Genomic DNA, 72089 nt, shown 5'->3' with positions numbered 1-72089 from the left:
CAGCTGCACCAGCTGCTCGTGCAGGGTGCACCACCCCACCCGGGACATGCTCCCGCACCCGCGGCCTGCTCCGGACCGCCTGCTATGCTGGGAGGCGGTTGGCCCGGCGAGACCCCCACCCACTTTCAAGTAGGAATAAGAAATCTTCCGGAAAAGGCTTTATTTTCCGGAGAATAGCGTCTAGACTGGCACTTTTCTCCGGCTTTTCCCCAAGCCGGAAAAAAGCGGCAGCCATGTTAATGCAAATGCCGCAGGGGATATTTAAATCCCCCGTGGATTTGCCTATTCCAAAGTCTACATTAGCATCCCTTTTCCGGAAAGGGGTGCCAATGTACACACAGCCACCTTGTCTGACAGTTTTGGGGATGATATTAAAGGTGGCAACAACTGTCCTTTTGGGAGAAGAGAGAAGGTTAGCTGAAAGGAGCTGGAGCTATTGTTTAAAGTCCCATGCTGTTTCACAGAAGGCAAAAGAAGACAAAAACACACAAAGGGAACAAAAAAACCCAGCAAAGGCAGAAAACGCAGCTTCTGTCACTGGTGGTGACTCTCACTGGAAAATACAAGCCCAGCCCCTACTTTGATCAGCCGCTATCAGATCTAACAAATTTGTACCAGTGTTGGCCTGGTTAGGGTATTGCATTTAACTGTAAGGCTACTGCAATGTTGCAAATCATGTACTTTTGGCCAGATGAGCCAGAATCTTATTAGACAGAAGGAAAAAGGAAACAAATTAATAGAGGAGTGGTCCATCCATGACCATTGGCCAGTATGGGCAAGGTTGGTGTCCCTAGCCTCTATTTGCCAGAAGCTGAGAACGGGTGACTGGGAGATCACTTGATTACTTTTTGTGTTCATTCCCTCCGGAGACCTGGCATTGGCTGCTGTTGAAGGCCAGGATATTGCATAGCTGGATTTGGTCTGATCCAGTATGGTGTTCTTACTTGTTTATGTTCTAAAATAGGGAAGAGAAGAAATATTGTGAGAGAGGAAAAGAACAGCTTTGGGCTGAGGGACGAGACAAAGTTTGACAGGCCAGGTGGTGTTCAGGGTTTAGCTGGAGCTGGTGGAGATGTCATTTAGGTCTCTTTCTCTGGCCTGGTCTGCTCAGAATATCTTTCAGGATTAGGACAATTAAATTCAGGGATTCTGGGTGATAGTAAGACTGGTGGCCATGATGGCAGCTTGCTCCTCCTCTCCCCAAAGTGCTAGCTTGCTTGGTCTCCTCTTTTAAGACACAGCAATGGCTGGAATAGCCAATCCTCTCCTTTTGCCAACCAGTTAGGCCTACTTTCTGACTCACACATTTTGATTCGCTGATTTCCAGCTCCACGTATCTTTTGGTTACCAGCCATGATCTTAACACAGTCCTTGAGTTATATCAGTAGGCCCTTTTGTTTGGACTAATTCAGTCTGTTTTCTTTGTGCACCTTTTCCCTTAACATTTATTGTGGTAGGTTATTATGACACTTTATAAACATTTCGTCATTTTAATGGAGTCAGGCTTACAAGGGGGAGTGAATTTATAAGTCCAGTTATTACAGCATCACTTTCCATGTCTTTATTTGACACTCTTTCCAAGGCTCAATTAACTTGCTGGGAATGCTGCTTTCAAGTCAGGGCATTTGGTCTGTTCAAAAATTTTCCCTAGCGTCACTCTTCAGTACTGCTGAACCCTTGCATGGCAAAGCAACCCACAAAGTACACTCAATGCTGACTTAGAACTATCTACACTTCTCATTCTGGAATACAACAGTCCATGTAAGGTAACACTTCACTCGCTCCCCTTATAAGTCCCCTTATAAGTCCTGGGTTTTTAATTTTTATTTTCCAAGGGGATAAAAGCTACTCACGCTGTCATGCTTGGAAAAAATCACCCTGCAAGGAAAGCAAAACCTAATTAGCAATCTGAAGAGAGAGAACTTTTAAAGAGTTTGTCAAGCTTTGGCGTCACACATCAGCAGTAATCAAGCTTCAGTGTAATCACAGGAGGCTAAGATAATCAAAGGAACCACAAATAACCCCTGCTATTGGCTATTTTAGGATAACTTCCACACTACAGCTAGTCTCCCTTCCATGAAGTCCTAGCTGAGAGCATCGGGGACATACACAATGCGGAAGCATAGTATGTTTGTGTGTGTGTGTATAATGACCTCCCTGGTAAGCACCGAGATCATTCCTTGCCCCCCTGCCACCACACCCCTATGCCAACCTCTCCTTCCCCACTCCTCATAGACACAGCAGGGCTGCTGGCTACTCTGCTGCTGATCTCTCTGCTGGCCCTCCCTTGACACCAGCCCTGCTGCCCTGGTGGCCTCACCATGCTCCCAGCCCCACTGGCAACCCACTGTCCCACCAGGGCCCACTAGTGCTCTAGTCACCTTGCTGGACTCCCGCAGCAGGACTCCCAGTCACCAGCCCTCCTGCAGCCAGTCAGGCTGGACTCTATTCCCTCAAGGCTCCTGCCACTAGCCCTCTATCAGGACTCTCATCCAGGAACCATGGACGTTGCTGGACCAGAGAGTCCTGGTTTAGAGAGATTCGATCTGTGTGTGTGTGTGTGTGTGTGGGTGGGTGTGTGTGGGTGGGTGTGTGTTCTCTTACACTTCTGAAAGGACTTAGTGCCATAGATTAAGCTGAGCAAACAATTTCTTTTCTGGGTCCATGGTCAATCCAACAGATCTGAAAATACTAAGGCTATGTCTACACTGGCAGCTTCTTGCGCAAGAACAGGTGTTCTTGCGCAAAAACTTGCCTGCTGTTTACACTGCTCGCGCGTTCTTCCGCAAATAAATTTACAGTATAGTGTTGTAAAACGGCTTCTTCCAGAAGAGTTATTCCTCTCCCCATGAGGAATAAGCTCTCTTGCGCAAGAGCTCCTCCACAAGAGGGCAGTGTAGACAGGCAACATGAATTTCTTGCACAAGAAGCCCCTATGGTTAAAATGGCCATCAGAGCTTTCTTGCGCAAGAGAGCGTCCACACTGCCATGGATGCTCTTGCGCAGAAGCACATCTCTTGCGCAAAAGCACATGGCAGTGTGGACGCGCTCCTGTGGAAGATTTTTTGCACAAGAACTCTTCCGCAAAACAGTTCTTGCGCAAGAAGCCTCCAGTGTAGACGTAGCCTAATTGTTTTAGATTGAACCAAAACTTATCTTTTTCTCATTAAAACTAATACCTCCTCAAAATTTAATTTTGGGCCAAATAAAACATTTTGTACAACCCAAAACAAAAAAAAAGTCTTTCTTTTTTTTATGGGTTCTTTCTAGCTAAACAAATCTAGCTAAATTTCAAAACAAAACAACACTTCAAAACACAAAACAGAAGGTTTCATTTTGAAAATACCAAAATGGCACATTACAATTTAAAAAATGTGCGTTTGGTGGAAGTTATTTCCTGAAATTGACCCAAATTATTGAAGTTTTGTTTGACCTAAAATTCATTTTTTCCATCTGATGAAATGGTTAATCTTTATGAAATACAGGTAAAATGCGGCATGTATGAAGCTTACTTATAATAGATAGGTCCATGGTATAAGCTAAGCATTTGCTCAAACTATAGCAATGAAACTGCAATCCTTACATCTCTAGTCATGGGAGAAGCATGATCAGGCGCAAAATATTGGTTTACCGCAAGAGGTGTTACCTTGTCCCCAAGAAAAGAAAGCCTACAGATACCAGACGAGTCAATGTGGGATATTGCCGGATAAAATACTTTGTTGAGTGCTTTTCCTAACACTCCTGAAAAAGGTTCATGCACGGACTCTCATCCCATTACAGCTTGTGTCCTGGGGTAGAGGGAATAAAAAAAAAGTTGACAAAAAGAAACTTTATTACAATGCTTAATGAACTCTGAGGGACAAATATTTTAAGGGCCCCCAGCCATTCAGCATGGGTTAGTGCTAATATAGCTTGAATATCACAACAGTTTCTATTACCTTTTGAAACCCAATTGCCACTTATTTTTGTGTGTGTATTTGCCTGCTTTAACCTTGCAAATAACTTTTCTATTTCTTTTTCCTAATTAGTAAACTTTCCGTGAGTTTATTACAGGATTGGCTCGAAGCATTGCCCTTGAGTTGAGATCTGAAGGACAGTTCACCTGAGCTACGTTGCTAGTTGTTTGGGACCTGGAGTCACCTGGATATTGCTTTAAAAATAACGAGCAGTCCTGGGCACCTGACAGGCCAACAAATATATCATGGGCTTTTGCAGGTAAAACCCACTTCATCAGATGAGATGGAGCAGAAATGATAGAATCTAGACATTCCTGAATATTGCTGTGATTTTTGGTGTCTAGGACCATCACCCTGGATGGCAAGATAGATCGGAATGCCCAAAAGGAACATCCATGTTAAGGCTGTCATGGTGTGTTAGGAGTTCACATCTGATTCTTGAATGGAGAAATCTAAGTATAAAACACACACACAACCAGTCTGGGGCTTGTAGGACATTGGTGGCTTGTGAAGTGCTGTCAGACAAGAAGATTTGGTGGTCCCTTCTGGGTTTGTACTCATGATTCCATGAAGGTGCTACTCAGCGGCTTCAATAAACATCAAGAATTGCACACGATCACTCCAGGGAACTGGAAGAAAGCAAAACAGCAGACAGGCCGCTGCACCGGGAGGGAGGAGACCTAGATTCTTTTCCCCAGTTCTGTCACCGACTTTCTCCATGAAACTTTGGCACATTCCTATTTCCCTTCCCATCTTTAGTCCATCTTTGGGCCAGGGATTGTTTCTGACAATGCATTTCTGGAGTGTCTAACATAATAATAACATCATATAGGTTGCTTCTCTAGGTGCGACAGTCATATAAAAATATTATGAAGGAACCACAAGGTGCCCAACTTCTCCGGGCCCTGGCAGGCTCCTGGGAGCTGGCAGACTACTCCTGGGGAGCGGTGGAGGGTTGGCTGCCAGTGGCTTGCTGGCTCATGGTTTGGGACCAGTGGGTTGGGGCAGTGACTGCTGGCTCTGGGCTGACAGGCTTGGAGCTGGCACATGCACTGTGGCCAGAGTCTACCCCTTTAAGGGCTCCGGGGAGGCGGGAGGAAGAGGAGTGTTCTTGGTTGAGGCTGGAGTGGCCACCAGAGCTCTCTGGGAAGGCTGGAGACCCCCTATTGCGATATAAATGTCTACACGGCACTTATTTTGAAATAGCTATATCAAATTTGGCATCATTCTCGTGGAATGAGGTTTATCCAATTCAAAATAAGCGCTCCACTATTTTGAATTAATTTCAAAATAGCAATTTGGCTGTGTAGGCGCTAGGAAAGTTATTTTGAAATAAGGGCTGTTATTTCGAAATAACTTTGCTGTGTAGACATACCCTTAGAGATTTATTGGGGAAAAGCCGGAGAAAAGCACCAGTCTAGACGTTATTCTCCAGAAAATAAAGCCTTTTCTGGAGGATTTCTTATTCCTACTTTTCCCAAGCCGGAAAAAAGCGGCAGCCATGTTAATGCAAATGCCGCGGGGGATATTTAAATCCCCCGCGGATTTGCCTATTCCAAAGTCTACATTAGCATCCCTTTTCCGGAAAGGGGTGCCAATGTAGACACAGCCTGCATGTTTATTTCAAATGTTTACTTCCAACACAGATGTTAGCACCCAAAGTCAAAAGTTTCCACCTAAGACATGGTTCACACAATTCTTTTTAGGCATGCAAGATCTTCAGGAATAGTTTGAAAGAAAATGATTTGTTTAATCTAGCCTATTAGCTTAAGAGCTGATGTACCAAAAATATTTGAGGTTTGGCTTTTTATAGATCTGGCAATAAAAAGTGGTTTAAAATAATATCTCCTTTGAGATTTTTATTATATTGTGATACTTGGGTTACAAATAAACAAAATAAAGGAGTTTTTCAAAAACATACATGCTGAGGTTTAATTACAAGATGGGGGATGGTAAGGGGATTGTTAATATTTTCCCCCTGGGTTTAGCACATAAGTAGCTATTTCCTTCTTCCGTTTCCAAGCTCTGGATGTGTCATGCAACACACAGAGAGAAGAGATAATCTTGTGGTTTCTCCTTCTTTGTGAGTTTATAACATCAATAACCAGGAACAAATGGTAGCCAATGGTGTGAAACGAATTTAAGTCTTTATATGTAAAAGGTCTAGTACACACACACACAAAATACATGTTGCATATACTCCTTTTTCTGTCTATATTTTACATACACAAAACTACATTAGAAGAACATTAAGATTACAAATTCAAACACTCGAAGACTAGGAAATGCCAACATTAAAGTTGCTGAGATACATTAATTAAACTTCCTTTTGAAAATGCATTATGAACAGTACAGTCTTTAATTATATTATTGACTCTTTAATTACAGGCTACTTGTCCCAATCCAGCTACATCCCTGCTGTGAGCTGCCTACCAGTTCCACCTATATAAATTAGTTGTGTCTCCAAACGAATCTGATATCCCCAGGTTCCTTCGTTCTGGGATTTTTTTCCCCCCTTTTCACAAATTTTCTTTGGTGGTAAATCTTCAACATATATTTTGGTTAAACTGCAGCATTGATTTCGATAGACATAAGAACAAATCCATAAAGCATCACTGTCATGTGATGGAAAGCTTTGAAAAACATTCCATTTAGAAATCATTCTACTTTCCCTTGGAATTATGTCACAGGGCTCATCATACCTTTGCTGTAAAACAGGAGGTTTTGCTTCTTGCATTAATTCTCCACTATAAACCATCATTTTCAATTGATCGCCCCCTCAAAAGTTGCCACGGCAGCCAATGTGATGTCACAAACATAAGATGGTGGTTACAACAGGTGAACTGTGCAAAATGGTGTGTGCAAATATATGTTTGAATTCCAAAGAGCAGCTTGACGGGAACAGGGTTCCTTCCCTTGCTATTTGCTTTGGGAAATGTAGATTGATGCTAGGAGCTGCATCGTTGAAGAGCTCTAGGTACAGTAATGAGGTCAGTCAGTCCTGGATGCTCTGATGAGATGGAACATACACTTCAAGGGAGCAATATTTTGATTCTGTTATTATTTTGTCATAAGAAAACACCTTTGTGGCCATGTTTCCAAAGATGCCTCCACCCAATATTGTAGTGTGTCTTTGCATTTGAAGGCGGTCATGGAAAATGTGGCCACGTGTGTCTAGTTCAGCTGCCTTTTTGTGCTACATGGATGTAGATTAAAACAATTGCTTAAAGTGGCCCAATAAAAGTGTTGCGGTGGCAACGGTGGAGGTCTGTTATATTCTAGAAATGGCAATTTCAGACTTAAGTGTTTAAAATGCACCCATCCCCAGCAACCAGGCTTAATTTTGTTTTTTTCAGGCCTGCGTTTCATTGTGACCCTTTTCCCCTCCACATTATAAATACTGCCTGGATATCATTACAGGCCATCACCAGTTCAGGAATGCTTTGGGAAGCATGTAGTCGAGGGGGTTCTGAGAAGTTTTGGTGGCAGTCCAAAGAGGATGAAGTTGCTTTCTCAACTCTACTAACACGAAACAGATCCCTGTACAGAGCAGCCAAAGACCATTTAGGAAGGGTGATTTCACAAGAGGAGCACAAAAATTCGGACTCCGCAGATCCCTATAGGCATAATGCCCATAACTGCCCAAGTAAATCAGAACTACTAAGTCACAAAATGGCATTTTAGCTTTCAAAATTACAGTGGATACTTTTTGTATATTCTTCCATTGTGAGTGTCAGCCTCAACATATTTTAGAAAAGTCCCCATTGCAGAGGCAAAAAACATTGCCCTTGAAATACAGCAGGCAGACTCCAACACTGTGATGGCTGGTTCCTAGAGAACAGGGGTGGGCAATAATACAGCATTGGTTCTCCAGAGTTAGCTGCTGGCAGGCCACCATTGCTATATTTACCTGCATGGCCTCAGGTACCAGCGATCGCAGCTCCCATTGGTTGTGGATCACCATTCCCAGCCAATGGGAGTGGCAGAAAGCAGTACAAACCAAGATACTGCTTCCCACTGTTCCCATTGTATGGGAATGGCAATCCTCAGCCAACAGAAGCTGAGATCGCCGGTACCTGCAGTTGTGCAGGTAAATATAGTGGTGGGGCCCCTCCAGCCACTACCCCTGGTGGATTGACTCCATTCCGCTGGCCAATATTTGCCTTCTTCTGCTTTAAACAGTGGAAGAAGATTCAGAGCTGGGGTTACAAAATCAGCAGTAGACCCATTAAACCTGCACAGCCTCATGGATTCTGAGTCAGGGCCTTGCAATAATAAGGAACTCTGGGGTCTACTGACCAAATAACAGCAGATTTAGGGAGCGGAAAAGGGCAGAGAAACAGAAAGCCTGAAACTAAAGGGAGGAAAGAGAATATACAGAGCGAATGGGGCTACTCAAGAACGGGGTGTAAAAGCTACAGAACATAAAAAATCACCCCCTCTTTGCAGCTGTTCTTAGACGAACACAGGGATTAAAATAACAAGCAGTCCTGTAGCAACTTAGGGTATATCTACACTAGCTCATTAATTCGAGCTAGGTAGGCAAATCAGGCAACCGGAGTTGCAAATGAAGCCCGGGATTTAAATATCCCAGGCTTTATTTGCATGTTCCCATCCGGCCATCATTTTAAAATCCCGCTTAGTTCGAACGAACTGCCGCGGCTACACGCGACACTTTAAAGTTAATCCGAAATAAGGAGTTAGTTCGGATTAACTTTAAACTGCCGTGTGTAACCGTGGGCAGTTCGTTCGAACTAAGAGGGATTTAAAAATGGCGGCCAGATGGGAACATGCAAATAAAGCCTGGGATATTTAAATCCCGGGCTTCATTTGCAACTCTGGTTGCCTGATTTGCCTACCTAGCTCGATTTAACGAGCTAGTGTAGACATACCCTTAGAAACTAACAAAAATATATAGTAACATGAGTTTTCATGGGCAAAACCCACTTCTTCAGATGAGCTGGGAGTAGAAATAACAGGAACCCAGAATTTATAACAGAAAAAAAAGTACACATCAATACTAGTACAGGTGCTAATGAGGCTAATTCAATGAGCTGGAAGTGTCTCATACTTAGCTTTGGATGTAAATGAGGCGTTAAATGCAGGGATTAAGGTTCAGCATGCTGGCTGGAAGAACAAAAGGACTCTCTTGCTTTCCCTGAATCTTCTTCCATTTTCAGAATCAATTTTTTGGAGGTGTCTGGCATTTTTGGAAAGAAGGTGGACCACAACGATTGTGGTTAAGACCTGCAGCCCAAGTCATGGATTGAGACCTCATTAGACTGGAGCTCTGTACAAACACATAAATACACTCTGGTACAAAGACAGGCAATTGGAATTAGGGATTGAAATGATACAGCCTGTGTTAATCACAAGAGCATATGGAACCTAGTGATTCCTTCTGGCCTAGAATCGATGTGTGTGTGTATTGACCGAAACAGAATTTTGGTTGTTAAAACAACACTCGGCTCTAAACCACTTGCATTTGAAAAAAGATCTGTGTTGGTGAGGTGAGTCTTTTCAAACCATCAATAATCCGGCTACTAGTTTGTGTAACAGTTAATCCGAGGTGTAACAGTTTCCCTACTTCCTGGCACTAACCAGAATTAGAAACACAACTGCCTGAAAGCAAGAAAGTCTGTCATTGCAAGACTTTCAGACTAGTTTCACAGATTCAAAAGGTTTGGTTAATCTATGGAGGATGATACAAAAATGTTGGATGCTTCCCAGAACTGAAATTGTATTTAAGGTTCACCTAAGCTTGCTGGGCATGGTTATATCCATGGGTTAACAAAGATTCAGAGGTTGTCTTCCCATTCCATATTTAAAATGTGAAAACATAGTGCTTGTCACGTTCAGAATGCTCAAGCATGTGTTTTCATTTAGCCTTCATTAAAAGGAAGTTGGTCAGACTTGCTTCTGAGGTGCAATAAATAGAAAGTGGATTTTGAACATGCTGTTCATGTGAAGCTTTTCATGGGAAATAGTTCTTTTTCCAATGTAGAAACTGCTTACAAAGCAAAGGGCTTGTTTATAGATTGTAAAATATGAATGCAGACATAATAACCTTGGAATTGTATTTTCATGGTTTTGGTCCATTTGCAATTGTGGGAAAAAAATTACTGTGTGAAAGGCTTTTGATTAGTGCTAGAATCGTCTTAATTCTCAGAACGCAGAAAAAACCCCCACCAGCCTGGTCCTTTTTGTATTTACCCGGCATTCAACTCCCAAGAACTGCATGTTTCTATTATTTCTGCAAGAAGAGCAAACTGAGCAATGGGTTTATAGCCTCGGTGTGTTTATTCTGTGTCCTAAATACTAATAATTCTGTGGTTTCAATGCAAAATAACAGGAGATTTTCAAATATATTCTGTACCGGATAAAAAGCTCATTGAAGTCAATGGAAAGATTCCCATTCACATTGGGTGTTGGATCAAACCTTCTGTGAACTAGTTATGGGTTTCATATCACTCCCTGCATGCTCATGCTATTCTGAAGGGGAGCATTTGTGAAGTCCGAGGCTAGCATTGCCTCTCTTCTCCCTTGTCTTCGGCTGACATGTGTAACCGTTAGCTGCACTGGGAGTTCCAACGCTAGCCGACACAGCAGTCATGTGGCAGCCCAATGAGAGTCCAGAAGGACATTGGTGAGCATGTGCACATGTGAATATGTGCATTTATGTCACTTGGGGGCAGAAGCTGGTATACAGCCTGGAGACCTCTAGCAGTGGAAACTCAATGAGGGTTATAAAAATCAGGCAAGAGAGCCACCAAAGCCAAAAAGCTACACTCTACAGGCCAGAACAGGATTGGGTTCAGGGATGCACAAGTTCAGTGCATCGTTCAGCTGCACCTGCTGATGGTGGAGTTCCTGTGGGCTCCTAAAAGAAACTAAAGCCACATTCCTCTGGGGGAGGGAGGATAAAGGCATCGGCAACACCACCTGCCTTCCTTTTGGATAAACTTCCCCTGTGATTCCAAGGACAGGATGGATGAGGGAGCTTAGCTGTTCCAAGGGTATTTGGCTTTAGGAGTAGCCAGCTAGCCAGAGTGGCTTTATTTGTGTACCCCTCTGAGAGACTAATAGGGTGGTAAAGGGCTTTTGAGGCTCATGCAGTAAATGTCCGCCTCACCTCAGCCCTCAGAAAAATCATGGAGCAGGCCCTCAAGGAATGCATTTTGAAGCACTCAGAGGAGTCAACATGGATTCACCAGTCAGAAATCATACCTGACCAAGTTGATTGCCACCCATAATGAGATAACTGGTGGATATAGGAAAAGAGGTGGATTTGAGGTACTTTGACTTGAGCAAAGTTTTGGCTATGGTCTCCTATAGTATTCTTGTCAGCAAGGTAAAGAAGCACGAATTAGATGAATGCACTATAAGGCGGCTTGTCAAGTTTAGTGGGTAGGCTCAATGGCTTGATGTCTAGTTGGCAGCTGGTACCATGCGAAGTGCCACAGGGGTCAGTCCTGGGACTGGTTTTGTTCAATGTCTTCATTAATGATCTGGATGAGCAGATGGACTGCACCCTCAGCGAGTTTGCAGACGACACTGAGGCTATGTCTAGACTGCAGGCTTCTTTCGAAAGAGCCTCTTTCGAAAGATCGCGTCTAGACTGCAGGCGGATCTTTCGAAAGAGAAATCCGCTTTTTCGAAAGAGAGCACCCAGCGAGTCTCGAAGACGGCCTCTTTACATTGAAGAACGCCTTCTTTCGAAAGAGGAACTTTCGAAAGAAGGCGTTCTTCCTCGTAAATTGAGGTTTACCGCCATCGAAAGAAAAGCCGCGTTCTTTCGAAAGAACGCGGCTTGAGTCTGGATGCAGGGGAAGTTTTTTCGGGAAAAGGCTACTTTTCCCGAAAAAACCCCTGAGTCTGGACACGGCCTGAGATGGGTGGAGAGGGAGATATGCTGGAAGGTCCAGAGTAAAGGTTTGCCTAGATACAAAATTTGTATCCACATCTGCTTTCATAGCCACAAAAATGAACTGCGGATAGTCACATACACATACCTAGATGTGGATACCCACAGCTATAAAGTGGATATACACATATGCGCAGGGTTCTAGATAAAAAATTTGTATCTATGTCCATATCTACAAAAATGAGTCATGGATATCCGCATTCATATCTGTGGATGTATATACCTGCGGATATCTATGGATTTGCAGGGCGCTAGCCCAGAGTGACCTAGACAAATCTGATGATTCATCCAAAATAAATCTGATGAAGTTTAACAAGGACAAGTGGAAAGTTCTGTACTTAGGATGGAAGAATCCCATGCACTGCTACAGGCTGTTGACTCATTGGAAAACCGGCAGTTCTGCAGAAAAGGACTCGGGGATTACAGTGGATGAGAAGCTGGATATGAGTCAACAGTGTGCCCTTGTTGTCAATCAGGCTAATGGCACATTGGGCTGTATTGTAGAAGCACTGTCAGCAGATCAAGGAATTATTCCCCTTTATTTGGCACTGGTGAGGCCACATCTGAAGTAATGTGGACAGTTTTGGGCCCCCCATTACAGAAGGGATGTGAACAAATTGGAGAGTCCAGTGGAGGACAATAAAAATGACTAGTGGTCTGGAGCACATGATTATGAGGAGAGGCTGAGGGAACTGGTCTTATTTAGTCTGCAGAAGAGAAGAGTGAGGAAGAATTTGATAGTAATCTTCAACTATCTAGGGAAGAGAATGGCTCCAAGGAGGATTGAGCAAGCCTGTTTTCAGTAGTGGCAGATGAGGAACAAGGAGCAAAGGTCTCAAGTTGCAGTGGGGTAGGTCTAAGTAGGTTGAATATATTACAAAAATTATTTCATTAGGAAGATGCTGAAGCATGAGAATGGGCTGTCTAAGGAGGTGGTGGACTCTCCATCCTTAGAGGTTTGTCACAAAGGGTTGATTTATTGGGGGTAAGTCCTGTTTTGAGCAGGTAGTTGGACAAGATGACCTCTTGAGGTCTCTTCCAATCCTAATTTTCTGTGAGTCTATGATTCTATGCAAAACTATATGGCGTGGATTTTTGCGATTGCTTAAGGGAGACAGGTGTTCAAATCCCAGTGAAAGTCAATGGGAGTTTGTGCCTAAATCCCTTAGGATCCTTTTAAAGTCCCTCTTTATAAACAAAGCCACTCAATTCTGGAGGTTCTTCAATGCTTCCTACAAGGTCTCTGGCAAAGCGGGATAAGATGTGCTGGCTGCTCCTGACAGTCTCTTCTGAACAACATGAGAACCCCATGAAGGCTAAGTCCTGACAATGAGTGTATACCTATATTCTCTCTCAGGACTGGAGCTCAGACTAAAGAATACCGCATCCCCTTTCTCAGGCAAACTCAATCCCAGCAGTGTCATACCCTGAAATGGAAGGTTCAAAAATGGGAGAAATTTCACTCCTCAGAACCCGAAGACTAACGTGACCAGAATATTAACTGCTGAGGTCTTCACTATAGACCAGTGGTGGGCAACTGGAGGCCCAAAGACCACATGCAGCTCAGTGAGATTCTATATGGGGCCCACGAGACTTCTGGTTTACTGTTGCCCATATGCAGGGTTGCCAAATTCCGCTGCCAAATTCCATTTTTTTCCTACCTCTAAAGTGACACACACAGAAAGCTAGGGTATATCAAATGAGGTGCGTGCTGATAGCACACAACATTGTGAGAGCCATGTGTTCCCTCTGCATCCAAACAAATAGTGCTGCTGCAGTTCAGTTGGCACGCTCCGCAAATTCTAGTTATGCAAGTGCCGTTAGCAAAACTACTCTAACCCGGGAGGTCATCTTGGTTATGACAATCTTATGGCCCACTGAGATGAAGGAGGTCCACCTATGTGGCCCACTCACTAGCCTAGGTTGCCCATCGCTTCTTTGGCACTCAAGGTGAGTTAACATATTTGATTGAAATGGAAACCAACCTGGTTCCCAGCACTCAGAGGTGTTGCTTTCTTCTTAAGAAAGTTTGCTTTGTACATGTGTTATTCCACTTCTCCTTTTATTTCTGAAGAAACTTCTATCTAAGGAGTGCACATTTCTCTCAATCTGTAAGCATGGCTGCAAACCCCATGCAAAACCCCATTTGGGAGCTGTCCTCATTCAGCCCGAATTGTGAAACATCTCCTCTTCAAGACCTAGGAATCTCCAGTGACTTTGGGCTTTGTTCCCCTTTAAATGGAAAGCTATTGTGTTTCCTTGCATCTGCCATCCACATTAGGCCTTCTCTTTTTCTGCATCTTCACAAATGGAGTAATTGAGCCTGAGGGATCATATAAATCACACAATTAAGAAACAATGCACACAAGAAACATCCTGGCAGGATCAATTTGTTAGTTAACATCCTGGGGCAAAGCCAGGGCAGATAAAAGTCACTACTCCAGCAAACTGATCATTATTATTCAAGGATGGCTTTGGGGAAGATGAGTCCATCACTGACAATAAATAAGAAATGATATGGTGCTGCAATTTGTGTAGTACCACTGGGGGAAGGGCTATGCTTTAGTTGATAGAGAAAACTGCTAAGGAGGGGAAAAATGAATTGTAATCTGAAATCAATTGACCAACCATTCTAATACAGAATTCACACTCAGTTCTTCTCTCCACAGTTACACCAGTATGAAGCTGGAGTCACTCTGGAGTCCCACTGATTTTAAGGGAGTGTTCCTGGATTTCCACTGGTGTAATGTAGAGCAGAAAAGAAAACATTGGTAGGGTATCAATGCGGCACTTAGTCCTGCATCAAAGGACTCCTTGGTGGTTTTGCAGATACAGACTAACATGGCTACCTCTCTGAGATTGGATAGGCTACTAGTGACTGTTCCCAATATTTATGACAGTTGAGTTACTTTGCATTTAGGATAGTGGGACTGAGATCTTATTTTTCTGGAGTTTACTTTTCTGGAGTTATACCATCATTATTATTGGGTCATGTCCTAAACATTTTCTCATTCTTTGCTCAGGAATATTCCCAATGACCTTCAACAGGTGATTCGAATAACTATTTCATAGGTATCCAGTAAGAATACCGCCCCCACGCACACACAGACATTTTAATGGAGCCTAATTGGTGTCTTTATTGGCAATCACAGCAGAAAAGCTGAACGAGTAGGGGGAACAGGCTATTCCTTAAACCTACCAGTTGACTTGTGTTGACCAGATGGCATAGAGAAGATAACACTTCTATCCTGCACCTATACACTGTCACACTCCCTCCATATAAGGGTTCATTAGGATGTACATACTATTACTCTAAAAAGAAGACTAGTTTTATATATTAAGTATGACTTGCTGATGCTCTGAGTAGTAATTATGTGCTAATGTCCTGGTTCTTCCAGAGACGCCCTATATCAAATTGTATCTTCATCTGAGCATCAGTTCTTCAGCTCTGAACAGGGAGTATTTGACTGACTTTCTCCCACCCTTTGTCTGAGTGACCTGCTATTTAAATTGTTAACTCTTTGGGGAATGGACCGTCTCTAGGGGTGTGTCTAGACTACATGCCTCCTTCGACGGAGGCATGTAGATTAGCCAGATCGGAAGAGGGAAATGAAGCCGCGATTAAAATAATCGCGGCTTCATTTAAATTTAAATGGCTGCCCCGATCTGCCGATCAGCTGTTTGTCGGCAGATCGGGGCAGTCTGGACGCGATGCCCCGACAAAGAAGCCTTTCTTCATCGGCACAGGTAAACCTGGTTTCACGAGGCTTACCTGTGCCGATGAAGAAAGGCTTCTTTGTCGGCGCATCGCGTCCAGACTGCCCCGATCTGCCGACAAACAGCTGATCGGCAGATCGGGGCAGCCATTTAAATTTAAATGAAGCCGCGATTATTTTAATCGCGGCTTCATTTCCCTCTTCCGATCTGGCTAATCTACATGCCTCCGTCGAAGGAGGCATGTAGTCTAGACACACCCTAGTTGTGCATTTACACAAGGCCTTGCACAAAGGGAGACTGATCTCAGCTAAGGCCTTAGGGCAATGCAAAATAATTTCAAAGCATTACAAAGAAATCAGAGATGCTCATGTCTCATGGCAGGACCACGTAGCCTGCCCAGCTGCAGATAGATTGGGGCTATTTGATAGCACCCTCCACCTGCTGGAAGAAACTTTATTCTGCTGGGTCAGTTCACTTCCTGGGGTAACAGTCTGTGCTTCTCAAGGAATCTACGGAAACCTCCTTCAGCTGGGGCTGAGGGGCTGGAACACCTTGTAGAGGGGGGGTGCTGAGAGTCATTGAACCAAATTTAAACCCCAAGTATCAGTGGTGGGCAATCTGTGGCTTGTGGGCTGTAGGCGGCCCCTGGGGGTTCCACCTGCAGCCTGTGGACCCCCTGGCTTCCCCCAACTCCCACGCACCTCTTGCACAGTGGGGCACTGGAGCCCTGCACTTTCTGCTCCTCCCGCCTCCCTCCCAGTCCTTTGGGAGGAGCCGTTTGTGGAATCAGCTGTTTGTGGCATTTCAGCGCGAAGCAGGCAATTTGCATGCTCCGAAAGAGCTGGCAAGGAGTGGAAGGAGCAGGAAAGTGCAGGACTCCAGTGCCCCAGTGTGGGAGAGGCATGTAGGGGAGGAGGTGCAGACAGGGGGGCCACGGAGCCACAGGTGGAACCTCAGAAGGCCACAGGCTGCTGCAGCCCACTGAGGTGAAGGAGGGCTGCTCATGGGGCCCATTCCTGGTTGCCCATCTCTGCTGTGTATGATGGAAACCACTTCAAGCTGGTGGTTCAGGGGCACTCTTAGTTCCAGCTCACAGGTAGTTTCCCTCAGAGCCTCAGTCCTCCAGGGCTGCCCAACAGACTCCCCTCTTGTTGGTTTGGTTTTCTGGAGCAGCTCCTTTCAGCAGTAACTCCAATGGCAGTTCCTTGGGAGCACCACCCAACTGCTTCTGCCTCCCTTCCCTCCCTTCCCCAAGGATTACTTAATTAATTTCCATCTCTTTCCAGAGGTGCAGAGGTGGGCTAAACAGGCAACCAGGCCAGCTCCAGGCCTTTGGCTCCAGAGGAACGTCATCCCTTACTCCTCCACAAAAGACCACACTTGGAGAACCTTGGGATTATCCTAACACATCCCTGATTTGCACTGTACAACTGTATCCACACCTGAAGATTACAGAAAGAGAGATAATCTAATCAGTAGGAACCGTGTCCTGTGTTCATTGCTCACCCCAAACTCCCATTGATTTCACTGGATTACAAAAAGCAGGATTAATCTCTGGCAGGAGTAACATAGCAGGGCTGGAAGCTACCAAAACAAAATAAGCAATACAGGAGGCATCAGAAGGGCTGCGGCTCTGCGTAGCGTAGAGACATTGTGCCTGAATTATACATGCACACAGAGCAACAACCACCAGCACCAGCACCAGGAATATCACAGCGATGTAAAGTTTGATGTAGTCCTCTCCCTCTGCTTCCGTACTGCCATATAAAGGATATTGTTGGCTGCTCCTCGCTCCCGCAACGTCAGCCCCTTCCTTTCATGAGCTTCCACCACCACCCTCTCCTCCGGTGCCGTAGGAAGCTTATTTACACTCCGCTGTATCTGTTCTTTTTGTACATTCTGCCGACTGCACCAAATGTCTCATTCAGTCACGAATACTGGGCTGGTTGTGGCTTGCCAACCTTCTTTCTATGTGACAGGAGCCTTCTTCCGAGGAGTGGGCTGGTAGGAGCTGAGCAAACAGCAGAGCACTTTTGGCACAAAAAAAACAAACCAGAGGGAAAAGAAACTTTGTCTCCAAACACAGCTTCAGCATTTGCCGCCTGCCCAAGGCACAGGGGTAACCAATGGTCCTCTGAGAATAGTTTACAGGTAGTAGCAATTCCTGGCACACTAATACATGCTGTGTACCAATGATAATAATATTGCTGTTTAGATGCCAATGACACTCCGCTGTACATGTCTCTTATCAGTCCCCGTCTCTTGGTAGTTTTGGGCCTGAGGGCAAATTGGCTCTAACTCTATCCAAATGAGATAGAATTTATGGCGTTTGGCTGTGGGAAAATGCTGAAGGAGACTATGAAGTGCTAGATGCCCCTCCCGTTAATGGGTTTGCCCCTCCCTTCTCTTTGGTTAATAAAATTCACAGATTTGTTTAAACAGCAGCGGCAGCTGGGACTGACCTTAGAGCTAGCAGTGTCAGTAAATCCAATCACTTCCCAGTGACTGTTGCAAATAAAGAGCAACAATTAGGCTGCAACATTTTTATTCTGCACAGGAATAGTTCAGTCCCCAGATTCATACTACAGCCATTGGCATTCTGTTTCCTGCAGCTTCTATCTGCCTCCTCACACAATAAACACTCATCTACCCACAAGGGGTGTCATGATTTATGGACTCACAGTCTATCTCAAACAAGTGGTGTCTGTCAGAATAGCTACAATTACAAAGACTTCCACCGAGCTTGAGTGCCAGCTATGTCACTTTTTTTTACCATAGGACCCCCACTTTGTCTATAACTCTATACACATATACACACAGAGACATCTAGTGACAGGATCATATGCTGCAAGTAAATATATTGCATCCAGGAATATGTAGTGCAGCTACCAAATTCTGTCTTCCATACCTCAGCACTTCTCTGAAAAGGGCAGCAGAAACCTACTAGCTCAACCTAAAGTCTTCATTACCATGCTGAAGAGAAAAGGGAGGATGAGTGTTGTGGTTCATTTTTAGATCCCTGCAAATCTACAGATTTATATCTATAGATTTATATCTATCTACAGTAGTGCAAATCTACTTTATATCCTATGGATGCAGATATCCGTGGCTCGTATTTGCAGATAGATGTGGATCTAGTCATCCTTAATAGATAACACATCTCTCCTTCATGTGCTGGTCGTCTGAAGAATCACCAGACCTGTGGCTAGGAGAATGTCAAGTATCACATGTATATCATAACTGTGATACTTCTCTCACATATGTTGGTATAAAGCCAGGGTAACCCCTGTTAAGACAATGCAAAAGCAGCATAAGTGAGAGGAGAAACACAAACCCTTTTGTTTCTTTTGTCACAACCTCACTGGGCCAGATCTCCTGGGACTCATATAAACAATCAGCATCAAGCAGTCCCACATGATGTCTGTGGATTCCTTTGTGAATATAGGAATCAGGATTGAACAAAAGGGCTGTGTCTATATTGGCAAGTATTTGCGCAAGAAGCACTGATTTTGTATATTACAACATCAGTATTCTTGCGCAAATACTTGCGGCCAGTGTAGACAAGCTTTTGTGCAAAATCTTGCCGCCTCTCTACACTGGCCTCAAGTATTTGCACAAGAACACTGATGTTGTAATGTACAAAATCAGTGCTTCTTGAGCAAATACTCTGATGCTCCCGCTCAGGGATAAGTCCTCCTGTACAAGTGTTCTTGCGCAAGAGGCCAGTGTAGTCAGGTAACATCAATTTCTTGCACAAGAAAGCCCGATGGCTAAAATGGCTATTGGAGCTTTCTTGCGCAAGAGAGTGTCTACACTGGCATGGTTGCTTTTGCGCAAAAGCAAATCTTTTGCGCAAAGTCACATGCCAGTACAGATGCTCTCTTGCGCAAATACTTTTAATGGAAAAACTCTTCCGTTAAAAGTATTTGTGCAAAATCATGCCAGTGTAGATGCAGCCAAGGTGTTTACAAATGGGTGAGAGCTCCCCCATTTCAGGTCCAAATGGATACGACTGTTCTCAAAACCTGAGATGGTTTCAATCTGGGGGTTGGTATTGCCGGGGCAAAGCAGAAAACACACATTTGGACCAGAAACTCTACGCTGTCCAGATGCAGGATTTTGCTTCAAGCACATCTCTAAGCGTCATTAATATGAACATATTTTGCTGCTCCATTTAAGGTTATGAAATGAGGACTGTTTATATGAAAAAAAAACCCAAAGGTTTTGTTTTTCCTACTCACTGCCCCCATAGTAATCATCAGGCTGACACTTCATTATTATTTTTTTTTACAAAAATCTAAAAGCTAGAGCACTGCAATATTGAATATTTGCAAACACTAATGCATTTATTTCTGTCTATACTCAAGAAAAGCTCCCGTTGAAGCATCTGCACATTTTGTCTGGGTTAAGAATGCAGCGTCAGATGGGAAAACTATTCATTACGGCTTCAAACAATTAATATCACCCCCTACCCCTTTAAGGACACCACTGGAGTCCGATTTGGAATCTGCTTTCTGGACCATGAGTAACTTCCAAGAATTGCTGGGGAATTCATGATGCAACAATGAACTCTTAATTGCTTCCGACTTATGTTGACCCATCTTACGGGAAATACAATCGATTCCCTGTGGCAAGCCTTTAGGAATGAAGCAAATCATGGCCTTTTCTCACTTTAGCAATGCAAATCACTTTTAATCGGTGTTTAATTAGGATTTAAACAGTATCAACGTGTCCCTGTTGCAAGGCGGTAACTCTGCTTAAACTTCAATTACTCCTAAATTTAAAAATCAATTGCAAATAAAATGTCCTGCGGATGATGCTAACCAGATTAGAAAGGCCAGAATATGTTCAAACGGGAGGCTTGTCTTGTCAACACAATTGGCACAAATGGCTACTGTAATAAAAGGTAATTCTGTGGTAATGCAATATTAAGGACATTATCTAATCAAAAGCTGTTGCTACAAAGCCACCAACAAATCACAGTCTCAAAAGGCAGGTAGGTTTTGTGCCTTGTTTTGTTGCTTACAGAGGCAATGGCTCACTATTGATTTTTGGATTTGATCCTTGACAATTTGTAGGGTTGTTTTTTTTTAAATCCATCAATAAGAACATGTCAGAGCAACTGAAAAGTAACTGAATGTTTTCATGAGTCAGAGGATTGAACTGAGAAGCTAATTCGGTACAGGTTGAACCTCCAGGACTCCCTGGTCTGGCAATATCTGTGGTCCAGCAGGAATACGAATGTCGCTGGACCAGAGAGACTCAGCCACAGACGTCGCCAGCGGCTGGGCGCTCAGCTAGGCAGGCAGCCTGGAGGACTAGTCCTAGGGGCAGGAAGCTGAGCCAGTGGCCAGCAGCTGGAGCAGGGCCAAGTAGGGAGCCTCATCAGCTGAAAGCAGAGTTCCGCTGGCTGAGGGCCAGGAGCCGCCACCATGGAGACCTTATGGCTGGAAGAGCAGAGCTGCTGCCAGCCAGGGGCAAGAAGCCCCACCTGTTGGGGGAAGGGAGCCCCGCCGGCCAGAGCAGGGTGGCAGCCAGGAGTGAAGCCCTGCCAACAGCTGGGGGCAGCACACTGTCCAGACCGGTGGCCAGGAGGGAAGACCCTGGAGATCTTGAGGCTTGATTTCCCCTGGTCCAGCAAATTCCCTCCTTAGGAACCACTCAGGACCTGAGGGTGCCAGAGCAGGAATGTCCAACCTGTGTTGTTATTTATTATTTGCATTAAAATATTTCCTTCTGGCTTTGGTTGAGAATAGGGTTTCAATGTACTAGGCACTGGACAAACATGCAAGATGAAAATGTCCTTGCCGCAAATAGTTTATAATCTCAAAAGGCCAGGCAGACCACAAGAAAGGAGAGAGGAGCAGAGCTATTAAACCCATTTTATGGATGGGACAATAAAGACACAGAAGTTACATGACTTGCCCAAAGCTGCAGAGAAATCTGTGGCAGAACCAAAAATGGAACCGAGTCTCCAGTGCCCAGAGAGTGCAAGCTCCCTCAGTGCGAATCGGTGCAGAACCACATCCTTCACTTTACAGCTTTCCCCTCTGTAACAGAAAGAGAACAATTAACCAGCACTCCAGTCAACAAAGACTGTTTGTACAGTTCTGTTTGACTTGCCGATGGAAGATCCTGAAGATACAAAAATTCATCATCAACATCATAAAAGTCCTCACCTTCCAAGTGCCCTCTTCTATGTCTTCTCAGCTCACCATGATGGAAATGAAGAGTGCATAACTGGGGACAAAAAAGGGGCAGCTTTAGTGGAAGAGAGAGGAGGACAGACCCTAACTGAGTAGGTAGGAATCATCCGTCATTTTAATAGTCATCTGATTATCAGCAGAACCATTACAAACCTCTTCTAAAGGAGAGTTTGGCAGGAAATATCGAGGCAGCTAGTAAATTAACAAACCCAGGGCAGATGCTATTTTCACCACTCATTTTACAGCAGCTGTTTAGAATGCTAGCTAAGGAAATACCTTAAACTGCTTTATTTCCAGTACCTACTGTACAAGCACACAGAGTACAACCACAGACATTATAATAAAGGAAAGCACAAACGCCACACTGAGCTTACCTAACGTGCGAAGGTGGAAAAGACACTCTCATGGCCATATTCACGATGAAGATTCAGGATGATGTCAACTTAACTTTCGTACCAGAAAAATAATGGAGCAAATAATTAGGCAATCAATTTGCAAACATCTAGGTGATAATAAGGTGATAAGTCACAGTCAGCATGGATTTGTTAAGAACAAATTGCGTCACACCAACCTGAGAGCTTTCTCTGACAGGGCAACAAGCCTTGTGGATAGTGTGGAAATGATAGATCTTGTCTTTAGTACAGTTTTTGATACTATCTCCCATGCCCATCTCATAAACAAACTAGAGAAATACAACCTTGATGGAGCTACTATAAGGTGGGTGCATTAAGGAGAGGTGGGTTGTGTCCATGGGGGCTCATGATACCATCTACATGTTTTGTTAGTCTTTAAAGTGCTACCAGACTATTTGTTGTTTTTTACATTTTTCCCGCTACAGACTAACTCGGCTCCTCCTCTGAAGCATTCCCAGAAAGTACGGTTCACAGTCAAGGTGGGAGGACATCAGTTCTGGATCCAATTCTGTTCAATATCTTCATCAGTGATTTAGATAATAACATAGAGAGTACTCTAATATAAAGTTTGTGGGTGATACCAAGCTGGGAGGGGTTGCAAGTGCTTTGGAGGATAGGAATATAGTTCAAAATGATCTGGGCAAACTGGAGAAATGATTTGAAGTAAATAGGGTGGAATTCATTAAAGACAATTGCAAAGGACCCCACTTAGGAAGGAACAATCAATTGCACACATACAAAATGGGAAATAATTGTCTAGGAAGGAGTACAGCTAAAAGGATCTGGGAGTCATAGTAGACGGCAATCTAAATATCAGTCAACAATGTAACACGGTTGAAAAAAAAGAAGCAAACATAATTCTGGGATTTATTAGCAGGAGTGTTACAAGAAACACACAAGTAGTAATCCCTCTGGTTTACTCCACACTAATTAGGCCTCAGTTGGAGTACGGTGTCCATTTCTGGATGCCAAGTTTCGGGAAAGATGGGGACAAATTGGAGAAGGTCCAGGGAAGAGCAATAAAATGATTAAAGTTTTAGAAAACATGACCTAGGGGAAAGATTGTAAGAACTGCGTTTGTTTAGTCTGGAAAAGAGAAGACTGAGAGGGGACATGATAGCAGTTTTCAAGTACATAAAAGGTTGCTACATGGACAAGGGAAAAAAATTGTTCTTAGTCTCTGAGGCTCAGATGAAAGGCAATGGGTTTACATTGCAGCATGGGTTGTTTAGGTTGGACAGTAGGAAAAACTTCTTTTTTGGGGTGGTTAACTAGTGAAATAAATTGTCTAGGCTGTGGACTCTTAGTCCTGCCATGAGGGCAGGGGACTGGAGTAGATGTCCTCTCAAAGTCCCTTTCTGTCCTATGATCTATGATTCTAATTTGTCATTCATCTACATCCTGAACCTCTGAAGCAGTGTTCCCCTCATGAACCACACTACTTTGTTCTATCTGTATCCTGGGTGCACTGGAGGTGTGGCATGCAGGACAGATGTACAAAAAGCCTGCTGAAACATTGCTAACTCCATTCACGGCATGCAACGAATGAGGCAAGCCCTCATGGCGTGAAGCAAAAGGTAGCTTATATCATATAAACGGCATGGACAGATCACGCACCAGCCTCTGTCAGGTTCCCAAAGAAAAACTTTGCAGCATCTCTTGCCACATTTTGTTCGAGCCATGTATTTCATTTGCTCTTCATTTCTTTCTTAGACGCTTCGTAATTCCCTTCTCCCTGTGAAGTAAATTAGGGCACACTCGTAGCAGTTAGCCACACCCTATGATGGATAAAGAGGAGATATACTGATCTGGAGGAAGGGGCACCAAGAAGTTTCCAAGCATGCCTCCAGAGTTACCTGGTACAAGGAGGAGTGCACGAATTACTATGCATCTTTACAGCTAACCACACTGCTTGGTGCATATGTGCGAGGGGGAGCTATGGTTCCATCTACTTCCTGCCATTTTTTATTAGATTGCTCCCAGGAGGAAGAGTCTCAGTAGCAGCCACTGTGCTGTCTTGAAAGCAGAGACCACAGTGCTAGCCAGCCCTAATTCAGGCCCTATGTGGTACGACAGTGGTGAGGAAATCTTCTTGTGTCTTCCCTCCCCTTCATGCACTTGCACCCACAGCCTCTCCCTTGGTTACTAAGGATAAACCTTGATGTCCTCACTTGACTTTTACTCAGTTGTCAGTCTGGCAAATCTCCCACTGATGCACCACCAGCATCACATTGGATGATTTCAGCAGCTTTTACTGAGTGCCTGAAAATGAGGTAGTGTTGGATTTTTTTTACTGTGTGAGAAATTGAAATAAAAAAAAAAAGACTTGTAACCTCTGCTTCTGGATAGTGTAGGGGATAAAATTCTTCCCTCTCCTGTGGTCTGGCCAGTAGCAAACAAAGTTCAGCACTGCTCTGCTTTTTCAAACATTTGAAAGAGTCCGCTGCTTGGTGCAGACTAGAAGCTTTCTGAAGAGGACACGCAAACCTCCCCACAAATAATTGCAGAATCCATCCTCAGCATGTGTGTGCAGTGTGGGGGTGGAGTCTGTTTTACTTTTCAATAATGAATTTATTCTGCAAAGTAAAGATCCCCCCCCCCAATCTCTTGCTTGTTGTATAGACTTATACTGTGCTGCGACTGGGAGTTGCATGCTATTCTACTCCAACATAAAGAAAATAAAATGACGATGCACAGTTCTCAGTCATATAAATACAAAAAAAAGAAAAAAGAGACTGTCCATCTGGGATGTATTACCCGGAGGGTCATGTAGATGGCATGGGAAATAATAGTTCTATTCCATTTGACACTGGTAAGTTGTCAGCTAGAGTCTTATGTCCAGTTTTGGGCACCACAGTTTCAGAAAGATGTGAACAATTTGGAGAAAGTCCAGAGAAGAGCAGCAAAAATAAGAGGTTTAGAAAATATGAATTATGAACAAAGATTGAAACAATCGCCCACGTTGAATCTAGAGAAGAGAAAGCTGAGGGAGGAGCTGATAACCGTCTTCATTTTGCACAGGTGATCGTTGTTGATGGAATGTATCAGCATCAGAGACATTTATTTTTTCTGTTGTTCACTTAATGGAAGAGACAGCCTGTCGCTGGAAATCGAGACAGGGAAAATTAATCAAACTAACATTTCTATAGTGCTTTACATTTTCTTAGTGCTGTACAAACATTGACTAATTCTTCTGCCATGCTTCCGAGGGAGGTAAATATAATGACACACAGTCTGCATCTGAGGAAATTGGGAAGCAAAGAGATTCATCCCTCATCCCTCAGAAAAAGCTGACGCGAACAGACTTGGCACAAGGGTCCTGTGCAAAGTTCGAAGAATAGAATCTCAAGGAGTTGGAACAGCACAGTCCAATTGCCTCTGGTGGCGATTTCAAGGGACCAGGCTGCCAACAGGGAGGGGGAGGCAAAGAAAGCAATTGCGCCAGGGCCTGATGATTCAGAAGGGCCTTGGCTCCTAGCCACTGCTGCTGCTGCTACTGGCTTTAAATTGCTGCTGGAGCACCAGGTGGCACACTCCAGGTGGGGCTAAAGGATGGTAGGCAGATGCTGGCTCCAGTCCGGCTCCTTTAATTCCCGGCCTCCTCCTAGAGCATGGAACCGCCACCTCCCCACTTGGCCCAAGGACCCAACCATTTTTTCAGTTCCCCTGTGTGTGCTGCTCCATGCCTATTGGATAGGGTTTGGCTAATGGAGCTATGTAATTGTGGAACCACCAATCAGGTTGCCACTTCTCCCTAAGGTCTAGCTTCTCCCGGAGCAGGCTTCGGGGTTGCAGAGGGAGGTGCAGAGATCATCCATGAGCTCTCGCTGGCTAGGTCCCCCAAATTTCCCTGAATAGGAGAATGCTGTGGGCTTTTGGACCATACGTGGGACAGGATTTGGGCCAATGTGACATTCCTGAAACCTCATGATCGTTCTATAGCAGAGGTAGAAATAGAATCCATCCGAGCCTAATTGTACCCTCATTCAGACTGCTGCAAATCAGAATTAGCTTCTTTGGAGTCCATGAGGGTATGTCTGTCGGCAGAGGGATGCAGATTAGGCAGGTCGACATTGCAAATGAGGCAGGGATTTAAACTCAGCACTTTGTCTGTAAAAAGCGGCAGTCTAGAGGGGGATCTGTCGAGAAAGAAAGCCTTTTTCGACAGATCCTGTAAACCTCCTTGCAGGAGGCATAAGGTATCTGTCGAAAAAGGCTTTCTTTCTCGATAGATCCCTCTCCAGACTGCTGCTTTTTGCTGACAAAGTGCTGAGTCGGCAAAACGTGGCAGCCATTTTTATGCACATTAGGCACGGGATATTTCAATCCCTGCCTCATTTGCAATGTTGACCTGCCTAAACTGCATCCCTCTGCCAACAGAGGGATTCAGTCTAGACATACCCTGAGGTTTCATGGAGTGAGAACTTAGGTGAGGGAGAAAAGTATCAACCCACCTGTCTTTCAGTTCTGGGCTCAGTCCACTAGACCAACCACCTTTGTTACCGGTGCTGAGACATGAACTGATAACGGAGGTTATATGATACCACCATAAGTTTCAATTTTGGCTGGACATGTGCCTGGGGGGTTATTCCATGACATAATCTTTAATTGACGATTAATCTTTAATTCCCAGAGACTCCAGTGGTTTGGAAACCCTATGCAAATGAGAAAATTTGCAATAGGAGAATGAGAGGAAAAATAATAAAATGCTAATGAAAAAGTTAAAGGCAAAGGAATCGCGATGGGACTCCAAAGAGCGAAAGAACTGATGAAAAATGAGAGCAAGAAAGAGAGTAAAATGAATATTATACATCAGTTTAATGAATAATAAATAAAACTACCCTGGCAGTTAATTTTAACCTTGGATGAATAAAAAGGTAGAGAAGCAGCTCCCACAGGCTGAATGTATAGGAGTTGCTATGAACATCCAAAGCTTTATAGATTGCATTTTGACAGCAAAAAGATTCTCTGTCAAAAGTCAGTGGCAGGGATTTTGCATGAGGTCAAAGGGATATATGCTTTATATTGTTTATATTAGATGTGTCTGTTTGCTTTAGGCCAGTGGTCTCCAACCTTCTGGGGCTGCCGGGCATCCTGGGCGAGGACACGCATGCACCATGCGCCGGGGCAGGGGCCACACATGCGCCACACGCCCAGGGCCTGGGGCGCAAAAATGGCTTGCGCTGGTCCTGATCTCTTGGTGGGCACACATAAATGCGCCCCAGCACCGCGTTGGGGACCACTGCTTTAGACTGTACGAGTGCCTGCCCGGCTACGTCTACACTGGCCCCTTTTACGAAAGGGGCATGCTAATTTTAAACTTCGTAATAGGGAAATCCGCGGGGGATTTAAATATCCCCCGCGGGATTTAAATAAAGATGTCCGCCGCTTTTTTCCGGCTTGGGGAAAAGCCGGAAAAAAGCATCTAGACTGGCCCGATCCTCTGGAATAAAGCCCTATTCCGGAGGATCTCTTATTCCTACTTCAAAGTACTACTTCAAAGTAGGAATAAGAGATTCTCCGGAATAGGGCTTTATTCCGGAGGATCGGGCCAGTCTAGACGCTTTTTTCCGGCTTTTCCCCAAGCCGGAAAAAAGCGGCGGACATCTTTATTTAAATCCCGTGGGGGATATTTAAATCCCCCGCGGATTTCCCTATTACGAAGTTTAAAATTAGCATGCCCCTTTCGTAAAAGGGGCCAGTGTAGACGTAGCCCCCCTGATTTGGGGCATGTACGCTGAAAGCTTTGGAGTTTGTTATGGCACGTGGCTGATATTTTCCGGTGTCTAATTTCCCCTGTGGACACAAAACAAAAGGATGGCGTTCTGAGAGCTTTATCAAAGATTCCCGTGATCTTGCTCTCCCAGAGATAATCTGCTTCCTTTTCATTTTCTGAAAGAAACAACAAACCCGAAAGGCTGCCAGAACATAACAACAATGAACATTTAATTACAAATATAAACTCTGGCAGTACCCCATCTACAGCTAACGTGTCTTTGTAATGCTTTTTTAATTTGCACAGGTTTGAAAAGCATCGACATATCTTAGCACAAAACCTCATCGCTATGAATACCAGAGTTGCAAACTGAGTTACAGAGTTACACCAGAGTTATAGTCAATTACACACCTCATTTGGAAAAGACAACAGCAGAGACAAAACAAAACAAAAAAGCAAATACAGTATAGTACTTCATCTGAAGAAGTGGGTTGTGCCCACGAAACCTTGTGATACCATCTACAGTTTTTGTTAGTCTCCAAGGTGCTGCAGGACTATTCATTGTTTTTTAAGGTTTTTTTTTTTCAGTGTAGTACCGTGTTAAGCGTAAACTATTACAAAAATTAAGAGAAACCAGCATGTTCCTTGGCACAATGAAAGTTTCAAAGCTCTACTAAATCAATGTTTATTTATTTATTTATTTATTTATTTAAACTATTTTTACCCCACCTCTCTATTTTAAATATTCGAGGCAGCTTACAAAATTTTTTTTAAAACACAGTACAAATATATATAAAAATTAAAATACGAGACCCCAGAGGGACATAAAACCTGCTAAAAATATCTCGAGAGGAGGATCACACAAACACAGACTCTAACACCAATAAAAGCACAAGTAAAAGGGGTGGTTTTGCCTGACGCCGAAACAATGCTTGCGTTGGTGCCAGGTGAATATTCTAGGGAAGAGAGTTCCACAGCCTGGGAGCAAAAGCTGAGAAGGCCCTGTTCCACGTAGATGTTAATCTTATCTCCATAAGTGGAGAAACACGGAGCAGAGCCTCCCCAGCTGACCTCAGTCTCCGGGCAAGTTCATATGGTAGAAGACGGTCCTTTAGATACTCCAGAAGAACCACCATAGCATTTTGTTCACCCTTAAGAACATTCCAGAGCTACAAACAACTTCTATTCACAAAGTTTTCATAAGTCAGAGGTTCTACTGCATATCCTAGACCATAGTTTGATGGATACAGCTGTAAAGACGTTTGCACTGGATAAAATCCACAGCACATCCTTACAAATGTAGAGCCTAATCCATTTTCTATGAAAGACAATGGCAAAACATGTGTTGACTTAAATAGGAGCTGCTTTGACTGTGTCCGCCTTTATACTGTGTTCTTGGAAACTATTACAACGTTATAATGGGATTCCTACAAGTCAAAGAATATTCCAAACGAATATAATAGAATGCAATTAAAACCACAGATTTTAGTTAGAAACGATGTATTTTATCAATAAACTGAGATTATTTTGGAGGCATGACCTTTTATGTTCTTTGTTCTTGCGTAAATGCATGATGAGTTGGGGTGATGAACCTGGGTGAGGTTCACTGTCCTATGTAGTGGCACTTTGACCACTTACAGAGAGAAAGCATGAGTTTTCCTCAATGGCCTTAGCTGAGAAGCAGGTGGCTTTTAGCTCAAGTGGTAGAGGATCACTCACTAAGCTCCAGAATAGTGATAGAAATGTAGCCGTGTTAGCCTGGGGTAGTTGAAGCAAAATGCAGGACAATGTAGCACTTTAAAGACTAACAAGATGGTTTATTAGATGATGAGCTTTCGTGGGCCAGACCCACTTCCTAAGCTCCAGAGGTCTCCAGTTTGGTTCCGGCTGCTGGCATTACACATGTAGTTAACATTACAGCTGCAGCACACTGTTCATCAGAGATCCCATCAGCCATTAAAGTATTGTGCCAGTCACCTGTTTCATAGATTTCTTGCTGTGAGCATAATGAGAAAGCAAGCAGAGCTAGCCTCAGAAACAAAGGGCAGAAATATCACTCTGCGGAGCCGCCGGGCAATTCAGAGAGCACTAGATGCTGAATCCCATTAAAACAGCAGAAAAATCACGGAACCATCACCAGGGAATAACGAAACATCTAATTGTTGGCGTGACTGGTTTGGATCAAGAATGTCTGGGACACGGGGTGAGAAGTGTGGACGGAGCAGTTGAAATCTTATCCCAGGCCTGCACAACTCGGAAAGTGACGAGGGCCATATTACTCCAAAGAAAATGGCTGCGGGTTGCAAGTAGGGATGCTCTCTCAAAAAATACCAAACACGCAGCTAAAAATTTGTCTTTCCTTCACCCTGCCCCTTGGTGTCTTCCCCTTTCTCCTGACCTGCCCTCCTCCCTTCAGCACAAGCCCCTTCCCCACTCCTACCTGGCTTCTGCCTTTTTGAATCTGGCGGTCCCTGGGCATGACGTCTCAACGTCACGCCAGCATCCTGGCGTCTGCCAGCATCCCACCCTCTGGCTCATGCCCCGCCTCCTCAGACCGGAGCTGCACGCAGGCAGCCAAGTGGCGAGAATCGTCGCACTTCCCCTTCCCCGGTGAGGCTCTGCTCCTTCCCCTGGCAGGGATCGGATGGGGCTGCACCGCCCATAGTTGTCCCGGGCCGCACAGTGAGCCCCTGCGGGCCACATGCGGCCCTCAGGTTGTATGTTGTGCAGGCCTGTCTTATCCAAAGCCTGCTGAAGTGAACTTTCAGTCTTTTCAGTGACTTTCAGACTTTTCCGTGCGGTGAATCACACTGCAATACACCCTGACCTCTCTCTCCTTTTAATTGAGCATCTCCCCTGAAAATTGCTGGGAGAAGAAGATCCTTCCATCTCTTTGTAGAATGACAGATACCCTTCCTATAGCTAAAAGTGGAGGAGACTTCATTCAGAAGACGCTGCTGAAAGATGAAAGGGTAAGCCAATATAGAACAGCGTGTCAGGGATTGAAGATAGAAGTTAGACACTGAAGAGCAGAGACAGAAGCATCTCAGAGGGTCAATGGTGCTCTTGGCCAGTTGGATGCTGATTAATTCACTTTTTATCCCCACCCCCTTGATCGGCAACATTTGTCTAGAAAGCCGACCAGAAAAGGCTCAAAGTGTATTGAAAACTGAGTCCACCATTTCAGGGTTGAAATTCCAAAAAATTCCACTTCCATCTTCTGGCCGAAAGACACACAACACGGAATGAGAGTTATAAACTCTGCCATTTTCCAAAGCTCTTAGTCATTCCAGTGGGGCTTAGCGCTTTCTGCAAAGTAGGTTCTTTTAAGAGTTCTCCAAAGAGACACTCAAAAGGAGTGTTCATTCGTGAACCTTTAAGTCACAGTACAAATACCTGAACATTGCTGGAATGGTAAGAACCCTTCTAATGCTTAAAATGCTACACACAAAACTGGGGCTGGGCCGTATTTTGGACTTTACAAAGTCCACCATGGACTTCGTTATTGCTATTGATTTTCTGTGGAACATGCTAAGATCCTATGAAAAAGGCAGCACTATGAAACCCTAAAACAGCTATTTTATAAGAATCATTCCCAAGGGAAAGTACCCCCTACAACAGTGGTCCCCAATGTTTTGGGGCTGCTGGGTGCCTGGGGGTGGGGCCGCTCACACGCCGCGCATCCGGGGGCAGGGCCACTCACAGGTCACGGGCCTGGGGGAGGGGCCAAGCATGCACCACGCACCCAGGGCCGGCACTGGCATGTGCCGCGACCCCAGGCAGGGGCTTCCCAGGCACTGCATGCCCGGGACCGGCACCGGCATGTGCTGCAACCCCAGGCAGGGGCTGCCCAGGCGCCGTTCACCCGGGACCAGCACCGGCATGTGCCGCGACCCTGGAGCAGGGGCCGCCCATGCGCCCGGGGCTGCCACCTGCTGCACGCCCGGCGACGGGGCCAGCCCAGATTGCTCCGCGGGTGCCATGGTGCCCGCGGGCACTGCGTTGGGAAACACTGCCGTAGAACTTCTCATTCCCCCGCATTACTGTGATTTTATTATTTGCATTTCAATGGCACCAGTAGGCCCCAATCCACTTTAAGGCCCCCCTCTATCCTGGATACTCTACAAATGCAAAACAGAAGGACAGTCCCTGCCCCCCAAAAAAGCTCATGATGTAATTAATACTAGCACAAAGAGCCATGTTTTTTCTGCCAAGCTGATGGTTAGAAGCCCAGTCACAGTACAATGTTTCACCCAATTGATTAATATGTATATAAAAGTGATTTGAGTTCATTTTCCAGGAGAGTATGTTTTGGCAGAAGGAAGAATGATTGCTGTTGAATTACAGAAGAGAGGGAGAGCACTCAAACATGGATACACTCATGAAACCACCACCATTTGGGCATTACTCCCAGTCAGAGCAAGCTGTGTGGTGACCAATCAGGCGAGTAACCCACTGTTATTATGTACTGCTCTTAGAAGCCAGGTGGGTGGGCAAATAACTCTACTGCTTTTTCCCTACGGGTGGCCTCATTTTAGATAGCACGAAACATTCCCTCTCCTTCTCTAATCTCTTGACTCGGTAGTAACTGGCACCAAACCCCTTTGGTTTCTCACAAACAAGCTTCAAAATACTGATGCCTGTGCACATGTTTTTCTTTTCCTCACTTATTCTTAACTCTCTGCCCGTTCACTGGGTACAAATGGGCCTTCTTGAGATCATCAAGTAAGGGTTACTGACATCAAAAAGCATTTGAAGAACCAAAGGCTCAGACATCTATCTTGCATGGTGTCGTACCAGTGAAGACTCAGGCAGGCTCCAATGGAAGTCTACTCCAGTTCAGGGATTCACATTAACAGATATAAATGCAAGATTGGGGACTTAATCTGGTTTTGAATGGTGAAGTTTCTGTAAGAACATAAGAACGGCCATGCTGGTTCAGACGAAAGGTCCATCTAGCTCAGTCTCCTGTCTTCTGACAGTGGCCAATGCCAGATGCTCCAGAAGGAATGAATAGAAGAGGGAATCAAGTGATCCCTGTTACCCATTTCCACCCTTTGACAAAAAGAGGCTAGGGATGCCATTCCTTCTCATCCATCACTAATAAGTACTGATGGACCTATCCTCCATGAATTTATCTAGTTCTTTTTTGAACCTTGTTAAAATTTTCACAACATCCTCTGGCAAGGAGTTCCATAGGTTGATTGTGTGCTGCATGATCTTATCTTTCCCAGGATGAGATGGTGTTGGATCAGGGTTTTGGTAGGGTCTGTTTCTTAATTTGCCCAGCAAGTGTAAAACAAAACAAACGAACATATAGCCAGAATCTTAAGATTGAAAATTTCCCTAGCAATAGGAACTTCTGTTGATCTAAAGAGCACTTGATTACTAGCAAGCTTTTCCCTTGATTAACTTCAGGGATATTGGACTGCATTGATATTAAGGCTAGAAAGGATCATTCTGATCATTTAGTCTGACCTACAAAATCCTGCTCTATTCTCAGATCGGCACTCAAACCCAGAATACAAGGGTGAAAACCATAAATTCTAACCCCTATTTTTCCTCTTTCATCATGGAGGTAAAATTGATGAAAAGTTACTCGACAATGTGTTTTGGGGATGGTGGTGTCAACTAGAGGCACAGACAGCATCCATGGGCTTATCCAAGGTGCTCCCAGAAAGTGTGACGCCTCAGGCAGAAGAAGCAGGGCTGGGTCAGTCAACCCTCCACACCACCCGGCGTGTTGGAGGGCATCAACCCCCTCAGATCTACCCGGAGTGTGCGACGTGGGAACTCTGGCAGGAATTTGAAGGGCTCCTGCTGCCACCCCTGCTGCTGCAGAGATGACAACCCCTTTGAATCACCACACCCCAGGAAAATTACCCTTTTGGTGCTCCCGACAGTGGGCCTGGCATCCGCACATTGAACGATTCTTGTAATTATAGTTATTTCCTATCTGGTTTATATAAATTATTATCTTCAAGGGAGCATGTAAAAATGTAGATGTGGGCCCTACGTCAGCACAGAACGTGAGCATATTCTTAAATGTTGTGCTGAATAGGAACTTACTTAACCATATGCACTAAGCTGCTTTGCTGAATCAGTAAATGCCCTGGATACCATTACTTCAGCAGCAACAGTTCCCAACAAAGACCTGAAAAGAGTCGAATGTAAATATACTTGTAAATCATATTGCTGCAAAGCAATTAGGCTGTAGCTGCTATAGGAAAAAGAAAATCTCTGTCTAGTTTTTTTAATACAATCTTTTTATGGCTTAATGGTCATTAATTACAGTGTGTGCATTACATTAGCTACTTCTGATTAAGCTGACTAGCAGAGAGTACATTAGTGTCTGACAGTAGTATGGGCTAGGGAAATATACCAAACCAGCTAATGCTATTTAAAAAAAAAAAACAGACCTGATCCTCAGCTGGTATAAATTCACACCGCTCTTTTGAAGTCAATGGGACTTTGTAGATTTACTTTGGCATTCCTTACGAGGAATCTAAGGTACAATAAATCATTGTCATGTAAATTACTATAATTAGCATAGCATATGCATGTGATGTTATGTATACATATTAATCAGTATTAAAATTTCCAGGGGATACAATTTGAATACGACTGTGTCAAATGGTAACTTGGTCATTGCTATCTTCTGTGTATCAGGGAAATCAGCATTAAGTTCCATTGGGGGCTCCATAGAACCATTGCTGATGGAGTTGTATCTTCCATCTTCTGTAAACATATCCCTTCTATGGCCAACTGTACCTAATTTGAAACACTGCCTGCCCGTGCCATGAGATTCTTATTTCTCTTGCTTCAATTGACCCTCTGGAGAATTTTCACTCAACAGGCTGTCCATCATCAGACATCAATTCAGACCTGCAAATACAGCACATATGGAATCTCGGTCGATGACCAGGGCTCCTTGGTGTTCCTGCAATAGAAATTATAATTATTCATTCCTACCTTCTCCAAATATTACAGGAGCAACTAAAAGGTCTCCAGCATTTTGAAGGAACCAAAAATGGTAACTGTTTTGTTCAAAGTTTGTGATGAAAAGACAAGCACTTAGGCCTGGATCTACAAAGGAATTCAAACTTCTAATTTCCACTCCAACAAGCTAACTGGAGATTTTGATCACATCACTGGATAGAGAGGTTGGTATGAAGCCATATATGTACAGCTGGTCCAATGATGAAAACAATCATTAATGAATTGTTTCTTTAATGGATAATGCCAGTTATTTCAGAGAGCCTGTTTGCCTCCAACAATGAGATGAACACAAGTAACTAAAAGGACGCCAACTGTCCGCAGTATCCAAAAATGGTAAATGTTTTGTTCAGAGTTTGTGCTAAAAGGTCAGGCACTTAAGCACTTAAGCCCAGATCCACTCCTTCTCTTCCACTGAAATGAGCTAAGTGGGTGTTTTTAGGTCACATCACTGGATGGAGAGGTTGGTATGAAGCTATATATGTACAACTGGACTGATGACGGAAACAATTATTAGTGAATTGTTTCTTTCATGGATAATGCCAATTATTTCAGAGATCCTGTTTGCCATGAACAATGTGAGAAGCACTAGCAAATAATACAAACCCCGTAGGCCCGGTTAACATGATTTAACCTGCACAAAGAGGGACGTGAGCAACATATACTTGTGTGATGGGAGTTCATTCGTTACAGGCTATACAATAATAAAGGTTTATATTCATGTTTCTGAACTGACATGCCATTAATGGGCTAAATATGCCAATGTAACACTGACAGGGATCTCTGGAGCTCAGTGCAAGATCTGAAAGCCACTTGAGCTGAAAGCCATCTAGGTCTCAGCAAAGGCAGTTAAGGAAACTCGTTCTTTCTCTGTCATTACATGGGACAGTGAACCACACCCAGGAGATGTGTGGGTGACATACTTCCCTTCACTGAGGAAGCACATCCTGAGCTTCAGAGGCACCCCAGTTGAAGTCCCGGATGAGTCTCCACGTGTAACACCGACAGGCAGAACTGGACCTGGGTCTTTCAGGGTATGTCTACACTACAGCGCTAATTCAAACTAACTTAGCTCAAATTAGTTAATTCGAACTAAGCTAATTCGAACTAACACATCCAGACTAAAAAACTAGTTTGAATTAGCGTTTTGCTAATTCGAACTAGCATGTCCACACAGAGTGGACCCTGAACCAGGGTTAAGGATGGCCGGAAGCAGTGCCAGCAGGGCATCAGATGAGGATTTAGAGCGTGGAGCTGCTGCCTCAGGCTAGCCGAGGGCTGTGCTTAAAGGGACCTGAACCCCACCCCGGACAGACAGTTCTTAGGGGTGCCCCGCTTGCAAAGCAGTCCTGGCTTGGAGTGCCCGGAGTGCCCACATTGGGCACATCAAAGCACTTGGCCATCAGACCGGCTGCACTTGCCGCAGGCTGCCATCTGGGGAGAGGGGCCAATCGGGGGGCTGCAGGAGAGCTTCCACCCCCAGAAGCCCGCAGAGCCAGCCCGGTCCTCCCCATTGGGGGCTTGTACCCCATTCCTCCCTCACCTCCTTCCACTTACCCTTCCCTAGCCCCCCTTCCTGATGTACAAAATAAAGAAAACGTGTGGTCAAAAATAGAATCTCTCTTTATTGAACAAAACTCGGGGAGATTGGGAAAAGGAGGTGGGAGAGGGGAAGAGAGAGGGTGGGAGAGGAGAGGGCAACTAAAATGATCAGAGGTTTGGAACAGGTCCCATATGAAGAGAGGCTAAAGAGACTGGGACTTTTCAGTTTAGAAAAGAGGAGACTGAGGGGGGATAGGATAGAGGTGTATAAAAGCATGAGTTGGGTGGAGAGGGTGCATCAAGAAAAGTTCTTCAGTAGTTCCCATAATATAAGGACTAGAGGACACCAAAGGAAAGGAATGGGTAGCAGGCTTCAAACTAGTAACAGAAAGTTGTTCTTCACAAAGCAAATAGTTAACCTGTGGAACTCCTTGCTGCAGGAGGCTGTGAAGGCTAGAACTAGAACAGAGTTTAAAGAGAAGTGAGATAAAGTGATGGAGGTTGGGTCCATGGATTAGTATTAGCCAGGGGGTAGGAGTGGTGCCCCTGCCCAAAGTTTGTGGAAGGCTGGAGAGGGATGGCATGAGACAAATGGCTTGGTCACTGTCTTTGGTCCATCCCCTCCAGGGTCCCTAGGGTTGGCCGCTGTCAGAAGACAGGCTACTGGGCTAGATGGACCTTTGGTCTGACCCAGGACGGCCATTGTAAGCTCAGGGCTCAGGGTCGGGGGTCTCAGTGGACCACCTTGATTTTCATGCACACCTGCTCCTGGGTAGCCAGGCTGGCAGCTCTTCTGCCCTAGATGGCCACTTTCCTGTGCCTAGTGCAGAGGTCGTGGACGAGGTCCACGATGTCCGCACTAGACTAGGTGGGTGCCCGCCTCTTGCGGTCCCGGGCAAGCTCCTGGGAGCCGCCAGCCTGGTCCCGGGAAGAGGGGGAGGGCTGGGGGGCATCGGGTGGCTGGCTCGAGCCGTGCCAGGTGCAGGGTCTGCTAGCTGGGTGCTGGCAGGCTTGCACCTGGCACAGGCACCGTAGCCAGCCCATGCCCCTTTAAGGAGTCCGGGGCCGGGAGGGGGGCAATAGATTTTCCCTGGTGTTGGCCAAAGTGGCCACCAAGGAAAGCTGGGGAGGGCTAGCCTCCCACTAGTTCGAATTAAGGGGCTACACAGCCCTTAATTCGAACTAGTAAGTTCGAACTAGGCTTAGTCCTCGTACAATGAGGTTTACCTAGTTCAAACTAAGTGCTCCGCTAGTTCGAATTAAGTTCAAACTAGCGGAGTGCTAGTGTAGCGCCTATCAAAGTTCATTCGAACTAACGTCCGTTAGTTCGAATTAACTTTGTAGTGTAGACATACCCTCAGAGGCTTAGTTCACGAGTCTCCACCACATGAGCTAAAAGCCAGCTGGCTCTCAGCTAAAGCCATAGAGGAAACTCATTCTTTCTCTCTGTCAGTGGTCTAAGTGCCACAGCATGGGACAACACACCACACCCGGAAGGTATATGGGCTACACCAAGATTCAGCCTAAGAAGTTTTCTGAACTGAGCTGTAAAATGATTTGAAATGGAAGGGGATTAGAATGCAAATGCTGGACAAACACCTAGTAGAGCCTCACAAAGGCGTGGCCTATTCTAGACCAGGCAGGTCAGCTGAAGGTACGCTATCAAGCTATGCAAAATGCATAGCTGGCTTTGGCTTACCTTAAGCCGAGCCGCTGCAGTGACTACACTGTGGGAAGCCGATGAGAGCACACACTCATGCCAGCTTCCCTTACTCCTCGCAGAAGGAGGAGTACTGGATACCTGCAGGGGCTGCCCCCAACGTTCGATTGAGAGGTCTACATTAGACCTGCTAAATCCAACATTAGAAGATCAACCTCAGGAGGGTTGACCTCTGTAGTGTAGACCTGCCCAAAGAGAGGTACTATCGTAATGACTGAAGCCTTAATCGTTCCTATCTGCCCTCTTTGACTATCTAGTATTTAGGTGCTTATAAACTATTTATTTTCCTTATTGCTTTCCAGCTCGGATTTCCCTTGATATATTTTTTACCCACTGCCTTTTCTTGTTCCCCCTCTCTCAATTTTCCCTTCTTCTACCCCTCCTCCCGTCTCCTCTATTTATTTTGGTGCTAGACATCCAACACGCAGATCATCTGAAGAAGTGGGCTGTGCCCACGAAAGCTCATGATACCATCAACATGTTTTGTTAGTCTATAAAGTGCTATCAGACCATTTGTTGTTTTTTCAGTTTACCTGTAGAGACTAACTTGGCTACCACCTGATGCTTATACATGGAATAAGCAGGAGTGCTGTGAGCCTGAAGCATTGCAGTAATCGACTGATACTCTAAAGCTCTAGTTGGGCTTATTCTACAGACCAGACTCCTGTGCACTAGTGTCTGTGTACCTGCACTGATTGAAATGCTCATAGTTTCTCTCTTCTTCCATGTGGACCGCATCCTATATAAATGTTTGACAAATTGCAGCCACTGCCACACATCACGGGCTACCACAGAAATCATGGTGTCTGTCTTCTGTAACTTCCAACATTTCATTACATTTTGAGGTGTTAAATTGCAGAGGGTCTCTTCAGGCCAGTCCTTTGGTTTAGACATGCCATCCATCTCAAGGTCCCTCCCAGGCCTACAGGCTGCAATTCTATGAACACCGAAGTAAACAGGCTGCAAATGGGCGGTGTGGGAAAAATAAAACAGAAATAAAATGATCTGCAGTGTCTGTCTCTTTGATCTATAGCCTATGTTGAGCAGCTGAAATAAGAATGAAAAAGTCTCCATTAAACTACATGCCAAATGCAGAATGGATAATAGGTTCTGGTGGTGAAGTTGACTGTGCTGTCTGCTAAGACATCATTATTAGAAGTCTAGTTGTCTTTCTTTCTTCCCACCATCAAAATTGTTGGTCACTTCATCTGATTGATCGCCTCTCTCATCTGAGTCACAGCAAAAGCTATTGCTTGTCAGGTAGAAGAGACACTTCTCTATATTAGATGGGGCTGTGATCTGTTTTCATTTTGCCCTAAAATTTCATTTGAAAACATGGCTGGAATGTCTTATGTTTTCCTTACTAATGAACCTGACAAGGGAAATAACAACTGGCAAGTATATAGAAGGCTATTTGGGGTACATATTATTTTCTGTTGATAACAAAAATCTTAACTATGTCTGGAAGGTCTGTTGGAATTCATCATAATAATGTTTCATAACTCATCTCATAACTGAGATGTCCTTTTTTGAATAATTAAGAAAAAATGTGTCTATGAGAATCCCACTCATCTGAGGAGGATAAGAGGTGGCATATATTTTCACATAAAGTGAAAAAAAATGAACCTAATTATTTTTACGGATATAGTGAAAAATAACCATGTGGGATCTTATTATATGTCTGCAAACTGAATTACCTTCAGCACAACAATATTGAGTGAATTACTTTAATGGCCTGCTTCCTCACCTTTGCCAGTGGTCTCATAGCAATCCTCTCATAATCTGAGAACGTACATGAGAGCATAAATGGGTTTTCATGTTTTTCAAATGCCTATCTTGTGTGCCTAAGCATACCACAGACATTATGGGCCATTTTAATCATTGATATACATATTGTTACCTCCCCTGCAGTCAATGGCACCATATTATGCCAGTGGTGAATTTGGCCCAAGGGAAAGGCCGTTATTCAAATAATCACTATCCTGAGGTAGAATCCAGGCTGGTGCCCTTATGACGGAGCAGGGGGGAGCTGCACTTTCTATGATTTGCTCGTTACCTTGATTCATGGATCACATAGCCAGAAGAGCAAAACCATTCCAGCGCTAGAATTTATGAGAAGAAAATGAGCTCATCATACAGTTAGCCAACTCTTTCTCCATTGAGACGTTGTCTCAGTTAAATGGAAATGCTCATAAGAAAATCGGTTTTGAGGGAACACTTTGGGAGAGGTTGTAAGAAAGTGCTGAAAAACAAAGCCAAATGAAACCCAAAATGTTTCAGTTTTAAATAGATTTTTTTTTCATTTTTTAATAGTATTCAGTTTTTTGGTGAAAACTTAAAAACCTTTGATGAAAATTTCCTTTATGCTTAGGCTCATGCGTAAGTACTTTGCTGAATGCAGGGCTGAAGGATGGACATTTTCTTCTCCTAGTTCATATCATATAGCAGCCTGCTTTTTAGAGGATGGATGCTCATTATTTTCCAACTATGAAGCCCCTTTACGGGGTCTCTGGGCACTCAGTAACTAGGCAGCCCTAATGACTAGTCATCTTTGAAATTGTTGAAAAGTCTAAGGTCCATAATCTCCTCTAGCTGTTGGTAAAAACAAATAAAACTTCATTGACTAATAGAAATAATAATATACAGCACTCACTTTATATCCTCAAAGTCCTGTGTAAACAATACATAATTATTCCTCACAACCCTTCTATGAGGTAGTGTATCATCAGTGTTGTTCACAAGTGGAGATGGTGCATGGGCCAGACAGCAAATCTTTGGATATCATTAAAACTTCTTGGCTTGTTCAGTTCACTAGACCACGCTGCCTCCATGAGTAAGAGGGAAAATGATGCTTTCTAATTTGCATAATACTAATTAAGTATATGATTGAAAAAAGTAATTAGTAGGTGATCTGCAGTTATTTTCATTATCTCAGGCTGAAATGTTGGTGAATATGCAATTTCACACCGAACTTTTAATTATGTGGCGGTTGGAAATAATGCATTCACCTTAAAATGAGTCACCAAGACTTGCAAAGCAATAGGAGGCTAGAAAGTATTTATTTGCCTCAGAGAAGTGAACTCTAAACACATAGGCTACGTCTAGACTGGCATGATTTTCCGCAAATGCTTTTAATGGAAAAGTTTTTCCGTTAAAAGCATTTGCAGAAAAGAGCGTCTAGATTGGTACGGACGCTTTTCCACAAAAGCACTTTTTGTGGAAAAGTGTCCGTGCCAATCTAGACGCAGTTTTGCACAAGAAAGCCCCGATTGCCATTTTCACGATCGGGGCTTTTTTGCGCAAAACAATACCGCATTGTCTACACTGGCCCTCTTGCACAAAAGCATTTGTGCAAGAGGGCTTTTGCCCGAATGGGAGCAGCATAGCATTTCATCTTACATGAGATCGTCAGTGTTCTTGAAGAAATTCAAGCGGCCAGTGTAGACAGCTGGTAAGTTTTTCCGCAAAAGCATCTGCTTTTGCGGAAAAACTTGCCAGTCTAGATGCAGCCATAGAGTGTCTATAGGCTGGCACCCTTCTTTGGGCTTCATCATGGAGACCTTTAGATGTAGAGATCTGTTTCTCTTGACTGCTGTACATGGTTGTTTATTATACAATCCTTGACGAAAATAGAGTTCCTTCTTCATGATAATTTGTTGGCAGCTGAGAAAGGACTGGCTGTTTTGTGACAGCAATTTAGAGCAGCCTAATTTTGCCTTGTTCTTTAGCTAATAATACCGGAGCGTGGTAATGAACAGGCCCATATGCTGAGTGCCCTGAAAATGCTGGAGATGCAATCCCTGGAAAGCCGCATGGTATATATTTGAAAGAAATAACTCCCCTATGTTCAGTCATGGACATTATAAGAGAGGCAATAATAGTGCCGTTTGCACTAGAGAAGCCACATTTTAAAAAACAAGTATTTTGGACTTCAGGCTCTTTTATGCCCTGACCACCATAATATCATAGCACCTCAGGAACACTGGTGAACTTGTGCCTCACAACATTCTTGAGAAGTCAGGTATTAGTTTTCAGGCCTATCTAATGAGGTGTGGGAATGAACCAGAGAGATTGAAGGACTTACCCAAAGACATTGGAAATTCATTGCAAAGCTGGCAACAGAATCTAATTCCCTTTCCAGGGCCTTCACCACATCATCAGGCGTATAACCTATATTATTGCTACATACATCCTGCCTCTTCTGAGCTTTATTGTAATGGCCCATCAGAGGCACAACAGAGCTGGTGTAGGTCTTTCTTAGACAGATATCCTGAGCCCATTGCTAGATCCATAACAGTAACAGCTGGAGATCCTTGTATGCCCCAGAAACCTGAGCTTAGTAGAAGAAACAGTGGCACAAAGATGCTTTGTCCCACTTACAGCTATCCCCACTGTTCATCCATGTTTCCTGACAAAAATGTTAGTGAGCTTTTCTGGGAGCAGAATAGGGAATAAACGGTGTTGGCCCCTACTCAATCTAACCCCCCATTTCCCCATACCAGCCCTGTTCAATACTCTGCCAGAACATGTACACAGCTGTTGTCCTGAGGTGCCAGTGACCTATTGCAGGCAGCTTCAGTTAAAGACACTTGGACAGAAGTACCTGGGCCATGCTAAGTAACTGCATCATGTAGCGTGGTAATCCTATGCTATATCAAGGTAAGCGAGTGCCTGTTATAACCTGGCAGCCACTGGATTAGCTCATGGCATGGCTGTATTTCCTGAAAGGAAGATGTCTTAGCCCAGTGGGAAAGTGGACCCATTACAAATACACCCCACAACCCAAATGAGGAATTGGATTCTTTTTAGAGGTGTCAGCTAAAAGGGAAGTCAGAGCTTGAATGGAGATGGATGCTGGATAGGCAGAAGTACCCTTGGCCTCTCCCAAACCAACATTTTAAAAACAGAGATCTCAAGAAGACTGTTCAGCAGTAATGTGCCTAATCTGAGAAGGCCAGACTTGGCCATGCCAGTATTCATCATAGCACCCCGTTTAGTTGCCTGGAAGTCAGACACCTGCAGGAAATATTCCAAGTAGCAAGGGACATCTGTTTGTAGTGTAGACCTGAATAAATCTCACGCCATTCATCACTGGAACAAACTCAGCTTGAGTAACAATTGACCCCTAGTGATGAAATCCATTTTCTCTCTTGGTCAACCTCTCTGCTAATAGTCCATTCAGAAGGAAAACAATGAAGCAGATAATCATTAATTCATTGAAGCAGATCCTTCTATAGATCATGAAACATCGCTTGGCAACTCAGTTCAGGGAATCTGGATTTAGTGTATCTGATGCGGAACATGTTGCCTGAATGGAACTTTGATCTTCCACAATAATACTGTGCCTGCCAGCTACAGTAATTCCCTCAGACCATCCTTGCTGCTGTCGCATGCACATAAAATAGAGCAGGAGCCTGAGTCCTTTCATAGTAGAAGCTTATTTGATGTTAGGGACAAATGAGATTTTCAATCAGGACCCGTGATGTGGGGCTGACGTGGGGCTACAATGAAACTCTAACCTTCGTCCTTCCACATGGAAAACTCCTGTTGATCTTAATGTGTATGTTTGGCTCTAAATTTGATGGGGATGGAATCCACACAGGGCAATTAATTAAAGTTTTGATTGACCACTATTATTATTATTATTATTCTCGAGGTTCCTTCCAGTCCTAGTATTCTATGATTCTGTATTACAAAAGCATTGAGCTATTGCACTCAGCATCACTTGTGGGAAAAAATTAACTGGGGCACCCCATTTCAGCTTCACCAACCTTTTTTGTCATTATTTCACATACATATACACCCCCGTTTCCTTCACCTTCCTTTTCTCTGAATTTTCTCAGTCGAGTGCTGAACTGGGTTACTGCACGGGGTGGCATTTTCTGTGCACAGATATGCAAGAGGGAGACATGTCTGTGTAATGCAGAAAGGGCGGACGAACCTAATGGTTCTCAAATGGGTCAGTGCACCACATCCAGTAGGTGTGTGGATTACATGTGCACTGAGATAGGTAGTAGAGTTACCTATCTCTACTCTATCTCTATGAGAAGGAGTTGGAGCATGAGAATGGGCATGAGGAGGAGAGACTGAAGGAGTAAAGGTTTGGGTGAAAAGAGGACATAGCAGGCAGAGTGAGAAATTGATGGCCTGATTCAACATCATAGAAGTCAGTGCGGCATATCCATTGACATCACTGGTCATTAGATTTGCCTGCCTTCATGCAGGAAAGCACTTAAGAATGCACTGAAGTCCCAATGAAACCAAGGGACTTAGGCTATGTCTAAACCACAGCCCTCTTTCGAAAGAGGGATGTAAATTAGACAGATCGAAATTGCAAATGAAGCTGGGATTTGAATTTCCTGTGCTTCATTTGCATAGTGGCGGCTGCGCATTCTTTCAAAAACAGGTATTTTGAAAGTGAAACCGCTGTCTAGACATGTTTCTTTTGAAAAAAAATAAAACTTTTTTCGAAAGATCCTGTACTCCTCATTTCGGCTTCCCTTACTCCTCGTGACTGTCAGGAGCACTGGCACTGGCCGGAGCTGCCCTTAGAGTTCAGTTTCGCAGGTCTTATTCTTAACTAGACTTGCTAAATCAAACATCAGAAAATTGATCTTCAGTACTGTAAGTATAGCCTAAGGCAGCAATGAATCATGTTTGTAACAATGCCAAGGTAACAGTCTGTTTAAAAATCCTCTTTTTTGGTAAATTGTCTAACTTTTTTCTGCTGATTCTTTATTCTGATTCTGTAATGATGCTCTACCGTAACCTTCTGAGAGCTGTTTCACAGAGAGTATGAAATTTAGGGGTGCTGGAGCATTTTTTTTGTAGAGGGGGTGCTGAGAGCCATAGAACCAACATGTACACTCTGGTTATGGTGGAAACCACTTCAAGCCAGGAGGCACAGCATGGAATAACATGGTTCCCTGTAAGCTACGCGCTTGTGTAGTCGACTAGGAGAGATTCAAATGCTGCCCATCTTGTTAGCAGAGCACCTACAGCTAGATTTTGTGTTTCTGTTGGAGGTGCACATTTGCACATGGCTCAGTGCACATAAAAATTTATTCTGCACATGAATGGAAAAAATTAGAGGGAACTTTTTCCAGCACCCCTAATTCCAGCACCTATAATAGTAATAGCCATTTACTTCCTGATCCTCTCCATGACAAAATTCTGCATCCCGATCAGCACTGGTCTTATATTAATAAATAATAATAATAATAATAAACATTTTTCTTTTTTAATTAGAAAACAAACAAACCCCACTCAATCCTGACATCAAAGCTACTGCTTTCTTGGGGGACAAATCTTGTTGTCTTTTATACTGGTGTAAAGCTATTGGTTTTAAAGGAGTTACTCCAGATTTATACCAATGTAATGGAAAGCATAACACAGATATGTATATAGAATTATTTTCTAGTAAAGTTCCAGGTACAATCTAGATTGAGCTGTTTAATCTCAGAATGCCTGTCAATTCAATTAAATCTTTCAGGAGTTACATCCCCTTTCTCCAATTATTCAATGTACAGTTCTAGCATTTTACTAGAATGCTACATCTAGATTGCATCCCTTTTTCATAAAAGAGATGCAAATTAGACGTATCGCAATTGCTAATGAAGCAGGGATTTAAATCTCTCCCGCTTCATTAGCATAAAAACGGCTGCCGCTTTTTATCGGCCCAGAGCTTTGCCGGAGAAAAGTGCCAGTCTAGATGCAGATCTTTTGGAAAATAAAGCCTTTTCCAAAAGATCCCTTATCCCTTATTTTAAGAGGGATAAGGTATCTTTTGGAAAAGGCTTTATTTTCCAAAAGATCCGCATCTAGACTGGCGCTTTTTTCCGGCAAAGCTCCGTGCCGAAAAAAAGCGGCAGCCATTTTTATACTAATGAAGCGGAGGAGATTTAAATCCCCGCTTCATTAGCAATTGCGATACGTCTAATTTGCATCCCTTTTACGAAAAAGGGATGCAATCTAGACGTAGCCGAAGTGTTAATAACTGTGGATTCAGTTCAATGAAAACACTATCTCAATGAGAGGTAGAAGCTATGTCAGTAGATGCTTTTCTGACGACATAGCACTGTCCACACTACTGCTTTTGTTGGTGCGTACTAGTTGGGTTTTTTCAGGCCCTTGGCCTTGAGCAACTTAAGCTATAAAGATAAATGTAGTAAAGTAGAGTCAACATTGTTGACATGGCCAAAGGCAAGTGAACTAATTCCCAAAACAACATTTAGTACCAATGGCCAACAAACAAGACCCACCCAGAACTAAAACTTTTCCACTATCTCCATCCAACTACTCATTTTAGAAAATGCCAACGAGAACAACTGTACAGATACATTTATTTTTATGTATGGAAATACTTGCCCTCTGTGGCCAATCAGGTGTTTACAATTCCCAAGAGGGAAGAAGAAGCATTCAATCTAGCAGATAAAAGTAGAACACATGTCACTGGCCCCAAGCTGAAGCTATGCAATTTCAGACAAGAAATGAGGTGTGGATTTTTAACAGTGAGTTAAAGAATTTGCAAAGGGCTATGGTGGCTTTTCTCTCACCGGACTAATTTTTCCTAAAAGAAATTCTCTAGTTCATATGGGAATGCGTCCAGGAAAGTCCTATGCCAATATTATTCAGGGCGTCAGACTAGATTACCACAGTGATCCCTTTGGGCCTCAGAGTCTACATCATATATGCAGAGAAAGGAGGAACAATGAGTGACTATTGTTGCCTAGGTTACCAATAGACCCTAGACAGGAATGGGATGGCTCTGATCCAGGGGCAGGACAAAAAGAAATACCATTAAGGAAGGCAGAATCCTCAGCTCAAGTCCTGGCAGAGAAGTAACAGAGGGAAACTGATTTTCAAATGTATTATTTATTTGTCTAGGTGTGGTGTCGTGAGATCACTGTACACTGAAATACACAACACAAGAATTTACAATCTAAGCAGGTGACCGCAACAAATAGGTAGGGGCAGTATAAGGAAACCGTTTGATAATTACGCTAATGGGAACAGGCAGCAATCCTAGGACACCAGCTGCCTAGGGACTGTTGAATAATTGCTGCTTACCCTTACTGCCCATGTGAGATTTAAGGAGAAATTTGAAAGACTGAGTCAGGCTTAAAGTCACAGTCTTTGTAAGGTACTCTGTGGCCTGGGCCCAGGACATGCGCAAGATCAAGCAAGGCTTTGGGAGAAAGCCTCAAGATAAACAAGTCCACTCCTTGGGCACAACAGAACTTTTTCTCTCAAAAGACTTCTCACAAGATCTAAGGTCTATCACAAACCTCAACACCTTCCACTCCAAGTGCAAGGGGCTGCTCTTTGATCTGATTTCCCAAATCTGAACACAGAGCAGCATGGGCATAAAACCCACCCATGCCCCTACAACACCAAACTCTCCTCTGCACAGATGATTCTGAGAAGAGGATGAGGGAAAGAAAAAAATATATCACACCTGGCTGATGTTAGTCACAGCACTTAATGTGCTACTTCAAGGCACTCAGCTACCAAGGGGATGTAGAGGGTGTGAACCTAACTGGAGCAGAATGACAATGCAATGTCTTTTTGGAGGATTTTTATGAGAAGCTTCTCCCATGCCTGAGAGAAAGACAGATAGTGTTTGCAGGACACTGACATGATAAAAGTCGGCATCGTTCATTGAGCTAGAATTGTTGGCTTCATGCAATATGAGAAATGATAAATAGAAAGAAGCTAATCTAGGAGAGCCTTAAAAGTACAGATGAGAGTTTGTTTGATGCTGTGGGAAAGGAGGAGTAGTGGTAAGACACATGGGTATAATATTTGAAGCTCATAACACATTTATCAGTAAATATTATGGGACTGATTCTCATATGCAACCAAGGTAACACTCATTGCAAAGGTTGTGTAAAGGAGCCTTCCAGTTGGTGTAAGTATAATTTTAACTCACTTTAGGGCCCTTTACACTTTGCCAGGCACAACATCTATACATACGTTGCTTTCTGTGTGGAACTGGAAAGAGAAAAATGGAAAATCCATTTTGCCTGTAAGTTTCCAGGTGGGGGGGAGTAATTTGCTTTTGTTATTGGTGAAGCAAAGGAAAAATGTGAGAGGCAGAAAAAAGAAAATGAGAAGGTAATGCACTAATTGGCAATTTCCTTTAATATACCTTCAAGCAAAATGCTAGTGCAGAATGACAGAGTGGCTTCTTCGTCTCTTTTATTTATTACTGAATTGGCTCCTGGCCACTTACCGATTTCTGTCGTAGATTGAACAGCCAGGGCGGTAAGGGTCCGCGAAGTGCATCAATTTCAGAAGTACTGTTAAACAATTAAGATCTTAATACCTATTTTCACAGAAGATGGGGAGAGGAAAAGGAACACATTCTTATTGAAACCAAAAGGCTCATAAAAATGGAAAGCCCAGAGAAGACCAAAAGAAAGCACTTTTCGAAATTGCCGTAGCCTTGGATGCCAGCTCAACATGAAAAAATGTCAAATATTGGGATTTTTTTTAATATAGGACCAGAATCATTACTGATCCAAGCATTTTGGGCCAGATCTCCAACTGAAGTAAAGCTGCGCAGCTCCACTGAAATCAAGCCCTCCAGCAACATGAAAAGTTGTTAGTGCTATGAGGATTTATATCAGCAGATGGTTTAGCCCTCTGGTCTCGGTGCTTAACAGCAGGCATTAGTTTGGCCCATCAGGTCCAAGTTCTAAAATGTGTCTGCAGGCTAGATCAGCATGACACAGAGATAGACTCTGGAGGAAAAGGAGAAGGAAAAGTCTGCCTGGCACGAATACAGATAGAACTCAAAAATATTTTTATTGCGTCTCATAAAACCATGAAAGCTTTATTTATTTATTTTTGTATCTGATGTTCATTGAAATCCTCAAGAGTGAACATGCAAAACAGAGGAGAGAAAATGCTCCTGGCACTGTTTCAAAGCAAAATGACAAAAACAGATGGAAAAGAATCAGTACAAATATACAACCTATTTAAATGTGCTTGAGTTCTTTTTTTAATTTTAATATTTTTTTCCTGAAGTCCCAAGCCAGGAATGACCACCAGGCAGAGAAATGGTAGTGAATTTTTTAATTTCATTTTATTTTTATTGTATTCTCCAAGCAAAACACAAAACCATAGAGCGACAAGAATGATTAAAGGTTTAGAGAACATGACCTATGAAGCCAGGCTTCATGAACTGGGCTTGTTTAGTTTGGAAAAAAGAAGATTAAGGGGGGACATGATAGCGGTTTTCAAATACCTAAAAGGTTGTCACAAGGAGGAAGGCAAAAATTTGTTCCTCTTGGTTTCTGAGGACAGGACAAGGAGTAATGGGCTTAAAGTGCAGCAGGGGAGGTTTAGATTGGACATTAGGAAAAAATTCCTAACTGTCAGGGTGGTCAAATATTGGAATAAATTGCCAAGGGAGGTGGTGGAATCTCCCTCTCTGGAGATATTTAAGAACAGGTTAGATAGACATCTGTCAGGGATGGTGTAGACAGAGCTTGATCCTGCCTTGAGGGTGGGGGGCTGGACTCGATGACCTCTCGAGGTCCCTTCCAGTCCTATTATTCTATGATTCTATGATATACTATCACTACAATGCAAGGTACCTGAATATCTTCCCCTTTGTGCTTCATTGGCTTGTTTAGTTGTAGCGGTTGGAGGATGAAGTTTTCTTGGAAACACGCTCTCTGCCCCATGCAACTCAGTACAGCTGTTATTAATTTCAGCTATTTATGTAACTTATTTCTGGACTTAGCTCCTGACCTAAGACCTGTTGAAGTGAATGGAAGTCTTTCCATTTGACTTTGCTGGCTTTCAATCCAGGCCTTAATTGCTCCTAACACAGCACCCTTTCCTTTCCTTTCCTTTCCTTTCCTTTCCTTTCCTTTCCTTTCCTTCCTTCCTTCCTTCCTTCCTTCCTTCCTTCCTTCCTTCCTTCCACAATAAACCAGCAGAGCACTAAATGCACTTACATATGAAGAAAACGGAATAACTTAAGGGAGAGTCTCTACCCAGACTGTAGCTTTGCGACTCATTTTCCAAGTTTCCAGCAGCGGTCAAAAAGGCAAATAGGATGCTAGGAAATATTAAGAAAGGGATAGAAAATAAGACACAGAATATCTTACTGCCCCTGTATAAAACTATGGTATGCCCACAACTTGAATACTGTGTACAGATGTGGTCTCCTCACCTCAAAAAAGATATTTTGGCCTTGGAAAGGGTTCAGAAAAGGGCAACTAAAATAATTAGGGGTTTGGAACGGGTCCCATATGAAGAGAGGTTAAAGTGTCTGGGACTTTTCAGTTTAGAAAAGAGGAGCCTGAGGGGGGATATGATAGAGGTATATAAAATCATGAGTGGTATGGAGAGGGCAGATAAAGAAAAGTTATGTATTAGTTCCCATAATAGAAGAACTAGAGGACACCAAATGAAATTAATGGGTAGCAGGTTTAAAACTAATAAAAGAAAATTCTTCTTCACACAGCGTGTAGTCAACCTGTGAAACTCCTTGCCAGAGGAGGCTGTGAAGGCTAGGACTATAACAGAGTTTAAAGAGAAGCTAGATAATTTCATGGAGGTTAGGTCCATAAAAGGCTATTAGCCAGGGGATAGAAATGGTGTCCCTGGCCTCTGTTTGTCAGAGGCTGGAGAAGGATGTCAGGAGACAAATTGCTTGATCATTGTCTTCGGTCCACCCTCTCTGGGGCACCTGGTGCTGGCCACTGTCAGCAGACAGGCTACTGGGCTAGATGTTCCTTTGGTCCAACCCAGTACGGCCGTTCTTATGTTCTTAAGTTACCTGAGAAAGTCATGCCTTTATTGGCTACTCCTGTTCAAACACAATGGACTAGATTTTCCACATAATCATTATTAGTCAAAATGTTGCAAACACAGCCTTTTTTCAAGAAAAAATGAAAATGTTCAGAACAAACTTTTTGGTTTTGGTTTTTCATGAAACTGCACTATTTTCATTCAAACTCGGCATAAATGTTATGGACAAATTTTATGTATTGAAACCCCAGTTTTTAGGAAACAAAAAAAAAATGCAGTAACATTTTCAATAACAATGTCAGCTACAACCTTTTGATGAAAAGTGTTGTGAACATTTTTAAAAAAAGAAACAAACAAAACAAACAAAAAACAGCTCATCTGGTACCACTGAACCAGTGCTGAAATTTCCCCCAGCTCTCACAATTCTGTTCACCCCCTACAGTTAGAGCCTGATTTCCAGAACTCAGCGTTGGTTTTACTACTACTATTCAGCTCTTTTCACCAGTTGTTCTCAAACTGCTTGACAAAGGAATTAAATATTGTTATTCCCATTTTATGGATGGGGAAACTGAGGCACAAGGTGGCAAGAGACTGGTCCCAGTCACCCAGCAGACCAATGACCAGACCAACAATAGAACCCAGTTCTCAATAGTCATGACCAGACTTTCAAAACAACTCAGTATTCAACGTGCCTCAATGCCACATTCGCCAATTTGCTCACCTCTTTTGGTGGTTAAATCGGAGCTAAACTCTTTTGAAAATCTTGCCCTATAAACCCTTCTATATTTCAGTAAAATTATTTTGTGTCCCCGATGAGCTGTGGGTATAGGGATAAATCAGGGCTCCCCGTGGGAAACAGCAATCTGAATGAGTCTTTCTTGCATCTTGTCCTGACATCCTCAACTCAGTCATGACATTTGGACTGCAGAGAATGGTCTCCTCACTTGCTGTATTCCCATTGGCAGCTGATCCCATTTTTCTGCTGCCCTGGCAGAGCCGTCTGATGTGCAAAATTCCTCTCCCTACCCATCACACAATCTTCTCTTCTTCCCTGAGCTTGTCAACTTTCATTCATTTACCAAAGAAAGAAAATTAGGGTTGGTGGTGGATGTTTTTTGACAAAAATGTGTTACCCTTGCCTCCAAAGTATGTGAGAGGGCAGGAAATATTAATGAGAGCACCTCCTGGAGCCAAAGAAAAGAAAGCATTTCAGGGAAATGTATTTCAGAGGTCTGCATAGGTTACAGATTAATGCCTCACTGTGCTGTAGAGGCTGATGTTTACATCCTCTTCACTACATCTCTGGTCATTAACTTATTTCTCATGTCTAATTGGGCTCTCTGGAGGGGGTGTTGATTTAAATTATGAATTGATTAATGATCAAAGAGGGGAAAAAACGGTATATTCCACTTTGCACATTCCCCGAGCCTCTGGCTATATTCAGCCCAAGTAATCTGTTCCCCCGCATAGCTAGGCTACGTCTAGACTGGCGTGATTTTCCAGAAAAGCTTTTGACGGAAAAGTTTTCCGTTAAAAGCATTTTCGGAACAGAGCATCTAGATTGGCACGGACGCTTTTCCGCAAAAAAGCCCCGATCGCCATTTTCACGATAGGGGCTTTTTTGCGGATAACAAATCTCAGCTGTCTACACTGGCCCTTTTGCGCAAAAGTGACTTTTGCCCGAACGAGAGCAGCATAGTATTTCCTCAAAAAGCACTGATTTCTTACAGTAGGAAGTCAGTGATTTTGCGGAAATTCAAGCGGCCAGTGTAGACAGCTAGCAAGTTTTTCCGGAAAAGCGGCTGATTTTCTGGAAAAACTGGCCAGTCTAAACACAGCCCTCCTGTTTCTTGGGTAAATTTCTTTTGCTTGTTCTGACCTCCATCTGCTACCTGTACACCAAGAGAGTTTTATCTTTCTTTTAGGCAGGGGCATCCTTCCCCATACACAGAATATGCAGTTGTGTAGGGCACCTGAAAACTTGGGGCAGCCCTGGGTCTGAATGTCCACACACATGCCTCTTCCTATCCCTGCGGCTCTGCTTCCTCCAGAGAGGATCTAGTTAGCTTACAAATGAAAAATCCTGCCAGACTTATTAGCAGACCACTGGACCTGTGAAAGAGCCATTCAAGTGGTAATTAAGCCATTTAACAGGCATTTGCCTAACGCGGCTGTATACTGTCCGTTTCTGAATTTATTGTGTTTGTTGACAAGATCTTAGTTTAACATTTGCTATAAAAATATTTCACTAGTGTGTGGCTGAGGGTTATAAAATCACATCTCTAAAAATCATCATTCCCCTCACCCCGGCTGCCATCAGATATGGGGCACCAGTTTAATAGTAATGCGTGTCCCCCCCCTACATCCTAAGAATGGCCCTGCTTTTAGGGCCTGCATTCCCCTCTGCAGGCTCATGACAGCAGAAGATAGCTAAAGAAACCTGACATACCTTCCTTGAAAGGGGATAAAGTCTGACAGCATTGATAAGAATGAATGCAATGGGCAAAACCTGATCATTTAAATTCTCTTTATACATGGCAGGACTGCAGCTTGTGCTTTGGGCAAATGCAGAGGAAAGATGGCTTTGTTCATTAGGGCTATGTCTAGACTGCAAGCCTCTTTTGAAAAAGAGCGTCTAGACTGCAAGCGGAACTTTCGAAAAAGCAAGCCGCTTTTTCGAAAGGCAGTCTGGATGCTCTCTTTTGAAAAACCCCTGTTTGCATTCAAGAACGCCTTTTTTCGAAAGAGCACTTTCGAAAAAAGGCATTCTTCCTCGTAAAATGAGGTTTACCACCGTCGAAAGAAAAGCCGCGTTCTTTCGATTTAATTTCAAAAGAACGCGGCTGCAGTCTAGACGCAGGTGAAGTTTTTTCGGAAAAAGGCTACTTTTTCCGAAAAAAACCCTGAGTCTGGACACAGCCTAGGTGAGCAGACTATGACTCTGGAGATATAATTACAATTCCCATTTTAGCCACTGATTTCCTGTGTGACCTCAAATAAGCCATTTAACTTTTCTGGGCCTCATGTTACATGGCGATAATAGAACTTCCTTCCTGTCTCCCTTTGTCTTGTCTGTTTAGATTGTAAAGTCTTCAAGGTGGGGTCTTTCACTAGCAGTATGTACAGCCCCTCGCACTCGATCACAGTTAGGATGACAGAAGCAAAATGCAGGACAATGTAGCACTTTAAAGACTAACAAGATGGTTTATTAGATGATGAGCTTTCGTGGGCCAGACCCACTTCCTCAGATCAAATAGTGGAAGAAAATAGTCACAACCATATATACCAAAGGATACAATTTTAAAAAATGAACACATATGAAAAGGACAAATCACATTTCAGAACAGGAGGGGGATGCAGGGGGGGAGGGGAAGGAAGGAAGGAAGGTAAGTGTCTGTGAATTGATAATATTAGAGGTGGGGAGAGTGGGATGTTTGTGAGCTAATGGTATTAGAGGTGATAATTGGGGAAGCTATCTTGGTAATGGGTAAGATAGCCTGAGTGTTTGTTCATTCCTTTTTGGAGATGACAGTAATTTTAGGATGACAGTAATTCAAATAAAGAAAAGCAATGAGAAAGCCATATCATCTACACTGAAAGGAACAATTTGTGCCAGAACATATACATGTTCTCGAGATTCTCCTCTGTGGAATGAGTTTGTCCCATAACATTGACATACCCTTAGGCTATGTCTAGACTGCAGGCTTCTTTCGAAAGAGCCTCTTTCGAAAGATCGCATCTAGACTGCAGGCGGATCTTTCGAAAGAGCAATCCGCTTTTTCGAAAGAGAGCACCCAGCGAGTCTGGATGCTCTCTTTCGAGGAAGCCCTATTTACATTGAAGAACGCCTTCTTTCGAAAGAGGAACTTTCGAAAGAAGGCATTCTTCCTCGTGAAACGAGGTTTACCGCCATCGAAAGAAAAGCCGCGTTCTTTCGAAATAATTTCGAAAGAACGCGGCTTGAGTCTGGACGCAGGGGAAGTTTTTTCGGGAAAAGGCTACTTTTCCCGAAAAAACCCCTGAGTCTGGACACAGCCTTAGGCTATGTCTAGACTGCAAGCCTCTTTCGAAAGAGAGCGTCTAGACTGCACGTTGAACTTTTGAAAAAGCGGCTTGCTTTTTCGAAAGAAAGCATCCAGTGAGTCTGGATGCTCTCTTTCGAAGAAGCCCTATTTACATTGAAGAACGCCTTCTTTCGAAAGAGGAACTTTCGAAAGAAGGCGTTCTTCCTCGTGAAATGAGGTTTACCGCCATCGAAAGAAAAGCCGCGTTCTTTCGATTTAATTTCGAAAGAACGCGGCTTGAGTCTGGACGCAGGTGAAGTTTTTTCGAAAAAAGGCTACTTTTTTCGAAAAAACCCCTGAGTCTGGACACAGCCTTAGTGAGTAGGCCGGTGCACTGGGATGCAGGAAGTCCGAGTTTTCCTCTCTGCTCATCCCTGGCCTATTGAGTGACCCAAGGCAAAGGTGTCACTCAAGTGAAGACTCACTTCACTGTCTACATCTCATTCTCCTTATCTGTAAAAAGGGGATAAAGTGCTTTTTGCTTTCCTGATGAAAAGTGTATACAAGAGCAAAGTAGTATGATTACTCTAATTGGAACTGTTTAGGATCTTGCCCATAGAGTCAAAGAACTTTGAGGCCCAGAATCCTCTAGCCTAGACATGAACTTCCAGAGCTTTGTCTAGTCTGGTTTTAAAAATCCAGCATGATGGGGCTTCATCCTCTATTTCCACTCTTTCCTTCAGAGATTATTTCACAGCCAAAAACATTTTCCTGTTGGGAAATTTTCAGTTTCTTCAACTTATAGTTGCCTTTTCTTACCTTTATCCCTTTGCACCAAGTTGTGCCTTCATGTACCCCCAAGAAATAGTTCCTCTTCTTCATTGGTGTTCACAGCCTTCAAAGAATGTAGACCCTTCTAATGTTCCTCCTTGGATTGAAAGATGCCATCCTGCAGAGTCTTATTGGTCTCCTGCTCTGTCACACGAACACTGGTCATATGTGCAGAGTTGGCTTTAGCCTTTAGCGTTTGCTTCCATCGGCCTTTCATGCTGTGAACGGCATGGAAACTTGATGCAACGTACATTGACTCCAACGACATAATTTACATAGCTGGAGTTGCATATCTTACTTTGACCTTCCCATGTCGTGTAGAGAAGGCCTAAGAGAGAATGGGCAATAGGACAACACTCAGATATCTACCCCAAACACAACCCTTAACTCAGAGTGGGGATTGGTTTATGTTCGGCTCATGTGCAGTTTTTTCCCTGGTGGGAGGGGTTAGCAAACTTCAGTTCCCAGCCGGGCAAACAGCTGGCACACTGGGGACATTTGTCAGCTCCTATTGGCTGGGAACAGCAAACAGCAGCCTCCTAAAAAGCTCCATGTCTGCAGCCAGCACATCCCTTAGCCTGCGTTGATGTCCATGAGGTGGCACTGGAAGTTTCTACACTGCTGATGTGGAGTCAGCTTATAGACTGGTCATTGACTTTTTAGCAATTTTTTTCTGTAAGGAGGAGGGGTGTCATTGTAAGAATGAACAGGCTTAATTGTGATTATATACAGTAATTTAGAAACTACAGTGTCAGTGTAAAGTATTCTTGTTGGGAAGTGCAAAGCTCTCAGTATTAATTCTCCCAAGCCATTCAGTTCACTTAATGTTCATCTTTCGAGTAATAATAGAGTATTTTCCCCCCCAATGGCTGAAAAGGAGAGGAAAGAATGTGTCTGAGCAAGGGGAGAGGTTACAGAAACAATTACTTATTGAATAGTGGAAATAAAACACAATATAGCCACAAAAGTCAAATCTTTTCAAACCACAGCTTCTCTTCTATCTCAGATAATAGCAAATAGACTATAAAAAATATCAGATGGAAACTGTACTATTTCAAACAAAAATAGAGAAAATAATGTGCTGCATTCACTTCTCCAACAAACATGAAATTGGTGTAAAGAAACAACATCTGCCATTTATTTCCTTGTGGAGATGTAATTTCTAATGACAGGAGCTAATTAAAACCATTCTTTGACTAACACAAAGACATCAGAGATAGTAATTTTTGTCTGAAAAGAAGTAAACACTGTGGAAATAGTTTTTGATCTAAAAAGACACCTTAATGTTCCCTTTAAAGATTGAGAGAGAAAAATCACCATGGTTTTCCAAACAAACATAATGAAAGTACCCTTATAAGGCTGTCTTTCTGACTTTTTTTATATTACGTGGCCTCCTCCTGGAAAGGTTTTGTTTCATGCACTATTTTCTGATGCCAAATGCCTGCAACTTAATTATTTGCTTTAAACTCCAAAGTAAAGATGTTCCTCGACCAGATAAGCAGATTTCAAAAATGATATTGTTGCCTGTTGAGCTTTTGTAGAAATAGCACTGTGCTGTTATTTTCCACAAATCGTTTTCTAGTTCATACTGAAAGTTTGTTTCCAGCTACAAGTTTTGAAACTTTTTCTTGCTGAACCTGGACTATGCATCGTCTCGTCTATTGAAGAGCTAATTATTTAATATTTGTACTACGGGAGCACCCAGAATAGTGGTGAGCAACGTGCGACCCAGCAGGGTTCTATGTGTGGGCCAGGAGACAGTTTGTTTACACTTGCCCACACACAGGGTTGCCAGATTCTACTGGTTTCTGTCCACATCGTTTTTCTGCTACTGGTATTACTAAAGTGACACACACGTAAAGCCAGGGCACATGAAGTGAGGTGTGTGCTTATTGTGCATAACATTGACTATGAGAGCCGTGCGCTCCCTCTGTGTCCAGGGAAAGTGCTGCTATAGTTCAGTCGGCACCCTGCAAATTCTACGTATGCAAGCACAGTTAGCAAAACTACCCTATCCTCGGAGACCATCTTGGTTATGGCAATATTGCAACCCACTGAGATGAAGGAGAGCCACTTATGTGGTCCATTCACTAGCTTGGGTTGCCCATCACCGGCCCAGAATGTACTAGGCACTGTACAGATGGACAGTAGGATGCAGTTCCCGTCCAACCTAGCAAAGCTCAGTTAAATGTAATTCTAAAAGTTTGCATAGTTTATTCTGTGGCCCTATGGGTTTGCACTGATGCAGCTGCACTCAATGGCTGAGCACACAAAGAGTATGTCTAGACTGCATCCCTCTGTCAGCAGAGGGATACAGATTAGTCAGGTTGACATTGCAAATGAGGCAGGGATTTAAATATTCCGTGCCTAATTTGCATAAAAATGGCTGCCACGTTTTGCCAACTCAGCACTTTGTCCGCAAAAAGAGGCAGTCTGGAGGGAGATCTGTCGAGAAAGAAAGCCTTTTTCGACAGATCCTGTAAACCTCCTTGCAGGAGGCATAAGGGATCTGTTGAAAAAGGCTTTCTTTCTCAACAGATCCCCCTCTAGACTGCCGCTTTTTGCCGACAAAGTGCTGAGTCAGCAAAACGCGGCAATCATTTTTATGAAAATTAGGCCCGGAATATTTAAATCCCTGCCTCATTTGCAATGTCGATCTGCCTAATCTTCATCCCTCTGCCGAGAGAGGGATGAAATCTAGACTTACCCAAAGAGCTGTGTTCTAAGGAGGGACCATGAAGCTTTTGGCATAGGTACTTGTGTTGTATTTCTACACTTCCTGTTTGGCCAAGGTGGACTGCTATTAGAGCTTTCTTCTAGTCTCAGTTTGAATTGATAACAATGCTTTAGAAATGGTAATCCCTTTATCTCAGAAGAGAGCATGGGAAAAACTCGTCTGCTTCAGTGTAATCACAGCAATATGTAGTCTGTTGAGAAAATCAATATCTTTGAATGTTAAGGTAGGCAGACTTAGCATGTGGGACCAATCCATGACATAATCATACATGGTAATGTGGCAATTAATGGCCAGTGAACTAATACAGAAGCGTCAGAAGCTTCTTCTGTGTAGCTGGAAGTATTAGATAGTGTTAGCACATTAATAGGAACATTACAGTGTAGCATTACAATGAATTGTACCTGGAAATCTCATGAGAAAGCATGTTCTAATTTTCAGGACTTGTAAGGTCTGAAATTTTGGATATTCACCCAAATTGGGCTTGACCTACAAACTTTTTGAATCGTACTTAGAAATTAATAATGGTAATTAGCACTTAGATATTTCCAGGGCATTGTACATATGTGACCGAGAGCTGGACTGTTTTACTGACGTCAAATTAGATGAAAAATTGTAAAATTCCTGTTAGGTCACATGGGGGTTCTAGTTTCAATGCCCCATGATCCCATTCTCTGTCATCTGGGGTTCCTGGTCAGATAACATTTCCTATGAAATACCATGGCCCCCACTCCTGGTGAGGGAGGCAGTTGGACTTTTCACTTGTTTCCCATTCCAATGCCCTTACTGTGGTGCATCATGGGAAATGTAGTCCAGCTGAGGACCTTGGCCCATAGAGGTAAATAGGGATATGAGGAAGTCAAATTACAATTCCAAGAGGTACAAAGGCAGGATGTCCTAAGTATTCTGTGAAGCATTTCAGTTTTGGGGACTTTGTTTAACTATTGGAAAGTCAAAATGCTCTACAGGAAGCAGATGCTTTTCACCAGAAAAATCCTTCAGTCAAAAACTAATTTTCCATCAAAAAACACTTTCAACAGAAAAATTTAACCAGTCCTAACACCAACCACTTCATCTTCACAACTATTTCATAAGGTAAATGTTAACATCATTCTTCCCATTCCTTAGGTGGGAAAAACTGAGATGCAGAGTGTAAAATTATTTGTTCTAACATCACCTCTTCACTTTTTGAAGACACTGGACAAAAAATCCTGGCTTTTAGCCCAATGCTCAGTTTTCTGACTCAGGCTGCCTCTGAACAGAATAATTAATTATCTCTGGCCAGATTGTGCCTTGTAAGGAAAATTAATTTGCATAAACTCCCTGGACATCACAGAATTTGGGGGAAAAAATCCATACAGAAATGCTGCAAATGTTGCTAGTAATTGTTACCCATTTGATTTCAAATTGCAGACTGTACAGAGGGGTCTCTGCTCTGCAATATAGCTGGGAAATCCAGGGGAATACGACTGAAAGCTGTGTGGATTTAACCACAAAATGAGATTTTGACTTCCTCCCCCAACCCTGGCCCAATTTGTCAGACAGAATCTTTGTGCTGCTGTGGAATAACTCAGTGATACAAAGAAGGCAGATTGGTAGCGTCTGATCTCAGGTGTTCAGGGCCATTCCAGTTCCCTGAAAGTAATCCGCAGATCAGCTTAGCTGCATATTAATAGTTGCAGTGGAGCCTTGAAGCAGAATGATTTCTGCTTTTTCAGCCCTGAAGTTCTGGAGATGCCAAAACTGTGAAAGTAGAGAGTCAGCTTGAAGAACAACAAAAAAATAAAATAAAAAAAAAAACCCCCACAAAAATAACAATGGAGTGTAACTTGTCTGCATATATATTTGCTTTAACCTGTAAATAACTCTCATTTTGGTTTCCTACCTAATAAATCTTTAATTAGATCACCATACGATGGTCTACAAGCAGGGCTGCCGATAGGAGGTGCCGTTGCTCCAGGTCCTAGTGATTTAAAATGGCGCAGGATTCTGGACCACTACCACGGCTGCAGCAGCAGCCAGAGACGCTGGCCCTTTACATCACCACCAGAGCCCAGTGTGGTATGATCCAGGCAGCACTGATGGCTGACCGGGGGAGACTAACTTCTAGCCCCGCCTCTCCCACTCAAAGCTCCACACTTTTCCCAGTGGTGTCTCAGGTGAGAGATATGAGACACAAATTGACCTGAGGTCAGTGGCTTGGTCTTTTGGAAGTGGGAGCAACAGGAAAGCTTAGGGATCTTTGGTGCAAGTGACCCTTTATCACTGAATCCAGCTTGCCAGGGTGGCAAGATAGACTGGATAGCCCAGGAGGGCAGTCTGTGATGCCATGGTAATACTTACACATATGAACTTCCATACACCAAGTATCCCTAATCCAGGAACACCCTTGGTATGGAGAAGGAACCGGCTCTGTACCAGCTGTGGGAACAGCGGTGCAGTGTCACGCTTCCCTTGCGGCTTTTCCCCACTGCTCCCATAGCATTTTGAACCCCTAACAACAATTATAATAGATACGGTTTGGACAGCGTTCTACTTCAGGTCACTAACAGAAGGATTAATATCTCAGCTCAGAAGGCCAAAGTCAAACACCATGGATCTCTTCTCATTAAAGTCAGTGGCCATTGTATCACCTCTTTGGTGAGATAAGTGAGTAGAGACACTAGCTGTATTTAGGCTCCTAAAGAATCTGCACCTTCCACATTCCTATTGCCTTGGCATGGTGGAGAACATGCAATAGACTGTGGTAACTAATGTTCACATCTTCTCTTGTGCTTAATCCAGTCTGGAGACACAGCTACATATCTGAGCGACTCTGATGAGCCTGGTGTCATAACTGTGTTCTATTGCTCTTAAACCACTCTGTGGGCTTAGTTTTTATTTTAATAAAAGCCAGCCAGGTTGTTGAGGAAATCCAAATGAGTGAGTACCTTGGGCTTCTCTGATGCACTGTGTTCCTGTGGCTTCAGAATTTTCTCCCTGGAAAATGACACCCTTCTTTCCCCATCATACTGCAGTTATGTCTAGGGAATGGTTTTAAACTCCACGGACATCCAGTCTGGGATTTTCAGGACTATCATGTCATTGAAATCCTATGGACGTGGTAGTCAGCTCTTGTAACCCCATTAGCAAATTCTGACCCCAAAAACTTAACTACTAAATAATTTCTCCTAAATGCTCTTGCTTCTTTATAGCAGTGCTTGGTTCAAACATGATTTATTTTATTCTCAGTAGCATAATGGGTTTAAATTAGTGTAGCAGCAAGTATTGTGTTAGCATCTATAAAAACAATTCACTTAATCTACTTCCCCTCCCGTGCTCCCAGTAAATTGGGCACTTGTACAGCCGCTTAGGAGAGATTCAAATGCCTCACAGATGATTAACAGAGTGCCTACAGCTAGGTTACATCTACACTGTGGCAGTTTTTCGGCAGAGGAAATGCAAATGGAGCACTCATTTGCAAATGGAGCAATCTCATTTGCATATTCTCTTCCGATCCTTTTTGCAGAAGAGGCCTTTGCACAAAAAAGCCCTGTGTAGACAGAGCTATTTTCTGGAAAAAAAAACCTTTTGTGCAAGATCCTTTATTCCCCATGAGGTTTGAGATAAGATTAGCAATTTACAAAGCTCAAATTGTGTATCTTATTTCAAGGTTAGGGTGCTGTGTAGACGCACCCTAATTGAGCCAGCTCACTAAAATCCCTGTCCAGATTCTTCCCTTTGGTAGGCTAGTTCTACAGTTTCTTCTTGCTTTTCCAGGCGAGGTGCAGTTCTTATGCCAGTGTGCTTCAGTTTGTTCCAGAGACCAGCCTTCTACCAGAGCAGCCAGCTATGACACCAGCTTTGTTCAGCAATCCAGACTGGAACTGGAGAACTTTCGGAAGACCGGGTAATCTTGTGGAGAGGAAGTGCCTTGTCTGCTTGGAAAAGAGTGGGTTTTTTTTACATCTGCCGTGACACACAAAGCAGGGCATGCCAAGAAGATGGAAAATAAATTCAAAAATTCTCCATGTGCATATTACAAATCCGAAGCAATCTGTGGTGTTCTTAAAACCCAGACCCCCCACGACCAACCTGACATTTTTGTTGCAGAATGAACTGCTGTGATAGAAGATGAAGTAGTACTTCATGTCCCATTGCCACATACAGTATTGCTTAGTAGTTACAGTCTGCAAAAGAGGCAGTTGGAAAATAGGAAGAATATCATAATTTTTTTCCAACTACCTCTCCTTTGCATACCAAAGGCAGCAGACAATACAGGGCAGAACCTTCTGCTGGTGGAAATTGGCATAGCACTGGCAACCCAAAGAAGCTATGCCAATGTACATCAGCTAAAGATCGGGACCATAATACAGTAAAACTCCAATAGTCCGGCGTCCAATAGTCCGGCACTCCTGATAGTCCGGCATCAAAATGGCAAGAGCCTAGTCAGTGAGCTTCGGCAAAAAATGAGTCACGAGGTAACAGCAGCAGCAGCTGAACTCAGCAAAAAGGGTAAAAAAGGCTTAAAAAAACTAAAACATTACAGTATACTGTATACAGTATGTACAATAAAAAGGGTTAGGAACACTTTATATACAGTATATAATGTATACAGTATATATATAACCATCTTCTAGTACCTCATGATAGTCCGGCATATTTGATAATCCGGCACCACTCAGGTCCCATAGGTTCCGGATTATCGGAAGTCTATTATATCATCCAATCAGTTGCTAACTCAGAATCAGGGGAATCACCTTTTCCACTCCATGACAGAGTAGGAGGGTTTAATGCTGGCATTAATTATGTCGGGGCACCGAAGGCAGCCCTAGTACTTCCAGAAGCAAACATAAGTTATATGCAAATGCAGGCAAACAGCAGCAAACTTTGAAAATCTGGTTCTTATGGTCCTGTCTGAGACCCAGCCTATGTTTGTAGACATAAGGTTGGGACTACAGTAGGCCAGAAGAAGGGAGAAGTTAGGGAAGATGCCGCACCACATAGAAACCGGTGTTCAGCTTTCCAGAAAAGGCAAGCAAGCTACCGTGGCTCTGAGAAATAGTAACAGACCCTCTGTCTCACACATGACCCAATAGGATTGCTTATGTAGCCCCAGCCCTTGCTGTGACAGCCAAGCGGTAGCATAACTTCACAGCTGTTGCTGACTTAGGGTACATCTAGACTACATTCCTCTTTCGAAAGAGGAATGCAAATGAGAAAAATCGAAAATGCAAATGAAGCACCGATTTGCAAATCTTGTGCTTCATTTGCATAATCTCTTCCGATCGCTTTTTCAGAAGAGATTTTTCAAAAAAAAAAAGCAGTCTAGATGGGGTTCTTTAAAAAAAAATCCTTTTCCAAAAGAACCCTGAAAACCTCATTTTTTAGAAATAAGGGTTCTTTCGAAAAAGGGGTTTTTTTCTGAAAGAAACCCATCTAGACTGCTTTTTTTCAAAAAATCTCTTCCAAAAAAGCAATCAGAAGAGATTATGCAAATGAAGCGTAAGATTTGTAAATCAGCCCTTTATTTGCATTTTCGATTTTTCTCATTTGCATTCCTCTTTCGAAAGAGGAATGTAGTCTAGTGGGGGGCAGGGAGCACAGGTGGTTTGTTAAACTGGGGTTTGTCCTGTTCCTCTCACACTCCATGCATACTACCACTTCATAACCACCGCCATGTCAGAGAGCAACTGTAGAATGTACTGGACTTTGTGTGTAGGGTCAGTGGTGTTGCTCTCTACTGGCTGGCCCATGATAGACCTTACTGCAAATTATAGATAGGGTTAGTAGTTACTTAGTTTGTCTGGCACTTCCCAATATAAGACGCTATTTTCAGTAATTAATTGCTCTACCAAACTTTAACCATTTGGGATGCAATTTTGACATGCCAGGTCTCTGCCTCAATCTGTATTTTCTATCCAGAAGATAACAATGCCCCACTGCTATATACATCGGCCAAACTGGACTGTCCCTACGTAAAAGAATCAATGGACACATCAGATATTAGGAATGGCAACATACAAAAACCTGTAGGGGAACACTTCAATCTCCCCAGACACACAATTGCAGATCTAAAGGTAGCCATTCTGCAGCAAAAAAACTTCAGGACCAGACTTCAAAGAGAAACTGCTGAGCTACAGTTCATCTTCAAGTTTGACACAATCAACTCTGGATTAAACAAAGACTGTGAATGGCTTGCTAACTACAAAGCAGCTTCTCCTCTCTTGGAATTCACACCTCCAGATCAGCTGCTAGAAGTGGGCCTCATCCTCCCTGATTGGATCCACCTCAGCCTGATTCTGGCCTGCATATTTATACCTGCCTCTGGAAATTTCCACTACATGCATCTGATGAAGTGGGTCTTTGCCCACGAAAGCTTATGCTCCAACACTTCAGTTAGTCTATAAGGTGCCACAGGACTCCTCGCCGCTTATCCAGAAGAGTTTATCCATTTCCAAAAATGAGGCTAGGGAAATATATATTTTCTGACGTCTCTCAAAAAAAACATTCTGATGGCCTTTCTTTGAGCAGATCAAGTGCCCCCATGCATTGGAGGCACTTGAAATTTGTGGGGAAAGGGTGGTTCTTGTGTGAGGAAGGTGCCTTTTATCATCTCTGAGGAAATCTATCCAAATCTGGCCAAATTATAAGTCTTTGGAAAAGCACAATACACGCAGGCCTAGGGTAGACGTTAGCAGTTAAAATCCCTGACAAGTCCATCCTCACTGAGAATGTCCAGCCACTTACAGCGTGCAGCATCTCACAGAGCAACTGAGGAAGTTCTAGCCCAGTGCTATGAGGGAAGATGGGACAAGAGGGGATCTGGACTTTTCCTAATGGTTGTCCAGAACGGAGTGGGGCTTGGTAATGGAACTGAGAGGAGTGATTCTGCCTCTCAAGACACTTTTCACTCCGCTTCTACAGGCACCAAGGCAACAGGGAGGTGGAAGCCATCTGAACTGAATGCCGAGAGAGGACAAAACATGGATGATGGGGGTGGAAAAGGAATAGATTGGGACGAGTCTGATGAGATTAGGAGTAGATGAGGGGTGAGAACATAGAACTGGGAAAATCTGAGCAAGGAGAGTAGGACTGTGTAATAAAGGGGGCTGTTGTTTCTAGGACCCCGGCCTTATTGGTTGCAGAAATTGGAAGGCATGGAGAGAATGAGGCAGGGTTCTCTCTCATGGTGAAGGAAATTGAATGGTATCCTGGAAAACTGGATTGCAACTCTGCCTCTGCCACAGAGTTCCTAAATGATGCTGGGCAAGTCACTTACCCCAAAATGTTCCACAGGTGGCCACTAACTTGTGTGTTCTTCATTGTAAGGGTTTCCAACTTGATATACTGGGATCTGATCTGTGGTTGTTCTGAGCACTCACAGTTGCAACTGAGATCAGTAGGAGCTACAACATTATGTAGCTCTGTAAGTACTATGAAAATTCAAGTCTTAGATCTCTCAACTTGTGCACCCAAAATTAGTGGAAATTTTTTATCTCAACCTCTTTGTGCCTCAATTCCTGATAGGTAAGTTGGGAATAATATCTCCTCTTGTTACAGTAATATTATGAACATTAATTTTTGGGAAGCCCCTATATCCTACAGCGATAAGCACCACCAAAAAGTTTAGTTTGAATAGTGTGCAGTAAATAAGGGCTCAGATCACACGCTGAACAACGAAGAGAAAACAAAATACTGAATAGTTTATTAAATGAACGCTGTCCATCATGTGTACTGAATAAAGCAGGAAACTTTGGGGGACAAATAGTATGTGAAAAAGTCTCAGGGGGTAGCCATGTTAGTCAGTAACTTTAAAAGCAACAAGGAGTCCTGTGGCACCTTAGAGTCTAACAAAAATATATAAAGTATCATGAGTTTTCTTGGGGAAACCCCACTTCTTCAGATGAGCTGGGTGGAAAAAAAGGGAACCCAGAATTTAAAAATTTAAATAGTATGTGATTATGTAATTAAAGACCGTATTAGATAATATACATGTAAAAATTCCAACTATGTTAACATGGACAACCTCAAATCTGCCATTTCTGAACTTTGGAGTGGTTGAGTTTACAGCCTTAATAGTGTTCTTTTAACATAGTCTTTTAGTATATTATCTCAGAGAGACCTCTTATGTATGGAGGCTTATGCGTGCACAGACCAAAGAGCAAGGTTCTATCCCAGTTCTCCTAGGTCTGCAATGCATGATTTGAATCCCATTTTCTGTGACCCCAGTATTCATTGCAGGATGAGAGTCTGTCCAGGAGTCACACATGTTTTTAAGCAAACCCTCCCTACCTTCCACACACTTTCAAGTAGGAAGCTCAAGTATCAGCCACTTTGAGAAGCTCACATCAGGGAAGGTGCATTTTATGCCAATCTTATATTAGAGTGACTCAGGTACTGTAGAGGGATAGTAAAAGTTTTACTGACATTAAGGATCACTTGTTTGTTCCTCCCCTCCTGGCTAGCAATTAATATTTAAATCAAAAGTTCAAAAAGTACCAGGACTACAGAGGTCACACATGCCAATCAGATGCCAAAGAGTCCTCTTGCTATGTGCCCAGCATGCCAATGAATGAGATTGATAGCGTTAAGTCATGAATTATGCAGGCTCTTCATGTTTTGTTGATTCGTAAGTGGTTGGAGAGGTAATGTGATTCTCTGAATCATAATGGTGTCAAAAATCTGCATGCCAAAACCTCTGTCTTCTTTTTTGAACTTGGTGTGCCCTGTGCATAAGTTGGCAAAACTCTCACTAAAGATACAAAAGCATAGTGCAGTTCTTGCACCACAAATATCCACCTTCCCTGTTTGTAAATAGAAGCATTTTCCTAACTGGGCCAATTATCTTGCACTCTCCAGCTGGTCTCAAGGATTAACTTGGTGAAATGCTGAGAGCGGAGATCTGAAATTTGTGTGGGAGCTCTTTTGGCAATTTCCTGGAGGAGAGAAAACTCTGTGTGATAAGTGGGGGGTGACTTGCTATCCGATTCTTGGTTACATGGAAAGTTTTACACAGTAATAATCCAAGTTTTTGAGTCACAGTTCAACTTTCTCACATGAAACTCTTTAACTGTCAAGCTGGCTGGAGCAAGAAGCAATGCAGCCAGTGTGATATTTATAGCTGTTAAAAGTGTATTTTAAGCTTAATTGCAAAGGCCACATTTTTCTCAGGGGAGCTACCCTAGCCATACAACGTTCTTGGCTTGGCTGTGCCATAGGATCTGTACTGTGTGAACCATATGGTAATAATGGTTATTTTAATCAGTGCCTTAATACTGTGGGTTAGATTCTCACCTGGGGTAAATCAACATAGCTTCAGTGACTTCAGCATATATATACGGATGTGCATCATTGGCAGAGCTGGCCATGTACCACTCCTTTATTGCAATCCCAAAGTCATATTTTCTCCCTGGTCAACATTCTGCTTCCTGTAAGAGTTACATGGGTACAAATATTGTCATGAACATTTCAGTGTAAACATTTGTGATGCTGGCATAGATAGATGTTTACACCAGGAATTCTAAGTCATCAAGGAACTAAGAACAGGAATTCCCAAAATAACATGTCCCTCTACCATGGGAATAGAGGTACAATTATCAGACAAAATGTATAAGAAATATAAAAGTTCTGTCCCTAAGAGAAGATACACCAGCACAGAAGTGACTCTTACATACACAAGGCTCAGAGATGCCATCTTCTACTCATTAGAATAAGTGTACATAGAATATACCAAAATTGTGACAATTAAGGATTTGTACAGGTTTTAAGATGTGCTTCATGAGCAGTACTACCAAAGACAACTGTTCAGTGAGCCCTCCAGAACACACGCACGCACGCACGCACTGTCCTTAGAATCACAAGATTTTTATCATTAATTAATCTGGGGTTCTTTGAATTGCCCTTCTAGTTTTTGAGCCTTCAAGAGTCACATCAGAAAGCTTTTCTCCTGAACTGTGGAGGGTAAAAACTTACTTATAAATAATTGGAAGCAAATATCACCAGCACAATACTATGTGACTTAGGTGACCAATCCCACAGTGTGGCCAACAAATGCTCAAAGTAATAGCTGGGACAGAGCATTGTGGAGGCTGAAATCCATTCACATCAACCATCCACTGGTTACATTATCAACAGCCAACAAATTCATGCAAGTCAATCATTGGGATAATTCCTGAACAAAAAAGGGGTGAAAATTCACCCTACTTCAGATTGAAAGAAACCACATTCATATTTCAGCCCCCACATTCTCTTTTCCTGTATAAGGAATCTTTAATACGAATTACTATGCACTCAAGATCATCTCATCTGAAGAAGTGGGTTTTGCCCATGAAAGCTTGTGATACTGTATACTGGCTGAACCTTTCTAGTCCGGCACCCTCAGGACTTGACCGGTTCTGGACCAGAGAATTTTCTGGATCACAGAAGGTCAGTATTGTCTAGCAGGATTATCTACACTTCCTCTGCTTACTAGGACATTTAGGGATAAATTAGAGCTAAATAACAGCACAGAACACTGAGGGCTAGGGCTGGTGGCTGTAAACAAACTTTATGGGACCATGGGAAACTTGGCCACATCCATGATAAGTGGATATCTGGCTAACTAAAATCATTCCTGGTGACAGATATTTCCAGATGAGAGTGTTCTGGGCTAGAGAGGTTCAGCCTGTATATATTTTTGTTAGTCTCTAAGGTGCCACAGGATTATTCATTTTTAACAACATATTATAGACCCCAATGAGGTGCCAGCTTCACCACAGAGCCGGATATGGGCAAGCTGATGATACAATGAGGAATCTACAGAATTCACTCCAGTGAAAGTTCCACTGAAAACACACAGGCTATGTCTACACTGGCATGATTTTCTGGAAATGCTTTTAACGGAAAAGTTTTCCGTTAAAAGCATTTTCGGAAAAGCGCGTCTAGATTGGCAGGACACTTTTCCGCAAAAGTACTTTAAATAAATCTCTGCTGTCTACACTTGCCCTTTTGCGCAAAAGTTTTTCGGAAAAAGACTTTTGCCCGAATGGGAGAAGCATAGTATTTCCGCAAAAGCACTGACAATCTTACACGATGATACAATCGTCAGTGCTTTTGCGGAAATTCAAGCGGCCAGTGTAGAGAGCTGGCAAGTTTTTCCGGAAAAAGTGGCCAGTCTAGACAAAGCCACAGAGTCCACATTTTGCCACTTCCCAGATAATTTACATTGGAGGCAGCAAATAGCTATCTTAGTTTCCCTGATGGGCTTTTGGCATCTTGGTTTGCTGAAACTACCTGATGGATTGTCTCTGCCTTCATCTAGGATTTACTCTAGCTTCTGCCTCTCTGGTCCTGGGAACGATTCTGGCCCCTAAATCTTAAAGTTGTGACATCATAATCCAGCTGTGATGGCTGAGGGTTCTGACTTCAGATGAGAGAAATAAACAGGAGAACTTAGAAATACAGAATCAGCTCCTCAGCTGGTGTAACCGGGAACGTCTCCACTGACTTCAATGGAGCTTCATCCATTTGCTCCAGCTGAAGACCTATCTGAGAGGACCTATTTTTAAGGAAATGTCACCTTAAAAAAAAAGGCCATGGGATGAGCAATGTAGCAAATATATTTATGCAGTCCTGTTTACAAGCAGAACTTTTCTCTGTCTGCCGTGAGGCCTTCAACTGATCTTTAAATAACAAGCCTATAAAAATACAAATTGATATTCATGTCCTCCCTAAGGATATATAAATGACATTAGTGCTGAGAATGCTTTATAGCTGTATTTTGTTTACAAACTGGAAGGAAGGTGGTTGAGTAACACTATACCGTAAGGACGGGTAAGAGTATAAATAACTGACTCCTGGGATGATGATAAGAGATTTCTGGCTGACAAACTATATTTACAATAACACAAACTAGTTACACTGTATCATTTCCCATGGTAACAGGCAGCCCATTTTATATATCCGGTACATGGATACAAATGAAGCTCAAGAATTATGAGCTGATCATCTTGGCAAGTTATGCTTATCTCACCTACAGGAGAGTAAGTCTCATTTGGCTATATTCTTCATTTTTTTTTAAAAGGATTTATGGAAGTTGATTTGGAGAAAACTTCCAGCAAGCTCATTATTGTACCATTTTGTCAGCTCCACCCTTCTCATTCACCCCAACCACCACATTGGAAAAAGTAAATTAAATGGGAGTCTTAAAAATTATTATTGAGGGGAGGGGAGAAGAAGAAACGCGTATCAATCTCAATTTATGTTGCAGCTAGATATATGTTGGTGAGAGCTACTGCAGCTTCTATTTAAATTTCTGCCACTAAATGGAAGAGGTAGTGTAGAAGATTTCATTGCTACTTACATATCCCTCCAGTCTTCCCCTTTCCCGGAGACACAGAGTTCTGTCACAGGCAGATTGGGAACATGGTTGTGGAAGTGGCTTGCTAATATACTGGCAGCACATCACTGAGATGGGTTCCAAACAAGAATTCAGCCAATCAGGTCCTGTGTTTGCTACAAACTCGGGGACAGAACTGGGACCCCAAAAATGTCGCTTTCATAGAATAATAGAACACTAGAACTGGGAAGGATCTCAAGAAGTCGTCAAGTCCAGTCTCCTGCCCTCACGGCAGGACCAAGCGCCATCTAGATCATCCCTGATAGATGTCTATCCAACCTGCTTTTAAATATCTCCAGTGATGGAGAGTCCACGGCCCCCACAGGCAATTTATTCCTGTTTAACCACTCTGACCGTTAGGAAGTTTTTCCTGATGTCCAACCTAAACTTCCCTTGCTACAGTTTAAGCCCATTGCTTCTTTTCCTATCCTCAAAGGCCAAGAGCATTTTTTCACTCTCCTCCTTGTAACACCCTTTTAGGTACTTTGTATTATCAGAGGCCTGGACTAGTCTAATGATGGGTCTTCTGTCTTCATACCAGGCTCTCTTTCTGCTGGGCCTAGTGGGCAACTCAGGGCAGATAGTGGGCATTCTAGGGTACACATGATGGAGGCAAAAGGGGGTGAGATTGGATTATAGAATCATAGAACACTAGAACTGGAAAGGACCTCGAGAGGTCATCAAGTCCAGTCAAAGCACCGTAGACCATCCCTGATAGATGTCTAAATTATGATTATGATGCTCTCTATTGGTCCCTGATGGGCAGAGAAGTCCCTTCATGACTGTTTCTAGCCAGTGAAAGTCTGGGCAACTCTGGAGTTCTGCTCTTGGCTGTTCCTGGTACCAGGAGAGAGGTAAAGGTGGCTTTGACCCTTTTCCCTCCACCCCAGTTGTGCTGCGGAGTCTAAGGATTGTCTAACACCATTCTGGGATTTGCCAAAAGGTTTGTAAAATGCGGCCTGGTTTTGAGTGACACTGGTCCTGTTGTTGCAAGAAGCTGGGCTAAATTGTGGTTTCCGTTGGAGATGGGCTCACCTTTAACCACACATCAGAACAACCCCAAACTTTAGAGACACTCCAGTTGCAAATCTGAATCGAGAGCTGTTTTGTTGCAAAATTTGCCACAGTCAAGGTATGGATCAAATGTCTCAGAACTTGCACATGGTTGAAATTCTAATTTCAAGTGCAGTGTCCCATGGTGCCA

At 43.3% G+C, this 72089-nt stretch overlaps 1 long non-coding RNA gene across 1 annotated transcript; it reads right to left on the bottom strand.

The window, feature by feature from the left end:
• Positions 1 to 21449: 21449 nt before the first annotated feature.
• On the bottom strand, positions 21450 to 69833 carry LOC112547742 (uncharacterized). The gene is made up of 6 exons (XR_012905817.1): positions 69781 to 69833; positions 55782 to 56011; positions 34704 to 34872; positions 34352 to 34437; positions 21777 to 21837; positions 21450 to 21647 (listed from the first exon to the last, which is right to left on the bottom strand). It is a non-coding gene; the product is annotated as an uncharacterized LOC112547742 (long non-coding RNA).
• Positions 69834 to 72089: the final 2256 nt, after the last annotated feature.

Source organism: Pelodiscus sinensis, chromosome 8 (assembly GCF_049634645.1).
Source record: "Pelodiscus sinensis isolate JC-2024 chromosome 8, ASM4963464v1, whole genome shotgun sequence".
Lineage (NCBI taxonomy): Eukaryota > Metazoa > Chordata > Testudines > Trionychidae > Pelodiscus > Pelodiscus sinensis.
Note: the sequence above shows the minus strand (reverse complement) of the source record. Positions and strands in the feature narration are given on the sequence as shown.